Below are 72089 nucleotides of genomic sequence, written 5' to 3'. Positions count from 1 at the left end.
GCAGACATACAAGAAACAGAGGCATGTTCACACTAGCAAAAAAGAAGCAAGACAAAAATATATCTCATACCCTACCATAATTATATATAAATGTAAAGCAAAGTTGCATAATAAATATAGGGTACTTAGTGAACTATTTTTGATCAAAAAAAGTATACAAGCCGTCCCACCAGCGGCAAGGTGACCCTAAATTGGGACGGTACCTATACTGCCTATATTAAAAACCTTACTGTATATCAAAGTTGAAATAATGCATATAAAAGGGTAGACAAATAGGACCGGGTCCCAACTCCAGACCACCTAGGCCCGTGGTAAGCTACATATATACCAATCAGCTCAACAAAGGGCATGCCACACCCTTAAATTGCACAGAATGCAAACAAGTCAAAAAACCAGACAATGTGAACTGAGGTCTAAGATGGCAGACATACAAGAAACAGAGGCATGTTCACACTAGCAAAAAAGAAGCAAGACAAAAATATATCTCATACCCTACCATAATTATATATAAATGTAAAGCAAAGTTGCATAATAAATATAGGGTACTTAGTGAACTATTTTTGATCAAAAAAAGTATACAAGCCGTCCCACCAGCGGCAAGGTGACCCTAAACTGGGACGGTACCTATACTGCCTATATTAAAAACCTTACTGTATATCAAAGTTGAAATAATGCATATAAAAGGGTAGACAAATAGGACCGGGTCCCAACTCCAGACCACCTAGGCCCGTGGTAAGCTACATATATACCAATCAGCTCAACAAAGGGCATGCCACACCCTTAAATTGCACAGAATGCAAACAAGTCAAAAAACCAGACAATGTGAACTGAGGTCTAAGATGGCAGACATACAAGAAACAGAGGCATGTTCACACTAGCAAAAAAGAAGCAAGACAAAAATATATCTCATACCCTACCATAATTATATATAAATGTAAAGCAAAGTTGCATAATAAATATAGGGTACTTAGTGAACTATTTTTGATCAAAAAAAGTATACAAGCCGTCCCACCAGCGGCAAGGTGACCCTAAATTGGGACGGTACCTATACTGCCTATATTAAAAACCTTACTGTATATCAAAGTTGAAATAATGCATATAAAAGGGTAGACAAATAGGACCGGGTCCCAACTCCAGACCACCTAGGCCCGTGGTAAGCTACATATATACCAATCAGCTCAACAAAGGGCATGCCACACCCTTAAATTGCACAGAATGCAAACAAGTCAAAAAACCAGACAATGTGAACTGAGGTCTAAGATGGCAGACATACAAGAAACAGAGGCATGTTCACACTAGCAAAAAAGAAGCAAGACAAAAATATATCTCATACCCTACCATAATTATATATAAATGTAAAGCAAAGTTGCATAATAAATATAGGGTACTTAGTGAACTATTTTTGATCAAAAAAAGTATACAAGCCGTCCCACCAGCGGCAAGGTGACCCTAAATTGGGACGGTACCTATACTGCCTATATTAAAAACCTTACTGTATATCAAAGTTGAAATAATGCATATAAAAGGGTAGACAAATAGGACCGGGTCCCAACTCCAGACCACCTAGGCCCGTGGTAAGCTACATATATACCAATCAGCTCAACAAAGGGCATGCCACACCCTTAAATTGCACAGAATGCAAACAAGTCAAAAAACCAGACAATGTGAACTGAGGTCTAAGATGGCAGACATACAAGAAACAGAGGCATGTTCACACTAGCAAAAAAGAAGCAAGACAAAAATATATCTCATACCCTACCATAATTATATATAAATGTAAAGCAAAGTTGCATAATAAATATAGGGTACTTAGTGAACTATTTTTGATCAAAAAAAGTATACAAGCCGTCCCACCAGCGGCAAGGTGACCCTAAATTGGGACGGTACCTATACTGCCTATATTAAAAACCTTACTGTATATCAAAGTTGAAATAATGCATATAAAAGGGTAGACAAATAGGACCGGGTCCCAACTCCAGACCACCTAGGCCCGTGGTAAGCTACATATATACCAATCAGCTCAACAAAGGGCATGCCACACCCTTAAATTGCACAGAATGCAAACAAGTCAAAAAACCAGACAATGTGAACTGAGGTCTAAGATGGCAGACATACAAGAAACAGAGGCATGTTCACACTAGCAAAAAAGAAGCAAGACAAAAATATATCTCATACCCTACCATAATTATATATAAATGTAAAGCAAAGTTGCATAATAAATATAGGGTACTTAGTGAACTATTTTTGATCAAAAAAAGTATACAAGCCGTCCCACCAGCGGCAAGGTGACCCTAAATTGGGACGGTACCTATACTGCCTATATTAAAAACCTTACTGTATATCAAAGTTGAAATAATGCATATAAAAGGGTAGACAAATAGGACCGGGTCCCAACTCCAGACCACCTAGGCCCGTGGTAAGCTACATATATACCAATCAGCTCAACAAAGGGCATGCCACACCCTTAAATTGCACAGAATGCAAACAAGTCAAAAAACCAGACAATGTGAACTGAGGTCTAAGATGGCAGACATACAAGAAACAGAGGCATGTTCACACTAGCAAAAAAGAAGCAAGACAAAAATATATCTCATACCCTACCATAATTATATATAAATGTAAAGCAAAGTTGCATAATAAATATAGGGTACTTAGTGAACTATTTTTGATCAAAAAAAGTATACAAGCCGTCCCACCAGCGGCAAGGTGACCCTAAATTGGGACGGTACCTATACTGCCTATATTAAAAACCTTACTGTATATCAAAGTTGAAATAATGCATATAAAAGGGTAGACAAATAGGACCGGGTCCCAACTCCAGACCACCTAGGCCCGTGGTAAGCTACATATATACCAATCAGCTCAACAAAGGGCATGCCACACCCTTAAATTGCACAGAATGCAAACAAGTCAAAAAAACAGACAATGTGAACTGAGGTCTAAGATGGCAGACATACAAGAAACAGAGGCATGTTCACACTAGCAAAAAAGAAGCAAGACAAAAATATATCTCATACCCTACCATAATTATATATAAATGTAAAGCAAAGTTGCATAATAAATATAGGGTACTTAGTGAACTATTTTTGATCAAAAAAAGTATACAAGCCGTCCCACCAGCGGCAAGGTGACCCTAAATTGGGACGGTACCTATACTGCCTATATTAAAAACCTTACTGTATATCAAAGTTGAAATAATGCATATAAAAGGGTAGACAAATAGGACCGGGTCCCAACTCCAGACCACCTAGGCCCGTGGTAAGCTACATATATACCAATCAGCTCAACAAAGGGCATGCCACACCCTTAAATTGCACAGAATGCAAACAAGTCAAAAAACCAGACAATGTGAACTGAGGTCTAAGATGGCAGACATACAAGAAACAGAGGCATGTTCACACTAGCAAAAAAGAAGCAAGACAAAAATATATCTCATACCCTACCATAATTATATATAAATGTAAAGCAAAGTTGCATAATAAATATAGGGTACTTAGTGAACTATTTTTGATCAAAAAAAGTATACAAGCCGTCCCACCAGCGGCAAGGTGACCCTAAATTGGGACGGTACCTATACTGCCTATATTAAAAACCTTACTGTATATCAAAGTTGAAATAATGCATATAAAAGGGTAGACAAATAGGACCGGGTCCCAACTCCAGACCACCTAGGCCCGTGGTAAGCTACATATATACCAATCAGCTCAACAAAGGGCATGCCACACCCTTAAATTGCACAGAATGCAAACAAGTCAAAAAACCAGACAATGTGAACTGAGGTCTAAGATGGCAGACATACAAGAAACAGAGGCATGTTCACACTAGCAAAAAAGAAGCAAGACAAAAATATATCTCATACCCTACCATAATTATATATAAATGTAAAGCAAAGTTGCATAATAAATATAGGGTACTTAGTGAACTATTTTTGATCAAAAAAAGTATACAAGCCGTCCCACCAGCGGCAAGGTGACCCTAAATTGGGACGGTACCTATACTGCCTATATTAAAAACCTTACTGTATATCAAAGTTGAAATAATGCATATAAAAGGGTAGACAAATAGGACCGGGTCCCAACTCCAGACCACCTAGGCCCGTGGTAAGCTACATATATACCAATCAGCTCAACAAAGGGCATGCCACACCCTTAAATTGCACAGAATGCAAACAAGTCAAAAAACCAGACAATGTGAACTGAGGTCTAAGATGGCAGACATACAAGAAACAGAGGCATGTTCACACTAGCAAAAAAGAAGCAAGACAAAAATATATCTCATACCCTACCATAATTATATATAAATGTAAAGCAAAGTTGCATAATAAATATAGGGTACTTAGTGAACTATTTTTGATCAAAAAAAGTATACAAGCCGTCCCACCAGCGGCAAGGTGACCCTAAATTGGGACGGTACCTATACTGCCTATATTAAAAACCTTACTGTATATCAAAGTTGAAATAATGCATATAAAAGGGTAGACAAATAGGACCGGGTCCCAACTCCAGACCACCTAGGCCCGTGGTAAGCTACATATATACCAATCAGCTCAACAAAGGGCATGCCACACCCTTAAATTGCACAGAATGCAAACAAGTCAAAAAACCAGACAATGTGAACTGAGGTCTAAGATGGCAGACATACAAGAAACAGAGGCATGTTCACACTAGCAAAAAAGAAGCAAGACAAAAATATATCTCATACCCTACCATAATTATATATAAATGTAAAGCAAAGTTGCATAATAAATATAGGGTACTTAGTGAACTATTTTTGATCAAAAAAAGTATACAAGCCGTCCCACCAGCGGCAAGGTGACCCTAAATTGGGACGGTACCTATACTGCCTATATTAAAAACCTTACTGTATATCAAAGTTGAAATAATGCATATAAAAGGGTAGACAAATAGGACCGGGTCCCAACTCCAGACCACCTAGGCCCGTGGTAAGCTACATATATACCAATCAGCTCAACAAAGGGCATGCCACACCCTTAAATTGCACAGAATGCAAACAAGTCAAAAAACCAGACAATGTGAACTGAGGTCTAAGATGGCAGACATACAAGAAACAGAGGCATGTTCACACTAGCAAAAAAGAAGCAAGACAAAAATATATCTCATACCCTACCATAATTATATATAAATGTAAAGCAAAGTTGCATAATAAATATAGGGTACTTAGTGAACTATTTTTGATCAAAAAAAGTATACAAGCCGTCCCACCAGCGGCAAGGTGACCCTAAATTGGGACGGTACCTATACTGCCTATATTAAAAACCTTACTGTATATCAAAGTTGAAATAATGCATATAAAAGGGTAGACAAATAGGACCGGGTCCCAACTCCAGACCACCTAGGCCCGTGGTAAGCTACATATATACCAATCAGCTCAACAAAGGGCATGCCACACCCTTAAATTGCACAGAATGCAAACAAGTCAAAAAACCAGACAATGTGAACTAAGGTCTAAGATGGCAGACATACAAGAAACAGAGGCATGTTCACACTAGCAAAAAAGAAGCAAGACAAAAATATATCTCATACCCTACCATAATTATATATAAATGTAAAGCAAAGTTGCATAATAAATATAGGGTACTTAGTGAACTATTTTTGATCAAAAAAAGTATACAAGCCGTCCCACCAGCGGCAAGGTGACCCTAAATTGGGACGGTACCTATACTGCCTATATTAAAAACCTTACTGTATATCAAAGTTGAAATAATGCATATAAAAGGGTAGACAAATAGGACCGGGTCCCAACTCCAGACCACCTAGGCCCGTGGTAAGCTACATATATACCAATCAGCTCAACAAAGGGCATGCCACACCCTTAAATTGCACAGAATGCAAACAAGTCAAAAAACCAGACAATGTGAACTGAGGTCTAAGATGGCAGACATACAAGAAACAGAGGCATGTTCACACTAGCAAAAAAGAAGCAAGACAAAAATATATCTCATACCCTACCATAATTATATATAAATGTAAAGCAAAGTTGCATAATAAATATAGGGTACTTAGTGAACTATTTTTGATCAAAAAAAGTATACAAGCCGTCCCACCAGCGGCAAGGTGACCCTAAATTGGGACGGTACCTATACTGCCTATATTAAAAACCTTACTGTATATCAAAGTTGAAATAATGCATATAAAAGGGTAGACAAATAGGACCGGGTCCCAACTCCAGACCACCTAGGCCCATGGTAAGCTACATATATACCAATCAGCTCAACAAAGGGCATGCCACACCCTTAAATTGCACAGAATGCAAACAAGTCAAAAAACCAGACAATGTGAACTGAGGTCTAAGATGGCAGACATACAAGAAACAGAGGCATGTTCACACTAGCAAAAAAGAAGCAAGACAAAAATATATCTCATACCCTACCATAATTATATATAAATGTAAAGCAAAGTTGCATAATAAATATAGGGTACTTAGTGAACTATTTTTGATCAAAAAAAGTATACAAGCCGTCCCACCAGCGGCAAGGTGACCCTAAATTGGGACGGTACCTATACTGCCTATATTAAAAACCTTACTGTATATCAAAGTTGAAATAATGCATATAAAAGGGTAGACAAATAGGACCGGGTCCCAACTCCAGACCACCTAGGCCCGTGGTAAGCTACATATATACCAATCAGCTCAACAAAGGGCATGCCAAGGAGGAACAGGAGGAGCACTGCCAGAGCCCTGCAAAATGACCTCCAGCAGGCCACAAATGTGCATGTGTCTGCACAAACGGTTAGAAACCGACTCCATGAGGGTGGTATGAGGGGTCGACGTCCACAGATGGGGGTTGTGTTCACAGCCCAACACCGTGCTGGATGCTTTGCATTTGCCACAGAACACCAGGATTGGCAAAGTTGCCGCTGGCTCCCTGTGCTCTTCACAAATGAAAGCCGGTTCACACTGAGCACATGTGACAGACGTGACAGAGTCTGGAGACGCAGTGGAGAGCGATCTGCTGCCTGCAACATCCTTCAGCATAACCGGTTTGACAGTGGGTCAGTAATGGTGTGGGGTGGCATTTCTTTGGAGGGCCGCACAGCCCTCCATGTGCTCGCCAGAGGTAGCCTGACTTCCATTAGGTACCGAGATGAGATCCTCAGACCCCTTGTGAGACCATATACTGGTGCGGTTGGCCCTGGGTTCCTCCTAATTTAGGACACTGCCAGACCTCATGTGGCTGGAGTGTGTTAGCAGTTCCTGCAAGATGAAGGCATTGAAGCTATGGACTGGCCCCCCTGTTCCCCAGACCTGAATCCGATTGAGCACATCTGGGACATCATGTCTCGCTCCATCCACCAACTGACTGTCCACAGCCTGTCCAGGAGTTGGCGGATGCTTTAGTCCAGGTCTGGGAGGAGATCCCACAGGAAACCATCTAGGATGTGTTATTTGAGTGTTCCCTTTACTTTTTTGAGCAGTATGTCTAAAATGTCACCACATAGCCTGGCAGTGACCTAACTCAATTGTTAAACACGGTACCTATTATTAATTTTTTTTAAAATTCTTTAAAACATTTTTTTTTCTTTCCCTTTTCTCCTTTTCTCTCTTTTATTTTTCCGTTAGTTACATCCTATCTCTAGGCACGGTGTATAGCTTGTCAATGAATTTCCCTGAGTATTCATGTTGTGTATGAACATTTACAAGAAGACCCTCTCAAATTCTACCTCACGCTCACATCAGTTTTGTCTCAGAGGAAAAACAGTAGCATCAAACCAAGATGAATGTGAATGGAAGGGAATCTATCACCCCCTGGGACTTATCAGACCTCTAATATGGTCATACAGGTGATAGAAATGTGAATCTATACATACCTGAATGCCTCATATTAGAGGTCTGGTTGCTTTGAAATGTCTTTATTCTTTATTTTTTCTCATTCTTGGGGGATGGGAAGAAATCCCTGCCTACTTTGCTAATTACAATGTCCCCACCACCCCCCCCTGCAAGTCACAGTGTCCTGTGACGTGCAGTCTTGTCTTCCAGATCCGGCACATGCGCAAATCTCCTATAACGCAAGGGGCACTTTTTTTTCCCAGGTATATATTTACATTTCTATCACCTGTATGCCCATATTAGAGGTCTGTTAAGTCCTAGGGGGTGACAGATTGCCTTTAAGGCTCTCTGGATGTAAACTGACCAAAACAATAGATCTTATAGGACTCTTTAGTATTAAGAACTGATCTCCTAATGAGAAGTCATAGGAATTTGCTCCAAAGGGGTAATTAAAATTGCTATCAAACCACTCGCCCCTGCTGACTACCCTTTATTTTTTGCCCATAATATACTGATGAGACAACCCACAAGTTCCCGTCTAGTCTAATAGTATGGGTGTAACAGGCTGTAAGCCGGATACTGTGCACTACCCTAGTGTGAACAGCACCCTATACAAGCCTTTTTGTGTGCAATTCAAATACTAAGCAGTCACCCCCTCCATGAAATCATAGAATCATAGAATGGTAGAGTTGAAGGGGACCTCCTGGGTCATCTGGTCCAACCCCCTGCTCAAAGCAGGATTCACTAAATCATCTCAGACAGATGTCTGTCCAGCCTCTGTTTGAAGACGTCCATTGAAGGGGAACTCACTACCTCTCGTGGCAGCCTGTTCCACTCATTGATCACCCTAACTGTCAAATTTTTTTTTCTAATATCTAATCTGTGTCTCCTCCCATTCAGTTTCATCCCATTGCTTCTAGTCTTTCCTTGTGCAAATGAGAATAAAGATGATCCTTCTACAATTTGACAGCCCTTGAGATATTTGTAGACAGCTATTAAGTCTCCTCTCAGTCTTCTTTTTTTCAAGCTAAACATTCCCAAATCCTGTAACCGTTCCTCATAGGACATGGTTTGCAGACCGGTCACCATTCTGGTCGCTCTTCTCTGAACTTGCTCTACTTTGTCGATGTCTTTCTTAAAATGCGGTGCCCAAAACTGGACACAGTATTACAGATGAGGTCTGACCAAAGAGGAGTAAAGTCCGATAATGACTTCACGTGATCTAGACTGTATGCTTCTGTTAATACATCCCAGAATTGTATTTGGCTTTTTTGCTGCTGCATCACTCTGTTGACTCATGTTCAGCCTATGATCTATTAGTATACCTAAGTCTTTTTCACATGTACTGTTGCTTAGCTCTATTCCTCCCATTTTGTATATGCTTTTTTTCATTTTTATTGCCCATAAATGGTAAGTTGTGAGTGGTTGTCTCATCAGTATTTTGCACCTGTGTAGCCGCCATCTTTATGTGGGTTTGCTGCACCCTGGTAGTGCATTTGGTTTTGAAGATCTGGGCAGGTAAACACTGCTGTGTTTTTTCTTGAATTTTTGGGGGAATTTTAATTCTTCTTAGTGAGGCTTTGCTGTTTGTGTCAAGCTTTTGGGGATGGAAATTTCATTCTCCAGCAGGACTTGGCACCTGTCCACACTGACAAAAGTACCAATACCTGGTTTAAAAACAACAGTATCACTGTGCTTGATTGGCCAGCAAACTTGACTGACCTTAACCCCATAGAGAATATATGCGGTATTGTCAAGAGGAAGATGAGACACCAGACCCAAAAATGTAGACGAGCTGAAGGCTGCTATCAAAGCAACCTGGGCTTCCATAACACCTCAGCAGGGCCACAGGCTGATCGCCTCCATGCCACGCTGCATTGATGCAGTAATTGATGCTAAAGGAGCCTAACCAAGTATTGAGTGCATTTACTGAACATACATTTCAGTAGGACAAAATTTCGGATTTTAAATACATTTTTCAAGCTGTTGTTATAAAGTATTCTAATTTACTGAGATAATGACTTTTGTGTTTTCATTGGCTGTAAGCCATAATCATCAACATTAACAGAAATAAACAGTTGAAATAGATCCCTCTGTGTGTAATGACTCTATATATGAGTTTCACTTTTTGTATTGAAGAACTGAAATAAATTAACTTTTTGATGATATTCTAATTTAGTGAGATGCACCTGTATATAAATCTAAATTGCAATTCAATAGAGAGCAAATTTATCATATCTAAAGGAAATTAACCTGCCGACATTCTTGGGTAAAGATCAAGAATATCTGAATAGTCCTTTACAGTTGGAGGAATTACAAATGGCGGTAGCCTCTATGACAAATAATAAGTCGCCAGGGCTGGACGGGCTTGCCACGGAAATATATAAGAAATTTGGGAATATCCTACTTCATCACTTACTGGTTACCTTTCAGGATACAATTAAGGGGGAAGCTCTGCCTCATTCAATGCAAGAGGTGTTAGAAAAAACAGGAGAGTTCTATCTTGCTGGTCACATGACCTTTTTTGCCTATTTAATCCTGCTCCGCCCTTCTGGCCATGCTGGACTTCATTGTAATTTCTACTCTTAAGCTAGCCAGGTGCTTTGTAACCTCTCTGTCAGTTTAGCTAGGTCTTTGGACCTCTATGTTCTATGTTGTTTGTTTGTCTTTTTACTGCTACAATTTCTGCTAGGTGGTGTCCATCTTTCTCCCAGTCCCTAGTTCTTGTAGGGATCCCTCCCTCACATCTATAGGTCTTCGTTCAGACTAGCTGAGGACTTTAGCGGGTCTGATCGCAGGATCAGGTTCCCCGTTACATCGTAGGGATCTAGCTTAGTTCTATTGTAGCGACAGATCTCCTCTCTTTCCTTAGTGCTTGTAGCAGATCATAACAGTAAGTCCAGCCCAAAAATATCTGTAAGGAAAGATCTCCAGTTTCCATCATGGTGTCGGTTCAGGATTTGGCTCAACGCCTGCAGGGACTCTCTCTGGAGGTGGCTGAGCTCCAGCAGCACGTGAGTAGCTGTTCTGGAGCGCATTTTGTGGAGCCAAAAGTACGTTTGCCTGATTTATTTTTTGGTGAACAGCAAGATTTTTTTTCCTTTAAAAATGCTTGTTTGTTGTATTTTCGTTTGAGACCCAGATCCTCTGGTGATGAATCACAGCGCATAGGGTTCATAATGTCACTTTTGCGCAAGGAACCTCAGGGATGGGCCTTTTCTCTCCAACCTAGTCATCCGTGCTTTAGTGGATAGTTTTTTTTTCTGCTTTGGGGTTGTTGTATGATGATCCTGATCGTGTCTCATCAGCTGAGACTGAATTGAGACATTTGAGGCAGGGATCAGGTAATGTGGAAAATTATTGTACCAGGCAATTATTGTATTGTACCAAAAAATTAGAGAAATACTACAAAAATACTGGTACATACTGAGACAAGATCCCCTTCTACGGGATGTACTACCAGAGAGACCAGGCATCACCTTTAGAAGGGGTAAAACACTCAGAAACATTATAGCACCTAGTCGCTTGAAAACATCTGTAGTGAAAAGCTCTGGAAGAAAAAAACAAACGTCTCTCCAATTTAAAACTACTAATCCTATAACAAAAAAGACAACCAATACACTCAATGGCACTTTTAAATGCAACCAGAAAAAGTGCCAATGCTGCCAAACAATAACCCATGGCCATCAATCTATCACCTCCAATAGCACAGGAGAAACCTTTCCCATAAAACATCACCTGACTTGCACTAGCAGCTATGTTATATATGTAATTACATGTAGTTGCGGAATGCAATATGTTGGCCGGACGACACAGATGGTCAGATCACGGTTAAACGCACACCGACATAATGCGAAAATTGGGCTACTAACACATAGCCTATCGAGACATCTCCTACTAAATCATAATAAGAGCTTTGAGATAAGTTTGACTCCTGTCGAAGAAATTCCGCAGAACATATCAAACAGAATCCATCTACTGAATAAGAAAGAGGCTTTCTGGATGTACAGATTGCGCTCTCTACATCCGGACGGCCTCAATGATAGATTGGAGAACATATAGAACATCGAATTAGATCAGGACAGCATTGCTGACCAATAGAAATATTTAGAAAGAATAGAATATATGGTAACCCAGGCTAGATATATTTTTTATTATATATTTTTTATGATATACTCTTGGGTTTGCCCATAAACCCCTGACTAGTGAAGCCAGCATCATGAGGACATCCATAGCATAGAGGTAAATACCAATGAGAGAAACACAATAGACCCTAGAGTGTGGACTACTCGAGTTCAATCCCAGTAGAAAAAACTAACTTATCAAAGAAGTTCCCACAGCAATTAAAGATATAGAACTCACAATATGACTAGATTAAAGTAAGATGTTTTTTTTTTTTTTTCTTTTTTTTTTTTTTTTTCTTTTTTTCCTCATTTTTTTATATATTTTTATTTTTAATTTTTTTTTTTTATTTTTTTTTTTAAATTTTCTTTATTTATTTTTTTATTTTATTATTATATATATATTATTTTTTTTTATTTATTTATATATATATTTTTTTTTATTTATTTATTTATTTTTATTTATTTATTTATTTATTTTCTTTTGTGTTGTGTTTTCTCTCATAAAGAAAAGTTTTTCTAGTAAAAGAAGTATAATATAATAGTCCTAATATGATCATTGAATATATGTTGTATGTGTGGATAATGCTATAGATTTACATTTTTTATACATCCACTCATGCTGTATACACGCAAATCAATGTTTGTAATGTTTTTTATGTGTGTGTGTTTTTCACCATGTATTTTATCATGTACTGCAAATATACTTGTAACAAAAAAAAAAAAAAAAAAAAAGAAACAAGGACAAGCTAAAGCTGCATACTGAAAACCACCAAGCAGCAATTAAGCTAATGAAGAACCACCAGGTCTCAACCATTTAACATAATTAATTTATTCAAGTGAACCTATATAGACTATATAACTCTAACAGACTGTAAAGCAATATCTTACCTGAGGAAGGCTATTCTGTACCAGTATATAGCCGAAACGCGTTGTTCTATGTATCTTTTTTTATGATTATTTTTATCTAAGTAAATTTCTGAAGACTTTTAATACCTCTGCCTGGTGCCTGTCTCCTGGGAGCGCTGAACTGACTGGATGAATCCTTTCACTTTCTCCTGACCCTCACTATTAATGGTATTCACCAAGAGAATTTGGATTTGGTGGTATTAAATAATTTGCCTTCTCCAGTAGTTTTGGGGTTGCCCTGGTTAAAATTGTACAATCCTGTACTGGATTGGTCTACCAATGAAATTAAGTCCTGGAGCCCTAAGTGTTATGACAAGTGTTGTAACGGGCGCATTGCTGCTGTGGATAAAGGGGAATTGCCTGTACCTATTCAGGATTTTTGGAAAGTTTTTTCTGAGGAGGAGTTGCAAATTTTGCCTCCCCATAGAGACTATGATTGTACCATTGAATTTGTCCCTGGAGCGACTCTTTCTAAAAGTCGTTTATTTAATCTTACTATTCCTGAGAGAAAGGCTTTGGAGGAATACATACAGACAAGCTTGGCCGCTGGTCACATTAGGCCTTCCAAGTCTCCTGTGGCTGTTGGATTTTTTTTTGTTAAAAAAAAGGACGGCGGTTTACGTCCCTGTCTGGACTTTCGCGAGATTAATAAAATTACTGTACGCAATCCCTACCCACTGCCATTGATTCCTGATTTGTTTAACCAGTTAGTGGGGGCCAAGTGGTTCTCTAAAATTGATCTCCGGGGGCATACAATTTGTTGCGCATGAAGCATGAAGGAGGGTGATGAATGGAAGACTGCTTTTAACACTCCTGTGGGTCATTTTGAGAACCTGGTTATGCCTTTTGGTCTTACCAATGCACCAGCATTTTTTCAGAATCTTATTAATGACATCCTTAGAGCTTTGATCGTCAAAAATGTGGTTGTGTATTTGGATGACATTTTGATTTATTCGCCTGATCTGGAGTTTCATTGGCGGAGCGTACGTGAGGTATTAGTTATTAATTGACAATTCGCTTTTTGCTAAGCTAGAGAAATGTGAGTTCGCTGTACAGAGAATTAGTTTTTTGGGCTACATTATCTCCAGCGAGGGCTTTGAGATGGACCCGGTGAAAGTTCAAGCTGTGCAGGAATGGCCTAGGCCTATTGGTTTGAAATCGATACAGAGGTTTTTGGGTTTCGCTAATTATTACAGAAAATTCATTAAAAATGTTTCTATTATTGTTAAACCACTGACCGATCTCACCAGGAAAGGTGCGAATACGGTTCAGTGGACTACTGAGGCCATTGAAGCTTTTGTGTTTCTAAAGGAGAGGTTCAGCTCTGCCCCCATCCTTATTCAGCCTGATGTGACTAAGCCGTTTTTGGTTGAGGTTGATGCTTCTTCTGTGGGGGTCGGTGCGGTGTTGTCTCAGGAAAACAAGGATGGAGTGCATCCCTGTGCCTTTTTTTCCAAAAAGTTTTCTGAGACTGAACTTAATTACGATATTGGTAATCGGAAATTGCTGGCTATTAAACTCGCATTTGAACACTGGCGTCATCTCTTGGAAGGTGCTGAATTTCCCATTCAGGTTTTCACTGATCATAAAAATCTGATCTATCTTGATGCTGCCAAGCGCTTGAATGCCCGTCAGGCTAGGTGGGCACTTTTTTTCTTGCGGTTTAATTTTTCCGTTACTTACATCCCGGGTACCAAGAATGTTAAAGCTGATGCTTTGTCTCGCAGCTTTTCTCCCATGGTCGGTGCTGAGGAGGAGGAGAGCATTTTACAGGAGGGTGTTGTGATTGCTGCATTGGACTCCGTTTTGGAAGATGAGATTCTTAAAGCACAGGAGAATGCCCCATCTAACACTCCCCATGGGAGGTTGTTTGTGCCTAGGACCTTTAGGAGAGATTTGTTTGTTGAGTGTCATGAGTCTCGGTTGGCAGGTCATCCAGGAATTTCTGAGACCAAGAGACTTGTGGGTTGCAGTTTTTGGTGGCCTGGATGGCAGAAGGAAGTCATTAAGTGGGTGCGTCAATGTACTGTGTGTGCTAGATCTAAGTCTTTGCATGCTCCTGCTGCGGGGTTGCTTTGCCCTCTGGAGGTTCCTAGTGCCCCTTGGACACATCTGGCTATGGACTTTATTACTGACCTTCCCCCCTCTGAGGGTTTCACGGTCATCTGGGTGGTCGTGGACCGTTTTAGCAAGATGTGTCACTTGGTTCCCTTCATCAAACTGCCCTGTGCTAAGACACTCGCTAAGGCCTTTGTCAAGGAAATTGTCAGACTCCATGGTGTTCCTACTGACATTGTTTCTGATAGGGGACCTCAGTTCGTGGCTCGTTTTTGGCGTACCTTTTGTGACAGGTTGGGAGTTCATTTGTCATTTTCATCTGGATATCATCCTGAGTCTAATGGCTAGACAGAAAGGAAGAATCAGGATGTTGAGCAGTTCTTGCGTTGTTTTGTGGCAGACAATCAAGAGGGGTGGTCTGAGTTTCTGCCACTTGCTGAATTTGCTCTTAACAACCATACATCCTCTTCTGCTGGGTGTTCGCCTTTTATTTGTTGTTCTGGGAGACATCCGTCTTTTGGGTCATTCTCCAAATTGGTATCGGCTGTGCCTGAGGAGGAGAGTTTTTCTGGTGATTCGGAGAGAGTTTGGACGGATGTGAGTGGTAATCTTCAGGAGGCTAACAAAAAATCTAAGAGGTACTTTGATAGGAAACGGCAAGAGGTTTTGTTTGCTATTGGTGACATGGTTTGGTTGTCCTCTAAGAATCTGCGGTTGAGGATTCCTTCTAAAAAATTGGGTCCCAAGTTTGTAGGGCCCTTTAAGGTGCTTCAGGTAGTTAATCAATCTGCTGTTAGGTTGGAGGTTCCCACCTCCTGGAAGATTAATCCGGTGTTTCATGTTTCTCTATTGAAAAAAGCTGATGTATCAGATAGAGACGCCACTGCCAGTGTTTCCCCGGTGGTGGAGGACGGGGAATATGAAATTTCCCGCATCCTAAATTCTAGACGGTATAGAGGGAGTTTGCAGTATCTCGTCGTGTGGAAGGGTTTCGGTCCCGAAGATAACTCATGGGTGAGGGCGGATGATGTTTCTGCTTCCAGACTTGTCAGAGCGTTTCATAAGAGGTTTCCTGATAAGCCTGGGCCTAGGGGATCCGGAGGATCCTCTTAGAAGAGGGGCTACTGTTAGAACTCTCCTGTTAGTTTTTTTCTATCTTGCTGGTCACATGACCTTTTTTGCCTATTTAATCCTGCTCCGCCCTTCTGGCCATGCTGGACTTCATTGTAATTTCTACTCTTAAGCTAGCCAGGTGCTTTGTAACCTCTCTGCCAGTTTAGCTAGGTCTTTGGACCTCTATGTTCTATGTTGTTTGTTTGTCTTTTTACTGCTACAATTTCTGCTAGGAGGTGTCCATCTTTCTCCCAGTCCCTAGTTCTTGTAGGGATCCCTCCCTCACATCTATAGGTCTTCGTTCAGACTAGCTGAGGACTGTAGTGGGTCTGATCTCAGGATCAGGTTCCCCGTTACATCGTAGGGATCTAGCTTAGTTCTATTGTAGGGACAGATCTCCTCTCTTTCCTTAATGCTTGTAGCAGATCATAACAAGAGGCAGTGATTGATGTTATACCTAAGACAGGCAAAGATCCTTTACTTCCCGATTCATAGAGGTCCATATCTTTATCAACTGATCATGCCTGTGAAGTGGTGTGGAATTAATGCCGCTATATAAATGAGTAAAATAAATAAATATCAAGATCATTGTGAAGGTTTTGGCTTCTAGATTGAACACAGTAATATCTACAGCAATCCATACTGACCAGTCAGGCTTCATGCCTGATAGATCCACAACTGTCAATATCCGAAGATTTTTTCTTAACCAGTGGATCGTGATGGGGATAGACCTGTACGCTCGCTTGATGCCACTAAGGCATTCGATTCTGTTGAGTGGGAATATTTATGGGTGGTGTTGGAAAAGTTTGCCATGGGATATGGTTTCATCTCATGGCTTAAATTACTATATAGTAGGCTGGTGGCTAGAATATGAGTAAATAGGCATCTCACCTCGGCCTTTGGACTGAGCACGGGCACACGGCAGGGGTGTTCACTGTCTCCCCTGCTCTTTGCAATGGCCATTGAGCCCCTGGCAGCGATTATCAGGGAGAATCCAGAAGTAATTGGGTTCCGTAGAGGGAATAGAAGAGAGAAGGTTGCCCTCTATGTCGATGACACTTTGCTGTTCTTGGCTAGAGCTTCTGAGTTCCTTCCTATAGCAATAGAAATGATAGAAACATTTGGAAAATACTCGGGTCTGGTGATAAACTGAAGCAAATCGGTTATACTTCCATTGAATAATATAGATGAAAATGCTTCCCGTTAAACTAACTCGGGGTTACAGGTGGTCTCTGAGTTTAAGTACTTAGGCATTAACATAATGGCAAAAATAAATGATTATGAGAATCTTGACCTAATATTTAATAAAGTTTAGAGGTAAACTGGGGGCTTGGTCCAAGCTACCGTTATCGGTTGTGGGCCGTGCTAATCTGGTCAAAATGATCTGGATGCCACAGTTGCTGTATGTTCTACACAACTCCCCATTATGGATAAATCAGAGATTTTTCTTGAAAGCTAACCAGGAGTTTAGAAAATTAATATGGGGCAAACAGACAACGAGAATTAAGCTGGAAATACTGCAAAGGAATAAAACAATGGGCGGCCTTGCAGTCCCAAATCCATGGGTATATTATGTGGTATCTCAACTTCAACATATTCAGGGATGGAATAACCATGGGACGGGGAAGCTCATCGTTTGTTGCTACAACATTATCTCCATTCAGATAAACTTTATGAAGTGCTGGAGGCGCATACATTTTGGACACTTGGAGGTAAAATACCAACTATTCTATTAATTCACAAACTTTGGGGGTCGATGAAAAAAAATTACAGGGTGTAGAAGGTGTTTCGCAATTTACTTCATTATGGAACACTCCATGGCTTCCAAATCGATACCAACTAGTGGGATTCTAATCCTGGAATCCTGGAGTTCTAGGGGTTTAAATAGATTTAATCAAGTGTTAATAGGTGATTTGATTAAGGAATTTTCACAGCTGCAAAATAAATTCTATAAAAATTTACAATTTCGGCACACACATAAGGCAGAAGGCATTGTTCTGGATGTGGGGCTACCTCAAAACACAATAATACAGAAAATAGCTAGTTCACATCGGTCTCAAGGACTGATTTCACTACTTTATAACATTCTTCTGGATATAATATTGACAAACCATCCTATGTGATCAAAGACAAAATGGGAGAGTGTGGTAGGCCCTATAGAAGAAAATCATTGGCTAGATATATTGGAAAATGTCCCACAATTATCCTTGAGCGAATCTCAATTGTCTCATATATACATTGTGACAAGGTCACTGGCAAAGTACTAGCGGGGAGATATGCAGCACTGCGATTAATAGCTGCAGTAATTATACATAGAAAATGGTTCCAGCACATGAGTGGGTTAATCAGCCATCTTAGTGCTAGGGTGTTTAAACACCTGTAGAAAGGGAGGAACTCAGAGGATAAAATCACAGCCTTTTCAGAGCATTTGGTAGAGGGCCTGGAGATGAAAGCTCTGGAGCTGTGGTGTGCATGTTAAGGAAAGCTAAACCTTGGGTTGTTTTGTTTCTTAAGCAGATGGTTACCCGTAGCAACAAGGACTTTGCCATACATTATGGTTATGTTTTCTTTTCCTGTTAGGCCAGGAAGTCCGTGTTTGTTTTTGCTAACATTGCTGTAGTTTACGCAGTGCTCTTAATAAACTCAGCAGAAGCTTTAAAGAGACAGTGTTCCTGTGTACCTCTATGAGCAACCAAGTGAGTCGATTTACCACAACGTGATACATCAGGTACAGTATATAGGACGCTTCAATTCTTATATAACATTTCGTTCAAGTCCTCATTGTACTAGATGCAACACTTACTCAGCAGACATGCTTCATATTTTGTCCTTATTCAATGCAGAACTTTCACCATTGCTATGTATACTGGGATATGTTGAAGATATCACTAGTGATGAGCATGGCAAAATAGCGGTGGCACGTATGTTGTATATGGCAAGGAAATTAATAGCCCAAAAATGGATAGCAGATCAGGAACCTGTGATGTCAGAATTTATAGACAAAGTTAATTGGCTAGTAAACTTGGAAAAAAGAGATGTTATCTGTAAATATAAGTTATGGAGTTTATGGATTGATAGCTCCGGTTTGGCGTCCAAGGAATTGGAGAGATTTCGCTACATCTATGTTCTGGTGCCCAAAATAGTTAATTTTTTTTTAAACAAATGTTTAACATGTTAAAAAAAAAATGAAATGTGTCTTATGCGTATTGCATTTTTTTTGTTTTTACAAGAATTGTTGGTTCCAATTTTCTTTTGAAACTTTTTAAAATCTGCTTTTTTCAGGTGTTTTTCTTGTAATATAGAAAAGCCTAAGGCCAGACATAAACCCCATAAACACTGTACTTGTAGACTTGGGTATCAAATAATTTCTGTCCATGGTGATTTGTGCAAACAAAAAAGCTTTTATAAAAGCCTGAAACTTCTGTGTGTGAATCAGAAATGAGATCTAACGTGATAGAAGATTACAGTCTGGGGAAGACAGGAAACATTCATATAGACGGCCGGTGGTGATGTAGTCAGTGAAGAACTCTGGCCAAATTTATTTCTAGAGCCGTAGTATAAGATGAAGATGTCGTCCTCATCATGAAGTAGTTATTTCTCATTTCATGTTTAATGAATATCTCCTGCAGTATTGCTAATGCCGATTCCAGTGTCGGTAAATGAAACAAGAATTAGCGTTATGGACGATGGGTCTATGAGAAACGTATTCAGTTGCAGATTCCAAGGAAGAAACGACTTGTTGTCTGTGGCCTAAAATACACTGCTCAAAAAAATAAAGGGAACACTCAAATAATACATCCTAGATCAGAATGAATGAAATATTCCCATTGAATACTTTGTTCTGTACAAAGTTGAATGTGCTGACAACAAAATCACACAAAATCATCAATGGAAATCAAATTTATTAACCAATGGAGGCCCGGATTTGGAGTCATCCCCAAAATGAAAGTGGAAAAACACACTACAGGCTGATCCAACTTTGATGTAATGTCCTTAAAACAAGTCAAAATGAGGCTCAGTATTGTGTGTGGTCTCCATGTGCCTGCATGACCTCTCTACAACGCCTGGGCATGCTCCTGATCAGGTTGCGGATGGTCTCCTGTGGGATCTCCTCCCAGACCTGGACTAAAGCATCCGCCAACTCCTGGACAGTCTGTGGTGCAACGTGACGTTGGTGGATGGAGCGAGACATGATGTCCCAGATGTGCTCAATTGGATTCAGGTCTGGGGAAAGAGCGGGCCAGTCCATAGCTTCAATGCCTTCATCTTGCAGGAACTGCTGACACACTCCATCCACATGAGGTCTGGCATTGTCCTGCATTAGGAGGAACCTAGGGCCAACCGCACCAGCATATGGTCTCACAAGGGGTCTGAGGATCTCATCTTGGTACCTAATGGCAGTCAGGCTACCTGTGGCGAGTATACGGAGGGCTGTGCGGCCCTCCAAAGAAATGCCACCCCACACCATTACAGACCCACTGCCAAACCGGTCATGCTGAAGGATGTTGCAGGCAGCAGATCGCTCTCCACCGCGTCTCCAGACTCTGTCACGTCTGTCACATGTGCTCAGTGTGAACCTGCTTTCATCTGTGAAGAGCACAGGGCGCCAGTGGCGACTTTGACAATCCTGGTGTTCTGTGGCAAAAGTAAAGCGTCCTGCACGGTGTTGGGCTGTGAGCACAACCCCCATCTGTGGATGTCGGGCCCTCATACCACCCTCATGGAGTCGGCTTCTAACCGTTTGTGCAGACACATGCACATTTGTGGCCTGCTGGAGGTCATTTTGCAGGGCTCTGGCAGTGCTCCTCCTGTTCCTCCTTGCACAAAGGAGGAGGTAACGGTCTTGCTGCTGGGTTGTTGCCCTCCTATTACTCCCTCCACATCTCCTGGTATCTGCTCCATGCTCTGGACACTGTGCTGACAGACACAGCTACACTTCTTGCCACAGCTCGCACTGATGTGCTATCCTGGATGAACTGCACTACAAATTCTGTGGGTTGTACTGTAGACACCGCCTCAATCTACTGTACCTCTAGGGGTGAGAGCAATAGCAAAATGAAAAAGTGACCAAAACAACAGCCAAAAAGGATGAGAACAGAGAAATGGTCTGTGGTCACCATCTGCAGAACCGCTCCTTTATAGGGGGTATCTGGCTAATTGCCTATCATTTCTACCAGTTGTCTGTTCCATTTGCACAACAGCAGGAGAAATTGATTCACAATCAGTGTTGCTTCATAACTGGACAGGGAGATTTCACAGAAGTGTTATTGACTTGGAGTTACATTGTGTTAAGTGTTCCCTTTACTTTTTTGAGCAGTGTATATAGGTTTTATTAGATGTAAAGAAGGAAACTAAATACTGTAAAATAATAAATCTCCTCATATATTTACCTTATTATCTCCAGTAATTGTATTATTATACAGGATTCTTTATGATGTTACATCGGCTCATCTTTTTCTCATTCAGGTCTCTACAATATCAGATGCTTTCAGAGAAGATCTTCTATAAAAGAGAATTTTCCTGATTTATCCATCAAAGATGGATATGGACAGACACAAGATGGTGGAGAGGATATTACACCTCACCCTAGAGATCCTCTTCCGTCTTACTGGAGAGGTGAGAGATTCTGATGACGTCACATTACATCATTCTTATCTATGGGAATAACAGATGGACAGAACTGGAGAGGTGAGGACTCTGGAAATGTCTGGAGTGAGATTTATTAATGTGTCTCTCCATAACCAGGATTACACAGTAGTGAAGAAGACCTCTAGTGAGCGCTGTCAGGACCCTGTGTCTGAGGGATGGGGAAGACCCCTGAGCCCAATCACAGGGCCTCCACCTCAACCCCGGATGCATGAGGACATCAATGACCAGAAGATCCTAGAACTCGCCTACAAGATGATTGAGCTGCTGACTGGAGAGGTGACACTGCTGGGAATGCTGGGACATTATACAGTAACGCTATGAAGGGATCGGGGGATGACGATGTCATTGTATGTGTCAGGTTCCTATAAGACGTCAGGATGTCGCCGTCTATTTTTCCATGGAGGAGTGGGAGTATTTAGAAGGACACAAAGATCTGTACAAGGACGTCATGATGGAGGTTCCCCAGACCCTCACATCACCAGGTAATAGACTGGACTAAATACACGCGGGCTATAATTATCTGTATGTAAAGAATGAATTCAGTCCCTGTATGTGTTTCCTCCAGATCTATCCAGTAAGAGGACAACACCAGAGAGATGTCCTCTTCTTCCACAGGACTGTAAACAAGAAGACCCCAATGTTCCTCAGGATCATCAGGTAGATGGAGAGAAGGTGTCATGAGATCTCCCCTATGATGTGTAGATGGCTGTGAAGGTCTTGTGCTCAGTCTTGTTTTACCCACCACTATTTTATGTTTTATACTTGTGTAATGAGAAAGGTGGAGATGGCAGTATTAGAGCTGATCATAGATGTGACTTCTCATCTGTCTGTGACTTTTACAGTATTTGTTTCAGGGTGAAGATCTGACCCATATTAATACTACAGAGACATATGTGAGGGCTGATGAGCGGTGTAAAGAGGAGATTCCTACATATGACTACCCAGGTGAGTAGTAACCACTAAATGCAGAGAAGTCACAGATTCTTCTCAGTCCCCGTCTGTGGTTGCTTTATCAGTGGTGTAGTCCGGCAGTATCACAATAGTGTGATCACCATTTTGCCTCTAGACCACAACATTTTCCTCCACTCAAAACTGTTCAAATGACTTTGGGTATTGAAAGCCCTTTTGTATAGAATTTACAATCAGTAAGATCCACCTACCCCCTGGGATTAGGAGACGTTACCTGCCCAGATCTGTAAACTACAAAGTAAAATGACAGCGTACGTAGAATGTGCTGACAAGTTAGAAAATCACTTGAAGAAAAATATTATGATGGGCCTGTAAGAGAAAGCGGAGGGTAATGATGCTGTTGGCTTCCTAGAACCCTGATATCTTATTGGATGAATCTACCATCTATCCCTTCTGTGCTGCTGAATGTCCTCATATGGTCCCTACAAGACCAGGTCCAGTCTTTCTGGCCAAACTTCACTTTTATGATCGACAACATTAAATGTGCAGTGAGGGCCAAGTGTGAATTTCTGTACAATAACAACAGAGTTTCCCTTTATCCTGACTTTACAGTTTCTTTTCAAACCAACTAACTTCAAATAAGATTGCGATAAACTATACTAAAAAAATTACACCTGTGCCATGATATATCTCTAAGCTGTGCGTGGCTGATGGCTGTAATATACATTTATTCACGCCTGCAGGAGATGTGTTGGCATGGCTTGAGCCCTGGTTTCGTGGATTCAGTCCACGTCATAAATTCCATTATGTTTTCAATCCTAAAGAATTCAGATTACTGCACAATCTCTCCTGAAATGGGGGCGCTAATACTTTCTCTACTCTTCTGGTCAGTACTCATAGTAGCTCCAATGGTCCACCATAAATGAGTGCGGCTCCGGTTTAGTGTTGGAGCTCTCTCTTATATATACGTTGTTGGGGATCTAACATTTATTTAGTCTATATCTTTTTTTTACAGGTTCATTCTCTATGATACTTTGATTGTGGTGGGATCTGTCTCACTTATTTGAGTCTGTAACTCCCTGATAGTCTTTAAAAAAAGGTCTCCATTATCTCTGCCAAATGCCCGAGGTTCAAATTTAAGATACCTCATCTCTGCACTATTATAAAAAGTTCTCTTTGAATGTCTAATATTTCTTCTTGAAACTCATCTGATAGAAAATATTGTCCCTTACGATAGTTTAGATTCCCAAGAGCCATCGAGCCCCATACTCTAATTACCCCAGAGAGGTTTCATCACTAGTTACTAATTTTTATAGATCCACACAAAGTGACTCCATTTTGGAAATTATAAACCTCAAATAATTAATCTTTAGAAATAGTGACTATTTTGACTCTACAGCCACTTTCCAGAAATTAGCATGAAGTGGATGTTGGAGAGTGAAATTACAAATATGCCATTTTATTACCCAACACATAGTGCCCAGATTGTGCTCCAGGAGACACACACCGTAAATTAAGTGGGTTCTTCTCACTATAGTAATGCCAAATACATGGATGCTGAATGTGGTTTGGGCGCACTGCAAGGCTCAGAAGTGAGGGGAGATCTGACTTTGGGAGAGCGGATATTGCTGGATTGGTTTATGGAAGCCATGTTGATTCTCAAGAACCTATGAGCCACTAATAATGTGGAAACCTCTGTTTTCCCACTGACAGATGATGGACCTGAGTGGGGACTTGTTTTTTTTGTGAGATGAGTAGAAGTTTTTATTGGTATCATTTTTACCTACATAACATTGGTGGCTTTTTATTCCATATTTGGGAGGCAGAATGAACAAACAATTGAACACCACGCTCTACTGGTTCATGCTATGAGGTTTTCTATTGGACTGTGAACTGTCATTGTCTTGGTGAATAATTAATAATATTTTTTTTTACATATCTTGCCATTTTAATGGACAGTTTAAGTAGAAATGTTCAAAAATATAAAATTCAAGGATATTTTATTAAAAAATATTAATTTGTTTTATTCTTTAGCAGATGACTGTGCCAGGAGATCAGAAGGACAGCTGACATCTTCAATTTTTAGATCAGATGATCTTGAGATCCCACAGGATACAATTGAAGTGAATGCCATTACTCCAGATATACCATCATCCCTTCACAGCAAAGATCTGTCATCCGATCCTTTCATACAGGTCCGGTCTTCTGATACATTACCGACTACTAAGGAAAATCAAAGTCAAATAAGCATTAAAAAACGAAGTGCTCCACAAGCAAAGAAGCCATTTTCAAGTTCAGAATATGGAAATAGTTTTCCCCTCAAAAAGTCTTTTCTTAAACATCAAAGAATTCACACGGCAGAGAATAGATTTTCTTGTTCCAAGTGTGGGAAATGTTTTAACCAGAAATCCGATCTTGTTAGGCACCAGAGAACTCACACAGGGGAGAAGCCTTATTCATGTTCAGAATATGGAAAATGTTTTAACCATAAATCAGATATTGTTATCCACCAAATATCCCTCTCAGGGGAGAAGCCATTTTCATGTTTAGAATGTGGAAAATGTTTTAACCATAAATCAAATTTTGTTAAGCACCAGAGAACCCACACAGGGGAGAAGCCTTTTTCATGTTCAGAATGTGGGAAATGCTTTGTACAGAAATCAACTCTTAATAAGCATCAGAGAACTCACACAGGAGAGAAGCCTTTTTCATGTTCAGAATGTGAGAAATGTTTTGTACAGAAATCAACTCTTAATAAACATCAGAGAAGTCACACAGGTGAGAAGCCTTTTCATGTTCAAAATGTGCGAAATGTTTTAATCAGAAAACGCATTTTGGTAGCCACTGGAGAACCCACACAGGTGAGAATGCTGCAACAACACCCAACTGGTCTCTGTACAGACTAGAAAGGCCCTAGCTGCACAACTAAAATCACCTCGTACCTACATAACCAACACCTATATCCACCAACGCTTGGGTCAGAGACATTGTCTCCTACAGCTACAAAATAGAATTTTCCATGCTCCCTTGTTTTCGAGACCCACCCCCGTAAGACTCTTTCCCTCATTGCCGGCTTTTTCAAGGCTATTGATTCGCTATCCAAAGCAGGCATCATGATCTCAGTTCCAGGACACCGAAACATCAGACACTGGAGGCAGGCCGAGGGGCTGGAGCAAAGCCAAAGACCCTACCCACAATCCTGCCCTTATGCACCAACAGCTTATTACACAGTTTTACAATACATCAGACATGCGTTAAATGAAACAAGTAAAGGCATAAAGTTTTCAATGCTAATAAAATGCACTTTTGTAAAATTAGAATTGTTTCTATATATGTTAAAATGTTCTTTTGACAATATTTCTACAAGTAAAAGTTTGAGATTTCTGTGGTAATGGTTATTTGTTTCTTTTAAACCTGTTCTGAGTGTCAATAAAATATTTCTCTGGTTAAGTTTCCACATTGTATTTTAGCCTTTCATTTTACTCATAGGGCAGGAAAAGCCCATGATGCATCTGTGTAAACCATATAAAAGGTACTGGCTTAGACAGGTAAAGCAGTTTTGAAACTATGTAGTTCACTTGTACAAGCTGCATAGATGAAAACCTGCTTAAAGGGAACCTGTCACCTGATTTTCCCCATATAAAGTACGACCACCACCTGTATGGCCTTTATATACACTATTCTAGAATGCTGCATATAAGTCCCCAAGCCGATCTCCGTAACTGGAATTGGATGTTTCGACCCCAGCAGTTAACCTCCAGCCGGTCACCCCCGCACATTTCGTCCCCAGCACTTGGCCCCCAGGATGTTTTTGCCCCCGCACATCTCACCCCCACACATATCTCCCCCAGTTCGCCTCCGTCCGGGGGCAAAATGTGCGGAGGCGAATCTTGATAGGGGTGAAATGTACCTGGGGACAAACAGATGGGGACGAACTGCTGGGGGCAAATTGCTGGGGGCGAAACTTCCTATAACCAAAATTAACATATTTTTAACCATCCAAACATTGCTATTTAAATAGTCATGATGGCTGAACAGCAAGCAGTCAGTCTCACTTCATCATATATGATTAACTGTGAAACGCTGCAGTGTTCCAATTACAATATACTTTTAGAAGCCATAGACTTCATCATTAGACTGGCTGTCTGGAGAATCCTCCGGTGGGTCCAGGCCTCTCCTTCAGGGGCATCTATAACGCCTGACCTCGCAGATGGTATGGTGTCACTGAGATTTTAATGTTATTTACTGTTGAATATCATATTCAGCTAATACATCAGACCGGAAGCGGCAGACGCGATGACCTTACTAGATTGTGCCTGCCGTGCCTCAGGCCACACATGAGGAAATTACTAGATTGTGCCTCTGACCACACGTGGGGACGTTGCTAGGTTGTGCCTCTGACCACACGTGAGGATGTTGCTAGGTTGTGCCTCAGACCACATGTGAGGACGTTGCTAGATTGTGCCTCAGACCACGCGTGGGGGACATTGCTAGATTGTGCCTCAGACCACACGTGGGGACGTTGCTAGGTTGTGCCTCAGACCACATGTGGGGACGTTGCTAGGTTGTGCCTCTGACCACACGTGAGGACGTTGCTAGGTTGTGCCTCTGACCACACGTGAGGACGTTGCTAGGTTGTGCCTCAGACCATATGTGAGGACGTTGCTAGGTTGTGCCTCAGACCACACGTGAGGACGTTGCTAGATTGTGCCTCAGACCACACGTGGGGACGTTGCTAGGTTGTGCCTCAGACCACACGTGGGCACATTGCTGGATTGTGCCCGCCATGCCTCAGACCACGTGCAGCAGATAGCGGAGCAGAAAGGCAGTTATTTATTTATATTATTTTAATTTGAATTCTCACCAGGAACATGTTCGTGTTGTATTACAAAGATTGAATTAAAAAATTACTTCTTTGCTAAAATTGAGAATTTTTTTTTTCTGTTCAGGAAATTTAATTCCTGTGGATCATTTTATCGGCTAATTGGGTCCAACCTAGTGACCTGAAAGCGTTGCAATAATTTGTAGGATTTGCCAACTATTATAGGAAATTCATTAGGGGTTTTTCTCAGATTGCTGAACCTCTTACTGACCTCACACGTAAGGGGGCAGATATCCAGGTTTGGCCATCGGATGCTATGAGGGCTTTTGAAAAATTGAAAAAGTCTTTTATGTCTGCTCCTGTTCTAATGCAACCCCATCTCCAAGAACCAGTCATTGTGGAGGTGGATGCTTCGGAGGTCGGTGTAGGGGCCGTTTTATCTCAAAGTTTCAAAAAACTGACCAATTTGTGGCCATGTGCTTTTTTCTAGAGAAAATTTTCGTCTGCTGAAAGAAATTCTGCTGTTGGGAATTGTGAGTTACTCACTGTTAAATTAGCCTTTAAGGAATGGAAACATTTTCTGGAGGGTTCATCACGTCACTGCGGTCACTGACCATAGGAATTTAGCATATATTGATCAGCTGACTGGCTAGCTCCTAGAAAGGCCAGATGGTCTTTATTTTTCTCTAGATTCAATTTCTCTATCACTTTCAGGCTGTGAAGGCTGTCGAACTATCAGGCAGTTTAAGTTAAATTTCTCCTCCAGAACCTTTATCCTCCATTTTATCTAAGGGCATTGTGCTTCCTGTGATATCCTCAGAGTTGGAAGCTGAGATACGTAAAGTCCAGTCGTTGGCTCCTTCTGCCACTCCTGGGTCCAAATTATTTGTAGTTGTGTACCTAAGATCGTGACTGTTGCAGGAGTTTCATGATTCCATCTTGAGTGGTTATCTTGGGGTCACAGCTCTGCGGAAAGCTATTACTAGGCTTTTTGGTGGCCGTCTATGAATAATGATATTAAAGATTTCGTATACAGGAGAACAGTGCTGACCTGAAGTGAGTACTGGAGCCTCCTGTATTATGTCTCTAGCCTCACTACTCTCTCCTATCCTCCACTCCAACAAAAGGTGTTTTTTCCTTTTTTGCCCCACACAGTTGCACTTTCCCTGCCCGCTCTACACTTTCTGCCCTCTAGTTGATGATATCACAGTACCTTCCCCCACTGCTCTCTGTGATGGTGACAGCGGTTCCCCATCTTCTTCATTTTTGCCGTTATTTATGTGTGTAAAGTACATACACAAATCACATACAGTATATACACTATATAAATAAATACAGTGCATATGCCATCTGTATTGATGTGAATGTGTACTATATACGTGTAACATTTTTAGATAAGTCAGACATTAAACAGCATATATGCTTTAGCTAAAAGTGCCACAAAAATAATAAAACATGTACCTTTTAAAAAAAATAACTGAAATTTTTATATGCAGAATGAATAAATTAATATATCTATAATGTTGTTTATACCAAATGTATAATAGTAAAAAAATAATTACCACCTCCCCACGCCCAAAGAAATTACTAAAAGTAAATCATTAAAAGGGTTGTCCCATTTCAAAAATTACTCCATAAGCTCAGGGGTATAAAAACCAAACAAACCCAAACTGAGGTTTTACTCTTTCTATCTTTGTTGATTGGCTGCAGCTGTGAAGTTGGGTCTGCAGCGCTGTAGTCAATCACTGAACTCAGCGTGTGATGTAGACATCACAAGCCACTGAGTTCGGTGACAGATCACAGTACTGCAGACATGAAGTCACCGCTGCAGCCAATCAACAACAGGTACGGGAAGTGGCAAGTGGAAGCTCACTATTATCACGCACTATATATATATTACAGTTGAAGCATGTTTTTCTCAATATCTGACATGAAATCAGAATAAACCTTTCCCGTTTTAGATCAATTAGAATTACCATCATTTTTAATATTTGCCAAATGCCAGAATAATGAGGAAGCGAGAATGTTTGAAGGAATTTTTATTAGTTACTGCAAAGTCAAAAGTTTACATACACTAAGATTACTATGCCTTTAAACAATTCTGGACTGCCCATATGATGATGTCTTGGGTTTGGAAGCTTCTTTTTTGGCAACATCTGAGTTCAGGTCACTGTTCTTTGGTGCATACGGTTACCATCCTAAGTTTGGCACTTTTAGTGGGGGAGGGGCTTCGGGAGTTCCTGAGGAGGAACGTTTTGCTTCATCGCTCTCCTCAGTATGGTGGGAGGTTCTGAGTAATTGCACCAGTCTCCCATGATTTTCCAAACATATAGCTGACAGGAGACAGGTCCGGACCTAAGTGTGAATGACTTTGTGTGGTTGTCTACCAGGAATATCAAGTTGAAGGTTCCTTCCCGGAAGCTGGGACCTAGATTTATTGGTCCCTATAAAATAACCGCCGTCATTAATTCAGCAGCATTTCGTCTTGAGCTACCTGAGGCCCTTAAGATCCACAATGTGTTTCACAGGTCTCTGCTCAAGAAATATGTAGAACCTCTTGAGTCCTCACCCCTACCGCCGCCCCCAATCATGCTTGATGGTAATCTGGAGTTCCAGATTTAGAGGATTGTAGATTCTCATCTCAAGCGTTGTTCCCTACAGTACTTGGTGCATTGGAAGGGTTATGGTCCAGAGGAAAGAATGTGGGTTTCAGCATCAGAGGTGAATGATCCTAGGTTGGTTTGTGCATTCCACACCTCTTATCCTAAGAAACCTGGTCCTGCATGTGCAGAGGCCACTCGTAGAAGGCAGGGTACTGTCACGGGTGTGTCAAGTGTAATTGTCACTCTGCATCTGGCTGTAGAAGGTCACTGCGCTTGGCATTGCAGACACCTTAATCCTTCTTCCTTTAGGACCCAGCGGTGACTTCTTTTCTGCTGCTGATTGACACAGCCTGGTCTGGTTTTTTAAAAACATTCATTTTGCTTCAGGGAGTGACCAGTCATATTTCTATGTACCATTGTGCAGGTATTAGGGCTCTAGTAGTCGACTAGCTTCTTCTCTTGTGCCCTTGGAGGATAGTTGGCATTTTCTTTCTGGTGTCTGCTCAAGCTAAGTTTATCCCCTTTGTTTGTCTACCTTGTTGTCTTTAGTTTATAGTGGGGCCTGAACAGTGCTTACCCCTTCCCTCCCTATCTGGGGCTAAGCTCTAGGGATAAACAGGGCTTAGGTTTCCTGCTCAGTGATCATTATGGAACCTATATAGGGATGGTAGGATAGACAGGGTGATACTAGATCTGCCTAGGGGTCTTCACTCCCCCTCTCCATAGTGTTTGGGCTTCCTCCCCCTCTTCTCTTCGTGTTGAACTTGGTGTTTCCTACACTTGGCGTTTCCTACACTTGGCGTGACCGCAATTCTCCGCTGCGGATTTTGACCAAATGTCATTGCATGCGGTGGATCGCGGCTCCATTCCGTACACCTCGTACACGCGTGGCTCTGCTCCGTACACCTTATACACGCGCGGCTCCACTCCGCACATCTCGTACATTCGTGGCTCTGCTCCTTATGCCTCGTACACGCGTGGCTCAGCTCCGTACACCTCGGACGCTCCGCTCCATACACCTCGTACGCTCCGCTCCGTACACTTCATACACACTGTTCCGCTCCGTACACTTGGTATACACCGCTTTGCTCCGTACACCTCGAACACACGGCTCTGCTCTGTACACACTGCTTCACTCCGTACACCTCGTATACACGCGGCTTCGCTCTGTACACCTTGTACACACGCGGCTCCACTCCATACAACTTGTACACACGCGGCTCCGCTCCGTACACCCGGCTCTGCTCTGTACACACGGCTGCACTCCGTACACATCGAACACACGGCTCTGCCCTGTATACACGGCTGAACGCCGTACACCTCATACACACAAGGCTCCGCTCCATACACCTCGTACACACAAGGCTCCGCTCCGTACACCTCGTACACGCGCGGCTCCGCTCCGTACACCTCATACAAGCGTGGCTCCGCTCCGTACACCTCGTACACGCGCAGCTCCGCTCCGTACACCTCGTACACGTGCGGCTCCGCTCCGTATACCTCGTACACGCGCGGCTCCGCTCCGTACACCTCGTACACGCGCGGCTCCGCTCCGTATACCTCGTATACGCGCGGCTCCGCTCCATACACCTCGTACACGCGCGGCTCCGCTCCATACACCTCGTACACGCGCTGCTCCACTCCGTACACCTCGTACACGCGCGGCTCCGCTCCGTACACCTCGTACACGCGCGGCTCCGCTCCGTAAACCTCGTACACGCGTGGCTCTGCTCCGTACACCTCGTACACGCGTGGCTCTGCTCCATACACCTCGTACACGGGCGGCTCCGCTCCGTACACCTCGTACACGCGTGGCTCTGCTCCATACACCTCGTACACGGGCGGCTCCGCTCCGTACACCTCGTACACACGCGGCTCTGCTCCGTACACCTCGTACACACGCGGCTCTGCTCCGTACACCTCGTACACACACGGCTCTGCTCTGTACACACGGCTTCGCTACGTACACCTCGTATACACACGGCTCCGCTCTGTACACCTCGTACCCACGCGGCTCCACTCCATACAACTTGTACACATGGCTCTGCTCCGTACACCTCGTACACGCGCGGCTCTGCTCCGTACACCTCGTACACGCGCGGCTCTGCTCCGTACACCTCGTACACACACGGCTCTGCTCCGTACACCTTGTACACACGCGGCTCCGCTCCGTACACCTCGTACACACATGGCTCCGCTCCGTACACCTCGTACACGTGCGGCTCCGCTCCGTACACCTCGTACACACGCGGCTCCGCTCCGTACACACGCGGCTCCGCTCCGTACACCTCGTACACACGCGGCTCTGCTCCGTACACCTGGTACACACGCGGCTCCGCTCTGTACACACGCGGCTCTGCTACATCCACACTGTAAACCCCTCCTGACCCCACACATAAACTTCAGCTCATCCAGCACCATGACAACCAGCACAGCAGAGTCCTGCATCCACTGAGGCCCCTGATCATGTGACCCCTGACTCCTCCCCTCCTGTGGAGACCCCCATTACTGGGCGCAGGGGGCATTAACCCCTTCAGCACTGAGACTCTTTTGGGGTCTTCCTGTAATAGATACATACGACCCTACTATGGAGACAGGAAGGGAGGAAACGTATTGTTCTCATAGTACAGGGCCCCTTTACTGGCCCCACAGTGTAATGCCCCCATTATGCCCCTTATGAAGGATGTATGATGCCCCCACACAGTGTAATGCCCCCATTATGCCCCTTATGCAGTATATATGATGCCCCCACAGTGTAATGCCCCCATTATGCCCCTTATGCAATATGTATGATGCCCCCACACAGTGTAATGCCCCCATTATGCCCCTTATGCAGTATGTATGATGCCCCACAGTGTAATGCCCCCATTATGCCCCTTATGCAGTATGTATGATGCCCCACACAGTGTAATGCCCCCATTATTCCCCTTATGCAGGATGTATGATGCCCCCACACAGTGTAATGCCCCCATTATGCCCCTTATGCAGGATGTATGATGCCCCCACACAGTGTAATGCCCCCATTATGCCCCTTATGCAGTATGTATGATGCCCCACACAGTGTAATGCCCCCATTATGCCCCTTATACAGCATTTATGATGCCCCACACAGTGTAATGCCCCCATTATGCCCCTTATGCAGTATGTATGATGCCCCCACACAGTGTAATGCCCCCATTATGCCCCTTATACAGGCTGCAACTCAATGGGGAGGGTGCAGCTGTGCTTGGGGGAGAAAATGGCTAGAAGGTTGGAGGAGTGTTTAAACTAGGGATTGGGGGGGAGGGGGACCTGGGCACAAATAAAGAATTTGGGGGTGGGGTTAGAACAGTCAAGAAGGAATAGAGGTACAGAGAGATACATAAAATGCATGTACACTAATGCTAGAAGCCTCACCAACAAAATGAAGGAATTAGAATTAATTTTGTTGGAAAATAATTATGACATGGTGGGGATATCTGAGACATGGCTGGACGAGAGCCATGACTGGGCAGTTAATTTACAGGGCTATAGTCTGTTCAGAAATGACCGTACAAACAAGCGAGGGGGGGGGGGGTGTTTATATGTAAAATCATCCTTAAAACCCATCTTGCGGGAGGATATATGTGAATCTAATGAAAATGTAGAGTCCCTGTGGGTGGAGATAAGGGGAGGGGGAAAAATAATAAATTATTGATAGGGGTTTGTTATAAGCCTCCAAAAATAATGGAAGTAGCGGAGAATATCCTCGTAAAGCAAATAGATGAAGCAGCGACTCAAGGAGAAGTCATTATTATGGGGGACTTCATCTACCCTGAAATACATTGGGGGACAGAAACCTGTAGTTCCAGCAAAGGTAATAGGTTTTTGACAACTATGAGAGACAATTACCTTTCACAACTGGTTCAGGACCCAACAAGAAGGGGGGCACTGCTAGACCTAATATTAACCAACAGGCCAGGCCACATATCAAATGTACGAGTTGGGGGCCACTTGGGTAATAGTGATCACAAAATAATAAGTTTTCATTTATCCTTTAATAAGATATGTAGTAGAGAGGTTACAAGGACACTGAACTTCAGGAAGGCTAATTTACAACGGTTGAGAGATGATCTTAGTGCAATAAACTGGCACGATATCCTGAGACATAAAGCTACACAAAGCAAATGGGAGACATTTATTAGCATCCTGAATAGGACCTGAGCACAATATATACCCTATGGGAATAAACATGCTAGAAATAGGAGGAAACCACTATGGCTAAATAGAGCTGTAAGGGGCACAATAAGTAACAAAAAGAAAGCATTTAGAGAACTAAAGCAAGTAGGTAGTGATGAGGCATTAAATAAATACAGAAAATTAAATAAATTCTGTAAAAACCAAATCAAGGCAGCAAAGATTGAGACAGAGAGAATCATTGCCAGAGAAAGTAAAAATAACACCTAAATATTCTTTAGCTACATAAATAGTAAAAAACTAAAAAATGATAGTGTTGGCCCCCTTAAAAATAGTCTGGGTGAAATGGTGGATGAGGATGAGGAAAATGCCCATATGTTAAATGATTTTTTTTCAACCATATTTACACAAGAAAATCGCATGACAGAAAACATGATCAGTGATGACAAAAATTCTCCATTAAATGTCACTTGCTTAACCCAGCAGGAAGTACGGCGGCGTCTAAAAATCACTAAAGTTGACAAATCCCCAGGCCCGGATGGGATACACCCGCGAGTACTGCAGGAATTAAGTAATGTCATAGATAGACCATTATTTTTAATCTTTAAAGATTCCATAATAACAGGGTCTGTACCATAGGACTGGCGTATAGCAAATGTGGTGCCAATATTCAAAAAGGGGACAAAAACTGAACTTGGAAATTATAGGCCAGTAAGCTTAACCTCTACGGTGGGTAAAATCCTGGAGGGTTTCCTAAGAGATGCTATACTAGAGTATCTGAAGAAGAATAACTTCATGACCCAATATCAACATGGGTTTACGAGGGACCGTTCTTGTCAAACTAATCTGATCAGCTTTTATGAGGAGGCAAGTTCTGGACTGGACCAAGGAAATGTAGTGGATGTTGTGTATATGGACTTTTCAAAAGCTTTTGATACGGTTCCACACCAAAGGTTGATACATAAAATGAGAACAATGGGGATAGGGGAAAATATATGTGTGTGGGTTAAGAATTGGCTCAGTGATAAGAAACAAAGGGTGGTTATTAATGGAAAACACTCAGACTGAGTCTCAGTTAACAGTGGGGTACCACAGGGGTCAGTATTGGGCCCACTTCTTTTTAACATATTAATGACCTGGTAGGGGGCATACAGAGTAATATTTCAATATTTGCAGATGACACTAAACTCTGCAGGGTAATCAATACAGAGGAGGACAATTTTATATTACAAGGAGGATCTATGTAAACTAGAAGCTTGGGCTGATAAATGGCAAATGAGCTTTAATGGGGATAAATGTAAGGTAATGCACTTGGGCAGAGGAAATAAAATGTATAATTATATGCTTAATTGTAAAACACTGGGCAAAACTGTAACTGAAAAAGACCTGAGTGTATTGGTGGACGACAAGCTCACGTTTAGTGGCCAGTGTCAGGCAGCTGCTGCAAAGGCAAATAAGATAATGGGATGCATTAAAAGAAGCATAGATGCTCATGAGGAGAACATAATTTTACCTCTATACAAGTCACTAGTGCGACCACACTTAGAATACTGTGTACAGTTCTGGTCTCTGGTGTATAAGAAAGACATAGCTGAACTAGAGAGGGTGCAGAGAAGAGCGACAAAGCTTATTAGAGGACTGGGGGGTCTGCAATACCAAGACAGGTTATTACACTTGGGGTTATTTACTGTGGAAAAAAGAAGGCTTAGGGGTGATCTTATTACTATGCACAAGTATATGAGGGGTCAGTACAAAGACCTTTCTACTGATCTTTTTACTCTGAGGCCTCAGACGGGGACAAGGGGGCATCTTCTACGTCTGGAGGAAAGAAGGTTTAATCATAATCACAGACGCGGATTCTTTACTGTAAGAGCAGTGAGACTATGGAACTCTCTGCCGCATGATGGTGTAATGAGTGATTCACTATTAAAATTTAAGAAGCGCCTGGATGCCTTTCTTGATAAGTATAATATTACAGGTTATAAATACTAGATTCCTTGATAGGGCGTTGATCCAGGGAACTAGTCTGATTGCCGTATGGAGTCGGGAAGGAATTTTTTTCCCCAATGTGGAGCTTAGTGTTTGCCACGTGTTTTTTTTTTTGCCTTCCTCTAGATCAACATGTTAGGCTATGGGTTGAACTTGATGGACTTAGTCTTCCTTCAACCTTAAAAACTGTTACTATGTGGTCCGGCCATAGTGTGACGGTATTTGTCCCTTGTATGTGATACTATTGGTCATTTTTAAAAAATGTATGTGACATATTCCCTTAAAGAAAAATAAATAAAAATATTCCTAAAAAGAGTACTGGATATTTCAAGAAATGTTTAATAGGCTAGAGTAGAGCAGGGTCCAGTCAGAAGAGTCTACCTTGTCATGGTGTTGGCTTACAAAATCTTTTGGCCAAAACAAAAGCTGCTGGCTATGTATGTGATATGGTGTTCTATGAGAACTGTTAGGGTATGTGCACATAGTCAGGAGCCACTGCGGGTTTGACACTGCGTGCTTATGCAGCATTAAACCTACAGCGGCCAGGTGTTACAGCATAGTGCATGGATTTCTAGAAATTGCGGGTCCACATGTGGACTTTCTCCACAGACTTTACCTTTATGAATACAGTCTGCATGTACAAAAAAAAATAATTGTGCCACTCATTTGCATAAAATGTGGTGCAGAAGTGGAGTTTTTCCAACAGTGGGTGGTGTGACTGATGAAGGTTCGAGGAGTGAAGGCAGAGCTGGGGTGGAGTCTCAGGGGGCCTGAAAATTTTGCCAGTATGGGACCTGAAATTCCAGGTGGCAGCCCTGCCCACATATACATACACTCATATACTAATCTTTTATGATATTGGGGTCTTCTGGAGAGGGCTGCAGTACCCACTGTGGAGGAGAGGACACAGCAAACAGGACTGATTTCAGCTTCCTGCTCCTGCTTGCTGTCCGATGCTGTGAACTCTCCTCCACCACCTTCTACTCTTTGAGGAAATGCTGCTGGGAAAGGAACCGCAGGAGGCAGAAGACCCCCTGTAAGCGCTCTCAACAGTCTGATGGGGAAGCGTTCATTGGCCAGCGGCCTCTCTCCTGCATGACATGCCCCCTTTTGCAATGCTCGCACTCTGCCCAGGGTATCAAAAATCATTACGGGTGGGAGTGGACGGGGTTAAGCAGCATCAGCCCTCAGTCAAGGGGCACCATAGCAGCTGCGGGGTCTACTGCCTGAGCACTGCGCCCCTTCCTGCATGGGCCCCCCTCCACCTGTGGACCCGGGTGCGGCTGCATCGGCGGTGTGTCCACCCCTGGCTGAACCCCTCGCTGCGGCTCTGAGCAAATGTAATATTATTTACACACAAACGAGTGGTAAAGTAATCAGTGAGACACCTGTGGGATAAGAACGTAAGAACGCCCATTACACCCTCAGATGACTTCCCTGGTGGGTACAGTGTCCGAAATGGGGTCACTTTAGGGGTTCTTCACACGTCGGGGGCTTTGCTATTGGCCCTCACAAGTGAGGACTGACAAACACACACGGTTCTGCTCAGTACACCTCGTACACGCACGGCTCCGCTCCGCACACCTCGTACACGCGCGGCTCCGCTCCGTACACATCGTACACGCGCGGCTCCGCTCCGTACACCTCGTACACGAGGGGCTCCGCTCCGTACACCTCGTACACGCGCGGCTCCGCTCCGTACACCACATACACGCAGGGCTCCTCAACCGTACACCTCGTACACGCACGGCTCCACTCCGTACACGCGCGGCTCCGCTCCGTACACCTCGTACACGCGCGGCTCCGCTCCGTACACCTCGTACACGCGCGGCTCCGCTCCGTACACCTCGTACACGCGTGGCTCCGCTCCGTACACCTCGTACACATGCGGCTCCGCTCCGTACACCTCGTACACACGCGGCTCCGCTCGTACACCTCGTACACACGCGGCTCCGCTCCGTACACCTCGTACACACACGGCTACGCTCCGTACACCTCGTACACACGCGGCTCCGCTCCGTACACCTCGTACACACGGCTCTGCTCCGTACACCTCGTACACACGCGGCTCTGCTCCGTACGCCTCGTACACACGCGGCTACGCTCCGTACACCTCGTACACACGCGGCTCTGCTCCGTACACCTCGTACACACGCGGCTCTGCTCCGTACACCTCGTACACACGCGGCTCTGCTCCGTACACCTCGTACACACGCGGCTCTGCTCCGTACACCTCGTACACACGCGGCTCTGCTCCGTACGCCTCGTACACGCGCTGCTCCGCTCCACTCCGTACACCTCGTACACACGCGGCTCCGCTCCATGCACCTCGTACACACGCGGCTCTGCTCCGTACACCTCGTACACACGCGGCTCTGCTCCGTACACCTCGCACACGCGCGGCTCCGCTCCGTACACCTCGTACACACGCGGCTCTGCTACATCCACACTGTAAACCCCTCCTGACCCCACACATAAACTTCAGCTCATCCAGCACCATGACAACCAGCACAGCAGAGTCCTGCATCCACTGAGGCCCCTGATCATGTGACCCCTGACTCCTCCCCTCCTGTGACCTCATCACAGCTCCTGTGCGCACAGAGCAGCCATATATGTGGTGGCGGCTCTGCAGGTGGAGGTATGTGGAGACCCCCATTACTGGGTGCAGGGGGCATTAACCCCTTCAGCACGGAGGCTCTTTTGGGGTCTTGTGTTGCCCCTTTATAAGCTCTGCTCCGTACACCTCGTACACACGCGGCTCTGCTCCGTACGCCTCGTACACGCGTTGCTCCGCTCCGTACGCCTCGTACACACGCGACTCCGCTCCGTACACCTCGTACACACACGGCTACGCTCCGTACACCTCGTACACACGCGGCTCCGCTCCGTACACCTCGTACACACGCGGCTCTGCTCCGTACACCTCGTACACGCGGCTCTGCTCCGTACACCTCATACACACACGGCTCCGCTCTGTACACCTCGCACACGCGCTGCTCCGCTCCGTACGCCTCGTACACGCGCTGCTCCGCTCCGTACGCCTCGTACACGCGCTGCTCCGCTCCGTACGCCTCGTACACGCGCGGCTCCGCTCCGTACGCCTCGTACACGCGCGGCTCCGCTCCGTGCGCCTCGTACACACGGCTCCGCTCCGTGCACCTCGTACACGCGCGGCTCCGCTCCGTGCACCTCGTACACGCGCGGCTCCGCTCCGTACACCTCGTACACGCGCGGCTCCGCTCCGTACACCACATACACGCAGGGCTCCTCAACCGTACACCTCGTACACGCACGGCTCCGTACACCTCGTACACGCGCGGCTCCGCTCCGTACACCTCGTACACGCGCGGCTCCGCTCCGTACACCTCGTACACGCGCGGCTCCGCTCCGTACACCTCGTACACATGCGGCTCCGCTCCGTACACCTCGTACACACGCGGCTCCGCTCGTACACCTCGTACACACGCGGCTCCGCTCCGTACGCCTCGTACACACACGGCTACGCTCCGTACACCTCGTACACACGCGGCTCCGCTCCGTACACCTCGTACACACGGCTCTGCTCCGTACACCTCGTACACACGCGGCTCTGCTCCGTACGCCTCGTACACACGCGGCTACGCTCCATACACCTCGTACACACGCGGCTCTGCTCCGTATACCTCGTACACACGCGGCTCTGCTCCGTACGCCTCGTACACGCGCTGCTCCGCTCCACTCCGTACACCTCGTACACACGCGGCTCCGCTCCATGCACCTCGTACACACGCGGCTCTGCTCCGTACACCTCGTACACACGCGGCTCTGCTCCGTACACCTCGCACACGCGCGGCTCCGCTCCGTACACCTCGTACACACGCGGCTCTGCTACATCCACACTGTAAACCCCTCCTGACCCCACACATAAACTTCAGCTCATCCAGCACCATGACAACCAGCACAGCAGAGTCCTGCATCCACTGAGGCCCCTGATCATGTGACCCCTGACTCCTCCCCTCCTGTGACCTCATCACAGCTCCTGTGCGCACAGAGCAGCCATATATGTGGTGGCGGCTCTGCAGGTGGAGGTATGTGGAGACCCCCATTACTGGGTGCAGGGGGCATTAACCCCTTCAGCACGGAGGCTCTTTTGGGGTCTTGTGTTGCCCCTTTATAAGCTCTGCTCCGTACGCCTCGTACACACGCGGCTCCGCTCCGTACGCCTCGTACACGCGCGACTCCGCTCCGTACGCCTCGTACACGCGCGGCTCCGCTCCGTACGCCTCGTACACGCGCGGCTCCGCTCCGTACGCCTCGTACACGCGCGGCTCCGCTCCGTACGCCTCGTACACGCGCGGCTCCGCTCCGTACGCCTCGTACACGCGCGGCTCCGCTCCGTACGCCTCGCACACGCGCGGCTCCGCTCCGTACGCCTCGCACACGCGCGGCTCCGCTCCGTGCGCCTCGCACACGCGCGGCTCCGCTCCGTGCGCCTCGCACACGCGCGGCTCCGCTCCGTGCGCCTCGCACACGCGCGGCTCCGCTCCGTGCGCCTCGTACACGCGCGGCTCCGCTCCGTGCGCCTCGTACACGCGCGGCTCCGCTCCGTGCGCCTCGTACACGCGCGGCTCCGCTCCGTACGCCTCGTACACGCGCGGCTCCGCTCCGTACGCCTCGTACACGCGCGGATCCGCTCCGTACGCCTCGTACACGCGCGGCTCCGCTCCGTACGCCTCGTACACGCGCGGCTCCGCTCCGTACGCCTCGTACACGCGCGGCTCCGCTCCGTACGCCTCGTACACGCGCGGCTCCGCTCCGTACGCCTCGTACACGCGCGGCTCCGCTCCGTACGCCTCGTACACGCGCGGCTCCGCTCCGTACGCCTCGTACACGCGCGGCTCCGCTCCGTACGCCTCGTACACGCGCGGCTCCGCTCCGTACGCCTCGTACACGCCCGGCTCCGCTCCGTACGCCTCGTACACGCGCGGCTCCGCTCCGTACGCCTCGTACACGCGCGGCTCCGCTCCGTACGCCTCGTACACGCGCGGCTCCGCTCCGTACGCCTCGTACACGCGCGGCTCCGCTCCGTACGCCTCGTACACGCGCGGCTCCGCTCCGTACACCTCGTACACGCGCGGCTCCGCTCCGTACACCTCGTACACGCGCGGCTCCGCTCCGTACACCTCGTACACGCGCGGCTCCGCTCCGTACACCTCGTACACGCGCGGCTCCGCTCCGTACACCTCGTACACGCGCGGCTCCGCTCCGTACACCTCGTAACACGCGCGGCTCCGCTCCGTACACCTCGTACACGCGCGGCTCCGCTCCGTACACCTCGTACACGCGCGGCTCCGCTCCGTACACCTCGTACACGCGCGGCTCCGCTCCGTACACCTCGTACACGCGCGGCTCCGCTCCGTACACCTCGTACACGCGCGGCTCCGCTCCGTACACCTCGTACACGCGCGGCTCCGCTCCGTACACCTCGTACACACGAGGTTCCGCTCCGTACACCTCGTACACACGCGGCTCCGCTCCGTACACCTCGTACACACGCGGCTCTGCTACATCCACACTGTAAACCCCTCCTGACCCCACACATAAACTTCAGCTCATCCAGCACCATGACAACCAGCACAGCAGAGTCCTGCATCCACTGAGGCCCCTGATCATGTGACCCCTGACTCCTCCCCTCCTGTGACCTCATCACAGCTCCTGTGCGCACAGAGCAGCCATATATGTGGTGGCGGCTCTGCAGGTGGAGGTATGTGGAGACCCCATTACTGGGCGCAGGGGGCATTAACCCCTTCAGCACGTAGGCTCTTTTGGGGTCTTGTGTTGCCCCTTTATAAGAATCATAAGGTTTTTGTTCTGTTTCCTGTAATAGATACATACGACCCAACTATGGAGACAGGAAGGAGGAAACGTATTGTTCTCATAGTACAGGACCCCTTTACTGCCCCACAGTGTAATGCCCCCATTATGCCCCTTATGCAGGATGTATGATGCCCCCACACAGTGTAATGCCCCCATTATGCCCCTTATGCAGGATGCATGATGCCCCCACACAGTGTAATGCCCCCATTATGCCCCTTATGCAGGATGTATGATGCCCCCACACAGTGTAATGCCCCCATTATGCCCCTTATGGAGGATGTATGATGCCCCCACACAGTGTAATGCCCCCATTATGCCCCTTATGCAGGATGTATGATGCCCCCATTATGCCCCTTATACAGGATGTATGATGCCCCCACACAGTGTAATGCCCCCATTATGCCCCTTATACAGGATGTATGATGCCCCCACACAGTGTAATGCCCCCATTATGCCCCTTATACAGGATGTATGATGCCCCCACACAGTGTAATGCCCCCATTATGCCCCTTATGCAGTATGTATGATGCCCCACAGTGTAATGCCCCCATTATGCCCCTTATGCAGGATGTATGATGCCCCCACACAGTGTAATGCCCCCATTATGCCCCTTATGGAGGATGTATGATGCCCCCACACAGTGTAATGCCCCCATTATGCCCCTTATGCAGTATGTATGATGCCACACACACACTGTAATGTCCCCATTATGCCCCTTATGCAGTATGTATGATGCCCCCACACAGTGTAATGCCCCCCTTATGCAGGATGTATGATGCCCCCCACACAGTGTAATGCCCCCATTATACCCCTTATGCAGGATGTATGATGCCCCCCACACAGTGTAATGCCCCCATTATGCCCCTTATGCAGGATGTATGATGCCCCACAGTGTAATGCCCCCATTATGCCCCTTATGCAGGATGTATGATGCCCCCACACAGTGTAATGCCCCCATTATGCCCCTTATGCAAGATGTATGATGCCCCCACACAGTGTAATGCCTCCATTATGGCCCTTATGCAGTATGTATGATGCCCCCACAGTGTAATGCCCCCATTATGCCCCTTATGCAGTATGTATGATGCCACACACACTGTAATGTCCCCATTATGCCCCTTATGCAGTATGTATGATGCCCCCACACAGTGTAATGCCCCCCTTATGCAGGATGTATGATGCCCCCCACACAGTGTAATGCCCCCATTATACCCCTTATGCAGGATGTATGATGCCCCCCACACAGTGTAATGCCCCCATTATGCCCCTTATGCAGGATGTATGATGCCCTACAGTGTAATGCCCCCATTATGCCCCTCATGCAGGATGTATGATGCCCCCACACAGTGTAATGCCCCCATTATGCCCCTTATGCAGGATGTATGATGCCCCCACACAGTGTAATGCCCCCATTATGCCCCTTATGCAGGATGTATGATGCCCCACACAGTGTAATGCCCCCATTATGCTCCTTATGCAGGATGTAAGATGCCCCCACACAGTGTAATGCCTCCATTATGGCCCTTATGCAGTATGTATGATGTCCCCACAGTGTAATGCCCCCATTATGCCCCTTATGCAGTATGTACGATGCCCCCACAGTGTAATGCCCCCATTATGCCCCTTATGCAGGATGTATGATGCCCCCACACAGTGTAATGCCCCCATTATGCCCCTTATGCAGGATGTATGATGCCCCACACAGTGTAATGCCCCCATTATGTCCCTTATGTAGTATGTATGATTCCCCCACACAGTGTAATGCCCCCATTATGCCCCTTATATGTAGTATGTACGATGCCCCCATTATGCCCCTTATGCAGGATGTATGATGCCCCCACACAGTGTAATGCCCCCATTATGCCCCTTATGCAGGATGTATGATGCCCCACACAGTGTAATGCCCCCATTATGCCCCTTATGTAGTATGTATGATGCCCCCACACAGTGTAATGCCCCCATTATGCCCCTTATGCAGTATGTATGATGCCCCCACACAGTATAATATTTCCACAGTACCGCCTGAGGTCCTGCAGTTGGAATAAGTCCTGAGATTTTACAGTTGAAATAATCCCTCTGGAGTTGGTTTTCCCTCTGCCTGCTCCCCTACATGTATACCCTCCGAGCATGTATACATGCATGTAGGGGAGCAGGTCTTACTAGATATCGTAAAAAACAAGGGGTAGGGTGGAGAAGTGCTGTGCTTGTGCGAATCTGTATATTGAATGGAGTACACGTACAGATGACAATTGTCTGCTCACCTTGATGGGTTGTGCAGACTGCACAACCCGGGTTTAGTAGCCACTGATGCTGATGTCGTTACCACCGCGCCCACTGTGTCTCCTCTGAAACCGCGGACTGAGCTCCCAATCAATTGGTTCCGGATGTAGATCACGCGGGTGGTGACATAACAGGTCCTATTGCTGGAAGTGCATCCAGTTCCCTGCAGCTCCAAGCCACAACTCCCAACGGGAAAGGTGAGACAATGTGCAAAGTGTTGCGGTCAATATGGGCGCCGGATACTGAATGGAGCACTTGGGACAGGTGACTAAAAGAAACAAACCTTTTTATTTGGATATTCTTATGCCCACAACGCGTTTCTGCAGCGATCCGCTGCCTTCATCAGGTGGAATTTCACCTGATGAAGGCAGCAGATCGCTGCAGAAACGCGTTGTGGGCATAAGAATATCCAAATAAAAAGGTTTGTCTTACTAGATATCGAGGCTTTGTACAGTAATATACTGCATGAGGATGATATCAGAGGAGCATGAGATTTACCAATTATCCTTATGGTAGCATGAGACGGACTCTACAACCCACAGAAGTTGATCAGAAGTTGATGCAGCTCATCCAGGATGGCACATCAATGCAAGCTGTGGCAAGAAGGTTGGCTGTGTACAGAGGCTGGAGGCGCTACCAGGAGACAGGCCAGTATACCAGGTGACGTGGAGGGGGCCGTATGAGGACAACAACCCAGCAGCAGGACCGCTACCTCTGCCTTTGTTCAAGGAAGAGCACTGCCAGAGCCCTGCAAAATGACCTCCAGCAGGCTACAAATGTGCATGTGTCTGCACAAACGGTTAGAAACCGACTCCATGAGGGTGGTATGAGGGCCCGACGTCCACAGGTGGGGGTTGTGCTCACAGGCAAAACACCGTGCAGGACGCTTGGCATTTGCCACAGAAAACCAGGATTGGCTAAGTCGCCACTGGCGCCCTGTGCTCTTCACAGATGAAAGCAGGTTCACACTGAGCACATGTGACAGACAAGTCTGGAGATGCCTTTGAGATATATATATATATATCACATACACACACACACACACACATACACACACACACACATACACACACACATACACATACACACACACACACACACACTGCTCAAGAAAAATAAAGGGATTCAGGTCTGGGGAACGGGCGGGCCGGGCCAGTCCATAGCTTCAATGCCCTCATCTTGCAGGAACTGCTGACACACTCCAGCCACATGAGGTCTGGCATTGTCCTGCATTAGGAGGAACCCAGGGCCAACCGCACCAGCATATGGTCTCCCAAGGGGTCTGAGTATCTCATCTCGGTACCTAATGGCAGTCAGGCTATCTCTGGCGAGCACATGGAGGGCTGTGCGGCCCTCCAAAGAAATGCCACCCCACACCATTACTGACCCACTGCCAAATCGCTCTCCACGGCGTCTCCAGACTCTGTCATGTCTGTCATATGTGCTCAGTGTGAACCTGCTTTCATCTGTGAAGAGCACAGGGCGCCAGTGGCGACTTTGACAATCCTGGTGTTCTGTGGCAAAAGTAAAGCGTCCTGCACGGTGTTTGGCTGTGAGCACAACCCCCATCTGTGGATGTCGGGCCCTCATACCACCCTCATGGAGTCGGTTTCTAATCGTTTGTGCAGACACATGCACATTTGTGGCCTGCTGGAGGTCATTTTGCAGGGCTCTGGCAGTGCTCCTCCTGTTCCTCCTTGCACAAAGGAGGAGGTAACAGTCCTGCTGCTGGGTTGTTGCCCTCCTATGGCTCCCTCCACATCTCCTGGTATCTGCTCCATGCTCTGGACACTGTGCTGACAGACTCAGCTACACTTCTTGCCACAGTTCGCACTGATGTGCTATGCTGGATGAACTGCACTACCTGAGCAACTTCTGTGGGTTGTCCTGTAGACACCGCCTCATGCTACTGTACCTCTAGGGGTGAGAGCAATGGAAAAATGAAAAAGTGACCAAAACAACAGCCAAAAGGATGAGAACAGAGAGATGGTCTGTGGTCACCACCTGCAGAACCACTCCTTTATAGGGGGTATCTGGCTAATTGCCTATCATTTCTACCAGTTGTCTGTTCCATTTGCACAACAGCAGTAGAAATTGATTCACAATCAGTGTTGCTTCATAACTGGACAGGTAGATTTCACAGAAGTGTTATTGACTTGGAGTTACATTGTGTTGTTTAAGTGTTCCCTTTATTTTTTGAGCAGTGTGTGTGTATATATATATATAATATATTTCCATATTTTTATTGATCATATTAAAATTGTACATATACAGTACAGACCAAAAGTTTGGACACACCTTCTCATTTAAAGATTTTTCTGTATTTTCATGACTTTGAAAATTGTACATTCACACTGAAGGCATCAAAACTATGAATTAACACATGTGGAATTATATACTTAACAAAAAAGTGTGAAACAACTGAAAATATGTCTTATAGTCTAGGTTATTTAAAGTAGCCACCTTTTGCTTTGATGACTGCTTTGCACACTCTTGGCATTCTCTTGATGAGCTTCAAGAGGTAGTCACCGGAAATGGATTTCACTTCACAGGTGTGCCCTGTTAGGTTTAATAAGTGGGATTTCTTGCCTTATAAATGGGGTTGGGACCATCAGATGTGTTGTGCAGAAGTCAGGTGGATACACAGCTGATAGTCCTACTGAATAGACTGTTAGCTGCTTTTTTCTTGCCATAATACAAATTCTAAGTAAAGAAAAACGAGTGGCCATCATTACTTTAAGAAATGAAGGTCAGTCAGTCTGAAAAATTGGGCAAACTTTGAAAGTGTCCCCAAGTGCAGTTGCAAAAACCATCAAGCTCTACAAAGAAACTGGCTCAAATGAGGACCACCCCAGGAAAGGAAGACCAAGAGTCACCTCTGCTTCTGAGGATAAGTTTATCCTAGTCACCAGCCTCAGAAATCGCAGGTGAACTGCAGCTCAGATTAGAGACCAGGTCAATGCCACACAGAGTTCTAGCAGCAGACACATCTCTAGAACAACTGTTAAGAGGAGACTTTGTGCAGCAGGCCTTCATGGAATAATAGCTGCTAGGAAACTACTGCTAAGGACAGGCAACAAGCAGAAGAGACTTCTTTGGGCTAAAGAACACAAGGAATGGACATTAGACCAGTGGAAATCTGTGCTTTGGTCTGATGAGTCCAAATTTGAGATCTTTTGTTTCCAGCCACCGTGTCTTTGTGCGATGCAGAAAAGGTGAACGGATGGACTCTACATGCCTGGTTCCCACCGTGAAGCATGGAGGAGGAGGTGTGATGGTGTGGGGGTGCTTTGCTTGTGACACTGTTGGGGATTTATTAAAAATTGAAGGCATACTGAACCAGCATGGCTGCCACAGCATCTTGCAGCGGCATGCTATTCCATCCGGTTTGCGTTTAGTTGAACCATTTATTTTTCAACAGGACAATGATCCCAAACACACCTCCAGGCTGTGTAAGGGCCATTTGACCAAGAAGGAGAGTGATGGGGTGCTACGCCAGATGACCTGGCCTCCGCAGTCACCAGACCTGAACCAAATCGAGATGGTTTGGGGTGAGCTGGACCGCAGAGTGAAGGCAAAAGGGCCAACAAGTGTTAAGCATCTCTGGGAACTCCTTCAAGATTGTTGGAAGACCTTTTCCGGTGACTACCTCTTGAAGCTCATCAAGAGAATGCCAAGAGTGTGCAAAGCAGTCATCAAATCAAAAGGTGGCTACTTTGAAGAACCTAGAATATAAGACATATTTTCAGTTGTTTCACACTGTTTTGTTAAGTATATAATTCCACATGTGTTAATTCATAGTTTTGATGCCTTCAGTGTGAATGTACAATTTTCATAGTCATGAAAATACAGAAAAATCTTTAAATGAGAAGGTGGGTCCAAACTTTTGGTCTGTACTGTATATCGTGCAAGACAAATTTGTTTTGCATCAGGCTGGAGATGACTACGGAATTGCACCCAATTCCTCAAATTATATACTATTATCTAAATGATCAAAGGTTCATTATTATGCCATCAAGTTTAGTTGATTTGATAATCAGAATTATACTATGTCAAATAATAAAGGAGATTATTTATGAAAAATTCTAAAGTGACTAGTGCATCAAATAGATAACAATTGATCATATATACTGTGTATAAAAATAATAAATAAACAAACGATACAACAAAGATACCACCTATAAAGTACTCTTGTGCCATATTTCGATATGAAATTCATATGACAAGATTGATAGATTATTAATTACCAGAGATGAGCGACTATTTTGATGTTCCAGTTCGGCAAATAAACCTGTAACATCAGAAAAATGTTCGGGCTCCCTATCACGGACACGAACATGGCCCGAATATCTTTGGTTTCCCGCGCTGTCATCTGCGTGACATCGTGGGAATCAGGGCCTGTGATTGGCGGTAATATAGCTACCACCGGACACAGCACTGCAGGGACTATACTGACAGCTGTCACCGTGATCCCCGCAGGTTTGACAGTGACCTGCGATAATATAGCTACCGCCGGTCACAGCGCTGCAGGGACCATACTGACTGCTGTCTGCGTAATCCCCGCAACTGTGACAGTCACCCGGGGTAGAAAAGCTTACCGAGGGTGACAGGCGCCGGCTGATGGGGCTACTACCCTCATCATCCGGCGCCTCGTGGCATTGTAGACGAGCGCCGCTGATAGGAGAATTAACATCTCATCAGCGCGCTTGTGTGGTGAAAGTAAAAGTAAAATTAAAAAAAGTTAAAATATTTAAATAAAAATTATAAGCACATATACTCGCCTATCACTTACCTGCACCTTGACCCTGATGTTCTCGTCCCCTGTAAAAAATAAAAAACACCATATACTCTCCTTTCAGCTAATCCTCGAAGCCCATCATCACCTGCAATAAAGGTAAAATAATAAACCAACCTCAATCTCACCTGTCTGCCACAGTCCATATAGCGAGGGTCCCATGACGATCTCAGTGATAGACCAGCCACATCCCGAGATATTTATACTCTCCAATCTGCGTTCTTTTTTAAAGCTACATGCAAATGTGCTCACCATCTTTTTATACAGATAATCACCAATAACATTTCATAAAAATATCACATGACCCGGAACAATTTACATACAGAATTATTAAAAAAAAATGTCACATGATCCGAGGCAATTTACATATATGATTATTTATACAAAAAACATACAACGTATATTAAAAAACTCTTTCAATACAATGTTTTTAGAACAGACTAAATTATCCTTTAATATTGGAACATTATTTCTCTTCGCATGTTTAGTCCATTTGGATGGCATGTATTTAGGTGGAACATCAAATATGTCTCCCGATCTAGTAGGCGTTTTTCAAATCACCTCCTCTGGGATTGGGAAAGATTTTTTCTCAGTACCATACATAAAGCTGAGAGATATCTTTGCTATGGATCTGAATAAAGTGTCTGGAAGCATAAGAAACATTTCTATTAGATTCATTGACATTGAATATATCAGCTACAGTTAGGTCCATATATATTTGGACAGAGACAACATTTTTCTAATTTTGGTTTTAGACATTACCACAATTAATTTTAAACAAAACAATTCAGATGCAGTTGAAGTTCAGACTTTCAGCTTTCATTTGAGGGTATCCACATTAAAATTGGATGAAGGGTTTAGGAGTTTCAGCTTCTTAACATGTGCCACCCTGTTTTTAAAGGGACCAAAAGTAATTGGACAATTGACTCCAAGGCTATTTCATGGACAGGTGTGGGCAATCCATTCGTTATGTCATTCTCAATTAAGCAGATAAAAGGCCTGGAGTTGATTTGAGGTGTGGTGCTTGCATTTAGAAGGTTTTGCTGTGAAGTAAACATGCGGTCAAAGGAGCTCTCCATGCAGGTGAAACAAGCCGTCCTTAAGCTGAAAAAACCTATTCGAGAAATTGCTACAATATTAGGAGTGGCAAAATCTACAGTTTGGTACATCCTAAGAAAGAAAGCACTGGTGAACTCATCAATGCAAAAAGACCTGTGCACCCAAGGAAGACAACAGTGGTGGATGATCGCAGAATAATCTCCATGGTGAAGAGAAACCCCTTCACAACAGCCAACCAAGTGAACAACACTCTCCAGGAGGTATGCGTATCTATAACCAAATCTACCATAAAGAGAAGACTGCATGAAAGTAACTACAGAGGGTTCACTGCATGGTGCAAGCCACTCATAAGCATCAAGAATAAAAAGGCTAGACTGGACTTTGCTAAAAAACATCTAAAAAAGCCAGCACAGTTCTGGAAGAACATTCTTTCGACAGATGAAACCAAGATCAACCTCTACCAGAATGATGGAAAGAGAAAATTTTGGTGAAGGCGTGGTACAGCTCATGATCCAAAGCATACCACATCATCTGTAAAACACAGCGGAGGCAGTGTGATGGCTTGGGCATGCATGGCTGCCAGTGGCACTGGGTCACTAGTGTTTATTGATGATGTGACACAGGACAGAAGCAGCCGAATGAATTCTGATTTATTCAGAGCCATACTGTGTGCTCAGATCCAGCTGAATGCAGCCAAACTGATTGGTCGTCGTTTCATACTACAGATGGACAATGACCCAAAACATAAAGCCAAAACAACCCAGGAGTTTATTAAAGCAAAGAAGTGGAATATTCTTGAATGGCCAAGTCAGTCACCTGATCTCAACCCAATTGAGCATGCATTTCACTTGTTAAAGACTAAACTTCAGACAGAAAGGCCCACAAACAAGCAGCAACTGAAAACCACCGTAGTGAAGGCCTGGCTGAGCATCAAAAAGGAGGAAACACAGTGTCTGGTGATGTCCATGAGTTCAAGACTTCAGGCAGTCATTGCCAACAAAGGGTTTTCAACCAAGTACTAGAAATGAACATTTTATTTACAATTATTTAATTTGTCCAATTACTTTTGGTCCCTTTAAAAACAGGGTGGCACATGTTGAGGAGCTGAAAGTCCTAAACCCTTCATCCAATTTTAATGTGGATACCCTCAAATGAAAGCTGAAAGTCTGAACTTCAACTGCATCTGAATTGTTTTGTTTAAAATTCATTGTGGTAATGTCTAGAACCAAAATTAGAAAAATGTTGTCTCTGTCCAAATATATATGGACCTAACTGAATATGTTCTGCTCTGCGTTTTTTCAGTTTTCTTACAGTACACCCCACGTACAATTTACTGCACGCTTTGCATCCAATTCTATATACAACACGATTACTGTTGCAATATTTATGCAGCTGTGAACGTTAAACTGATGCGTATTCTCCTTATTAGAGAATTTTTTTGAGACCTTAACTAAATTGCTCATGCCACAGCCATTTTGACCACATTTAAAAAATCTTTTCCAATTTAGCCATGCATGTCTTTGTCTCACAGTATTAGATCTCTTTGGGGATAAAATATCTCCCCAAGATGATTGTCTCTTTGCCACAATTGAACTTCAGAATCTCAGATATGACACTCTCATCATGCAATATGGGCAAATATTTATTTATTAATTTTTTAATCTGATTAAATTGTAGACTAAATGTTAAAGCTAATGCTGGTTTCATTATCTTTTTTTCATCAGTTTTACTCTCAGAAACCTCAATTAGTTTTTCTCTGTCTCTTGTAGCTACGATCCTTGAAGCTGTGTCCAGAGTCCAGGGTGGGTAACCTCTCCTAATTAGTACTGCAGTTACGCTTTATCCTGGTATACTCTCCCACTGGGATTGCTTTTATGGTGTGACTGCGGTCGACTGCTTGCAGTATCGTATTTCCTGAGCGGGGTTTAGAAAATGTTGAAGTAGCTATACTTCCATTTCCCCCCTCCAGTCTGAGGTCGAAGAATGGAATTACAGTGGGGTGAGTATTGTATGTGAATGACAAATTAAAATCATTAAGATACTGTACAAATTCCGGTATGGCAGATATATTGCCCCTCCATATGAAGATAAAATCATCGATGTATCTGCCATACCAGAACAGACAATTCACATAAGGATTCGCAGAAGTATACAAACATTTATGCTCCCAGAAGGACATTATTAAGTTTGCGAGCGACGGGGAATATTTAGCTCCCATGGAGACCCCCTTGCACTGAAGGAAAAAAACAGCTTGTACATAAAAAAATTATTAGTTATTAAAAATTGCACCAATAAGACAATATATTCACATAGATCAGAAGAATAAGCACTGAATTTAAATAGATGATTCTTTAGTGTTTGGATAACAATATTATAGGGAATGCAAGTATACAATGACACTACATCGCAGCTAAGCCACGTGTAGTTAGGCTGCCATTCCATTGTAGATACCTGATTTATGACATCCCTGGAGTCCTTTAAAAATCCTGCAGTTCTTTGAACTAATGGCTGCAACAAATGATCCTTCCAATCCCCTATTAATTCAGTAACTGAGTTTATACCCGATACTATGAGACTCATCGGGGGAGGAATTATATTTTTTTGTATTTTTGGCAGACCATATAAACCTGGCAACATTGGTTGCTCCACAATTAAATAATCCCTTTCTTTTTCAGTTATAACCTCTAGGGCAAAACCCTCTTGAATAATAGAATGGGTATCTATAACTAGCTTTTGTAATGCACACGCCCGGACTGACTGGCATGTGCGTGTATATGTAGTGATTCCACTGGATCGTACCGGAGAGTGCCAGGAGGGGCGTAACTAAGTATCTGCCAGATCCAACCAAGGTCGCACGACGACATACGACGCCAGTGCACCAAGGAGGGACCGAGCAGAGGGACCAGGTGCTACTCCAGGTCAGACCCCGGACACGGCGGTTGGCCCACACCGGGGAATACAGGAACTGGAATGTTAGGCTGGCACACAGACTGGGGGTATAGGCGGACACGGCTGGTAAGCACGACTGGTATGCAGGCAGGGAGGTACTGGCAGGTACAACAGGTTGGTGCACAGAGTGGATAGGACCCAGTACAGACTGGGACTTCCAGAACAGAACCGCAGATGTGGTAGACAAACACAGCAGGGTGAGACCGCCCGGAGCAGCGGACAAGAGCAGAGCAAGACAAGACCGCCAGGAGTGGAGAGTAAAGGGTCAGAGCAGAGCGAGACTGCCGGAGCGGCGAGCAAAGGGTCAGAGCAGAGCGAGACTGCCGGAGCGGCGAGCAAAGGGTCAGAGCAGAGCGAGACTGCCGGAGCGGCGAGCAAAGGGTCAGAGCAGAGCGAGACTGCCGGAGCGGCGAGCAAAGGGTCAGAGCAGAGCGAGACTGCCGGAGCGGCGAGCAAAGGGTCAGAGCAGAGCGAGACTGCCGGAGCGGCGAGCAAAGGGTCAGAGCAGAGCGAGACTGCCGGAGCGGCGAGCAAAGGGTCAGAGCAGAGCGAGACTGCCGGAGCGGCGAGCAAAGGGTCAGAGCAGAGCGAGACTGCCGGAGCGGCGAGCAAAGGGTCAGAGCAGAGCGAGACTGCCGGAGCGGCGAGCAAAGGGTCAGAGCAGAGCGAGACTGCCGGAGCGGCGAGCAAAGGGTCAGAGCAGAGCGAGACTGCCGGAGCGGCGAGCAAAGGGTCAGAGCAGAGCGAGACTGCCGGAGCGGCGAGCAAAGGGTCAGAGCAGAGCGAGACTGCCGGAGCGGCGAGCAAAGGGTCAGAGCAGAGCGAGACTGCCGGAGCGGCGAGCAAAGGGTCAGAGCAGAGCGAGACTGCCGGAGCGGCGAGCAAAGGGTCAGAGCAGAGCGAGACTGCCGGAGCGGCGAGCAAAGGGTCAGAGCAGAGCGAGACTGCCGGAGCGGCGAGCAAAGGGTCAGAGCAGAGCGAGACTGCCGGAGCGGCGAGCAAAGGGTCAGAGCAGAGCGAGACTGCCGGAGCGGCGAGCAAAGGGTCAGAGCAGAGCGAGACTGCCGGAGCGGCGAGCAAAGGGTCAGAGCAGAGCGAGACTGCCGGAGCGGCGAGCAAAGGGTCAGAGCAGAGCGAGACTGCCGGAGCGGCGAGCAAAGGGTCAGAGCAGAGCGAGACTGCCGGAGCGGCGAGCAAAGGGTCAGAGCAGAGCGAGACTGCCGGAGCGGCGAGCAAAGGGTCAGAGCAGAGCGAGACTGCCGGAGCGGCGAGCAAAGGGTCAGAGCAGAGCGAGACTGCCGGAGCGGCGAGCAAAGGGTCAGAGCAGAGCGAGACTGCCGGAGCGGCGAGCAAAGGGTCAGAGCAGAGCGAGACTGCCGGAGCGGCGAGCAAAGGGTCAGAGCAGAGCGAGACTGCCGGAGCGGCGAGCAAAGGGTCAGAGCAGAGCGAGACTGCCGGAGCGGCGAGCAAAGGGTCAGAGCAGAGCGAGACTGCCGGAGCGGCGAGCAAAGGGTCAGAGCAGAGCGAGACTGCCGGAGCGGCGAGCAAAGGGTCAGAGCAGAGCGAGACTGCCGGAGCGGCGAGCAAAGGGTCAGAGCAGAGCGAGACTGCCGGAGCGGCGAGCAAAGGGTCAGAGCAGAGCGAGACTGCCGGAGCGGCGAGCAAAGGGTCAGAGCAGAGCGAGACTGCCGGAGCGGCGAGCAAAGGGTCAGAGCAGAGCGAGACTGCCGGAGCGGCGAGCAAAGGGTCAGAGCAGAGCGAGACTGCCGGAGCGGCGAGCAAAGGGTCAGAGCAGAGCGAGACTGCCGGAGCGGCGAGCAAAGGGTCAGAGCAGAGCGAGACTGCCGGAGCGGCCAGCAAAGGGTTAGCTCCTTTACGGCCCTGCTGTATCGTGAGAAATTCCCACGGTACAGCAGTGCCGTAAAGGAGGTCTCCGGAGCTGCGCTGCCTGAATGCACTCCGGTGACCTCAGTCAGTGGCTCCCGCTGCCGGGAGCGGACGTGTTCCCGGCAGTGTGAGCTTACAGCAGCCATGCACAGCTGTCACCATCTCCAGATGTGACAGCTGTGCATGGGAGATCAGCGCAGGAACGTGGACAGGTAACTATTTTTTTTTAGTAAACTAAGAATTAAATAAAATTGTGTGTTTTATTTCAAATAAATTATTTTTTTCTGGGTGTAGTGTGTTTTTTTCTTTTTAACACTTTGTAGGTTAGTAATGGGGGTGTCTTATAGACGCCCATCATTACTAACCAGGGCTTCATGGCAGCTGGCGCTGACATGAACCCCACCACTATTACCCCCTGCCACCGCACCAGGGCAGCGTGGAAGAGCGAGGCTAAGTGCCAGAGTTGGCGCATCCTATGGATGCGCCATTTCTGGGGCGGCTGACGGCTGGTGTTTCTAGCCTGGGAGGGGGCCAATATTCATGGCACCCTTCCTGGGCTATTAATATCAGCCCCCAGCTGTCCGCCTAGCCTTTGCTAGCTATTAAATAGGGGGTACCCCACGTCATTTTTTTGGGGGGGTCCCCCATTTTAATAGCTATTAAAGGCTAGGTATTCAGCTGGGGGCTGATATTAGTAGCCTGGGAAGCTCCGTGGGTATTACCCACTTCCCAGGCTTCAAACATCTGCCCCAGCCGTCTGCTTAACCTCCGCTAGAGCCTAAAATTATGGGGGATCCCACGCCAATTTTTTTTTAAATAAATCCTTTATTTTAACACTAAATGACATTTGAGGAGTTAATAAAGATGCAGTCCCTAAATTATTATTTATTTTTTAATAAATTTTTCCCAAAAATTTTGACGTGGGCTTTGCCATATTTTTGTATGCCAGCCAGGTACAGCATCCAGCTTCTATGAACGCGCCATTTTCCGGGGTGGCTGCGGACTGCAATTTGCACCAGGGGGGTGGGGGGCAGAAAGCTTGGGCCTCCCTGAGCTGCAGATTCCAGCCCCCAGCTGCCTAGTTGTACCTGGCTGGACACACAAATAGGGAGAAGCCCCACGTATTTTTTTTTTTAATTATTTCATGAAATTCATGAAATAATAAAGAAAAAAAGTGCTTCCCTATATTGTTGTGTCCGGCCAGGTACAAATAGGCAGCTGGTGGTTGGGCGCAGCCCGTTCCTGCCTGCTGTACCTGGCTGGACACAAATATAGTGCGAAGCCCCACGTCAATTTTTTTTTAATTATTTCAGGAAATTCATGAAATAATTAAAAAAAAATTGATGTGGGGCTTCGCCCTATATTTGTGTCCAGCCAGGTACAGCAGGCAGGAACGGGCTGCCCCCAACCACCAGCTGCCTATTTGTACCTGGTTGGACACAACAATATAGGGAAGCCCTTTTTTTCTTAATTATTTCATGAATTTCATGAAATAATTAAAAAAAAAATACGTGGGGCTTCGCCCTATTTTTGTGTCCAGCCAGGTATAACTAGGCAGATGGGGGCTGGAATCCGTAGCGCAGGGAGGCCCAAGCTTTCTGGGCCCCACCCGCTGCAAATTGCAGTCCGCAGCTACCCCGGAAAATGGCGCGTTCATAGAAGCGCCATCTTCTGGCGCTGTACCCAACTCATCCAGGGCCCTGATGCGGTGGCTCACTGGGTAATAAAGGGGTTAGGGCCAGCTTGGCATTATCAGCTGGCCCTAAGCCCGAAATTCATGGGGTCACGCCAATATTAGACATGACCACCATGAATTTCTAGTAAAGTATTTAAAAAAAACACAACACCCAGAAAAAAGTCCTTTAATTGAAATAAACACACAATTCTTTATTGTTCTAAATTAAACTCTACTTACCATCACGCCCATTCCAGCTGAAGCCAACGATCTCCTGCAATAAAAGTAAAATAATAAACCAACCTCATCCTTACCTTTCCATGGTTCCCACGACAGCTTCAGCTCTGCTACATCGAGATGACAGGCTGGACCGCAGCAGAACGCTGCCATCCAGCCTGTCATCCCGCAGACACTGAGAAGCGCAGGCATGCTTGCGCTCCTCAGTGTCTCTCTGTGACGGCATAAAGATGAGCCGAGGTCATGTCCAATGAACTCGGCTCACCTCATGCACGTCACTGACAGCGTGGGAAAATTCTCCTGCACTCAGCGCTTCAGCGTGAGAATTTTCCCACGCTGTCAGTGACGTGAATGAGGTGAGGTCATGTCCAATGAACTCAGCTCACCTCATGCACGTCACTGACAGCGTGGGAAAATTCTCACGCTGAAGAGCTGAGTGCAGGAGAAATCTCCCACGCTGTCAGTGACGTGCATGAGGTGAGCTGAGTTCATTGGACATGAACTCGGCTCATCTGGATGCCGTCACAGAGAGACACTGAGGAGCGCAAGCATGCCTGCGCTTCTCAGTGTCTGCGGGATGACAGGCTGGATGGCAGCGTTCTGCTGCGGTCCAGCCTGTCATCTCGATGTAGCAGAGCTGAAGCTGTCCTGGGAACCATGGAAAGGTAAGGATGAGGTTGCTTTATTATTTTTCTTTTATTGCAGGAGATCGTTGGCTTCAGCTGGAATGGGCGTGATGGTAAGTAGAGTTTAATTTAGAACAATAAAGAATTGTGTGTTTATTTCAATTAAAGGACTTTATTCTGGGTGTTTGTGTTTTTTTTTTAACTTTGATTATGGGATTAGTAATGGGGGTGTCTTATAGACGCCTCTCCATTACTAACCTGGGCTTGATGTCAGCTGGCATTATAAGCTGAGATCAACCCCAGCTCTATTACCCCACTGCCACCGCTACAGGGCAGTGGGAAGAGCGAGGCTAAGTGCCAGAATTGGTGCATCCTATGGATGCGCCATTTCTGGGGCGGCTGACGGCTGGTGTTTCTAGCCTGGGAGGGGGCCAATATTCATGGCACCCTTCCTGGGCTATTAATGTCAGCCCCCAGCTGTCTGCCTAGCCTTTGCTAGCTATTAAATTAGGGGGGACCCCACGTCATTTTTTTGAGGGGGTCCCCCATTTTAATTGCTAGTAAAGGCTAGGTATTCAGCTGGGGGCTCATATTAGTAGCCTGGGAAGCTCCGTGGGTATTACCCCCTTCCCAGGCTTCAAACATCTGCCCCAGCCGTCTGCTTAACCTCCGCTAGAGACTAAAATTAAGGGGAACCCCACACCAATTTTTTTTTTAAATAAATCCTTTATTTTAACACTAAATGACAAGTACAGTAACCAATACTGTCACTGTACTTCATATATATGTGACTACCATGTTTCTATCTATCTAATCTATGTGTGAAGCTCTATTCTGTCTGTTATAAATTGTCGGGTACCGCTGCTGAATTGCCGGCCGGCTTTTTTAAAGAGACAGTGCATGAAAACACAATTATTTTTTTAAATAAATCCTTTACACTAAATGACAAGTACAGTAAGCAACACTGTCACTGTACTTCATATATATGTGACTGACATGTTTCTATCTATCTAATCTATGTGTGATGCTCTATTCTTTCTGTTGTAAATTGTCGGGTACCGGTGTATGCCGCTGATGAATTGCCGGCTTTTCATGTAATACATTCTACATTATTCTTAGTTGTTTTACTTCATGTAGAATTAACCTACAAGGAAAGAAAGGGTTTATTTTCATTCCGATATTTGTGTCCCATTGACTTGCATTGGTTTCCGGTATCGGAATCGGTGATATCCGATACTTTTTGGGTATCGGTCCGATCCAATCCGATACGATATTTCCTGATATCGGAAGGTATCGCTCAACACTAGTCATGAGTATTCAGACCCTTTGCTCAGTATTGAGTAGAAGCACCCTTTTGAGCTAGTACAGCCATGAGTCTTCTTGGGAATAATGCAACAATTTTTCACACCTGGATTTGGGGATCCTCTGCCATTCTTCCTTGCAGATCCTCTCCAGTTCTGTCAGGTTGGATGGTGAATGTTGGTGGACAGCCATTTTCAGTTCTCTCCAGAGATGCTCAATTGGGTTTAGGTCAGGGCTCTGGCTGGGCCAGTCAAGAATGGTCACAGTGTTGTCCTGAAGCCACTCCTTTTGTTATTTTAGCTGTGTGATTAGGGTCATTGTCTTGTTGGAAGGTGAACTTTCCACCAAGTCTGAGGTCCAGAGCACTGTGGAAGAGGTTTTCATCCAGGATATCTCTGTACTTGGCCGCATTCATGTTTCCTTCAATTGCAACCAGTCGTCCTGTCCCTGCAGCTCAAAAACACCCCATAGCATGATGCTGCCACCACCATGTTTCACTGTTGGTATTGTATTGGGCAGGTGATGAGCAGTGCCTGTTTTTCTCCACACATACCGCTTAGAATTATTACCAAAAAATTCTATCTTCGTCTCATCAGACCAGAGAATCTTATTTCTCATAGTCTGGGAGTCCTTCATGTGTTTTTGAGCAAACTCTATGCAGGCTTTCATATGTCTTGCCCCGAGGAGAGGCTTCCATCGGGCAACTCTGCCATAACGGCCCGACTGGTGGAGGGCTGCAGTGATAGTTAACTTTGTGGACTTTTCTTCCATCTCCCTATTGCATCTCTGGAGCTCAGCCACAGTGATCTTGGGCTTCTTCTTTACCTCTCTCACCAAGGCTCTTCTCCCACAGTTTGGCTGGACGGCCAGGTCTAGGAAGACTTCTGGTGGTCCCAAACTTCTTCCATTTAAGGATTATGGAGGCCACTGTGCTCTTGGGAACCTTGAGTAAAACAGAAATTCTTTTGTAACCTTGGCCAGATCTGTGCCTTGCCACAATACTGTCTCTGAGCTGCTTGGGCAGTTCCTTTGCGCTCATGATTCTCATTTGGTCTGACATGCACTGTGAGCTGTGAGGTCTTATATTGACAGGTGTGTGCCTTTCCAAATCAAGTCCTATCAGTTTAATTAAACACAGCTGGACTCCAATGAAGGAGTAGAACCATCTCAAGGAGGATCACAAGGAAATTGACAGCATGTGACTTAAATATGAGTGTCTGAGCAAAGGGTCTGAATACTTATGACCATGTGATATTTCAGTTTTTCTTTTTTAATAAATTTACAAAAATGTCTACATTTCTGTTTTTTTTCAGTCAAGATGGGGTGCAGAGTGTACTTTAATGAGAAAAAAAATAACTTTTTAGAATTTACCAAATGGCTGCAATGAAACAAAGAGTGAAAAAAATAAAGGGGTCTGAATACTTACCTTGACTTCTCCAAAGCGTTTGATACCGTGCCACACAAAAGGTTGGTATATAAAATGAGAATGCTTGGTCTGGGGGATAATGTGTGCAAGTGGGTAAATAGCTGGCTGAGTGATAGAAAGCAGAGGGTGGTTATCAATGGAGTAAGCTCAGGGTGTGTCAGGGTTACTAGCGGGGTGCCTCGAGGGTCTGTCTTGGGCCCTATATTATTTAATATATTTATTAATGATCTGGTGGAAGGGTTGCATAGTAAAATAGCAATATTTGCAGATGATACTAAACTTTGTAAAGTAGTTAATACAGATGAGGATAGGGCACAGCTACAGGAGGATTTAGATAAATTGGGGAGTTGGGCCAAAAAATGGCAAATGGGGTTCAATGCCGATAAATGTAAGGTCATGCACATGGGAAAGAAAAACAGCAGTCACCCATACATATTAAATGGGAAACCGTTGGGGAAATCTGACATGGAGAAGGACCTGGGCGTCTTGGTTAACAGCAAATTAAATTGGAGTGCCCAGTGTCAGGCAGCAGCTGCGAAGGCAAATAGAGTCATGGCATGCATCAGAAGAAGAATAGGGGCATATGATGAGAACATTGTTCTTCCTCTGTATAAAGCGCTGGTAAGGCCGCTCTTAGAATATTGTGCACAGTTCTGGGCTCCGGTGCTCAGGAAAGACATATTGGAGCTAGAGAGGGTACAAAGGAGGGTGACTAAGGTAATAAAGGGAATGGAGGGACTAGAATACCCAGAGAGGTTGTCAAAATTAGGCCTATTTACGTTGGAAAAGAGAAGGCTTAGGGGAGACCTCATAAACATGTATAAATACATCAGAGGGCAGTACAGAGATATCTCCCATGACCTGTTTATACCAAGGATTGTGACAAAGACGAGGGGGCACACTATGCGTCTGGAGGAAAGGAGGTCCCTGCACCAGCATAGAAGGGGATTCTTTACGGTCAGAGCCGTGAGACTCTGGAACTCTCTGGGAGAGGAAGTGGTGATGTCCAACTCACTTAATGAGTTCAAGAGAGGCCTGGACGCCTTTCTTGAGAACAATAAAATTACATCTTATGCTTAGTTAATTAATCCAGGGATTTAATCTGACTGCCAGATTGGAGTCGGGAAGTGAATTTTTCCTCAATTATGTAAATTGGCCTATACCGCATGGTTTTTTTTTTGCCTTCCCCTGGATCAACGCTGTGGAATAGCTGCAGTGCACAAGAAATAGGCTGAACTGGATGGACGCTTGTCTTTTTTCAGCCTTATAAACTATGTTACTATGTTCCATACCCACTGTGTGTGTGTGTGTATGTATGTATGTATGTATATATGTATGTATGTGTATGTATATATATATATATATATATATATATATATATATATATATATATATATATATATATATATATATGGGAAAAAAGTATTTAGTCAGCCACCAATTGTGCAAGTTCTCCCACTTAAAAATATGAGAGAGACCTGTATTTGACATCATAGGTAGACCTCAACTATGAGCGACAAAACGAGAAAACAAATCCTGAAAATCACATTGTCTGATTTGGAAATAAATTTTTTTTCAAATTTTGGTGGAAAATAAGTATTCAGTCAATTACAAACAAGCAAGATTTCTGGCTCTCACAGACCTGTAACTTCTTCTTTAAGACGCTCCTCTGTCCTCCACTCATACCTGTAGTACTGGCACCTGTTTGAACTTGTTATCAGTATAAAAGACACCTGTCCACAACCTCAAACAGTCACAGAAGACCAAAGACCTGTCGAAGGACTCCAGAAACAAAATTGTAGCCTCGCACCAGGCTGGGAAGACTGAATCTGCAATAGGCAAGCAGCTTGGTGTGAAGAAATCAACTGTGGGAGCAATAATTAGAAAATAGAAGACCTACAAGACCACTGATAATCTCCCTCAATCTGGGGCTCCACACGAGATCTCACCCCATAGGGCAAAATGATCTCAAGAACGGTGAACAAAAATCCCAGAACCACACGGGGGGACCTAGTGAATGACCTGTAGAGAGCTGGGACCAACGTTACACTGGCTACCTTCAGTAACACACTACACCGCCAGGGACTCAGATCCTGCAGTGCCAGACATGTCCCCCTGCTTTAGCCATTACATGTCCAGACCCTTCTGAAGTTTGCTAGAGAGCATTTGGATGATCCAGAAGAGTATTGGGAGAATATCACATGGTCAGATGAAACCAAAGTAGAACTGTTTGGTAGAAGCACAATTCGTCGTGTTTGGAGGGGAAAGAATGCTGAGTTGCATCCAAAGAACACCATACCTACTGTGAAGCATGGGGGTGGCAACATCATGCTTTGGGGCTGTTTATCTGCCAAGGGACCAGGACGACTGATCCGTGTAGATGAAAGAATGAATGGGGCCATGTATCGTGAAATTTCGAATGCAAACCTCCTTCCATCAACAAGGTCATTGGAGATGAAACGTGGCTGGGTCTTTCAGCATGACAATGATCCCAAGCACACCGCCAGGGCAACGAAGGAGTGGCTTTGTAAGAAACATTTCATGGTCCTGGACTGGCCTAGCCAGTCTTCAGATCTAAACCCTATAGAAAACCTTTGGAGGGAGTTGAAAGTCCATGTTGCCCAGCGACAGCCCCAAAACATCACTGCTCTAGAGGAGATGTGCATGGAGGAATGGGCCAACATACCAGCAACAGTGTGTGCCAACCTTGTGAAGACTTACAGAAAACGTTTGACCTCTGTCATTGCCAAGAAAGGATATATAACAAAGTATTGACATGAACTTTTGTAATTGACCAAATACTTATTTTCCACCAAAATATGAAAAAAAATTCTTTCCAAATCAGACAATGTGATTTTCAGGATTTGTTGTCTCATTTTGTCTCTCATAGTTGAGGTCGACCTATGAAGTCAATTACAGGCCTCTCTCATCTTTTTAAGTGGGAGAACTTGCACAATTGGTGGCTGACTAAATACTTTTTCCCCACTGTATAATATAGTGTGTATGTGCTAATTATACGTTCTATAGGGCTTCTGAGGGACACAATTGTCGTTCCTTAGGGTGCCAACCTCCTCGGCTAGGCAGCATCAGCTTAGTTTAGGTACGGGATTGGGTAAGGTAGTGACTGTATCAATCATTCATTGTTTACATCTGTTTATATACAGTACATCCACAATAAGCCATTGAGCTTGTAATTTTGCTTGTGTTAACCACTTCATGACTGGACCATTTTTGCATTTTCGTTTTCTGCTCCCTTTCTTCCCACAGCCATAACTTTTTTATTTTTTGGTTAAAAAAAACAAAGCCACAATAAGAAGAATTAAAATTCCCCCAAAATTGAAGAAAAAAAAGAAAAAAAATGTAATTCTTCTTATTGTGGCTTTGCTTTTTATGTTTAGAGTAGGGACTCATAAGCATGAGGACCCTTGACGCGGGTTACGAGCTTGAGTATTTTGCCCAAAATATCGGCCAATACGTCATATATTATATATGCATTTTTGCACTTTTTTATTCCACTTTTTTATTATTAATGCAGAAGAAACATTCATAAAGTGTTGTGCCTGCTATCTGATGTATATACTGTACGTCTCATCAAGTTCTTGTTAAGTGTGGAAAAGTTTGCCTTTTCCCTCATTAATCTCCATACCATCTGGTCCGTGCCTGCCAAGTACAGCAGCGGCATGCGGTCTGCAGAGTCGGGAGATATGACTCCACCAGATATACAGTATATATTTATAGATACAGTACCGACCAAAGGTTTGGACACACCTTCTCATTTAAAGATTTTTTTGTATTTTCATGACTTTGAAAATTGTACATTCACACTGAAGGCATCAAAACTATGAATTAACACATGTGGAATTATATACTTAACAAAAAAGTGTGAAACAACTGAAAATATGTCTTATATTCTAGGTTCTTCAAAGTAGCCACCTTTTGCTTTGATGACTGCTTTGCACACTCTTGACATTCTCTTGATGTACAGTTGAAACCAGAAGTTTACATACACTATATAAAGACACATATGCATGTTTCTCTCAATATCTGACATGAAATCAGAATAAACCTTTCCAGTTTTAGGTCAAATAGGATTACCATAATTTTCCATAATTTTTAATATTTGCCAGATGAGAAAGAATGTTTTAAGGCATTTTTATTACTTACTGCAAAGTTAAAACATTACATACATTTCATTAGTATTTGGTACCATTGCCCTTAAACTTGTCTTGTGCTTTTTGCATGTTTTTACTATTTCTGCTTTTATCTGGTGTCTTTCTTGTAACATAGGAAAGACTAAGGCCAGAAATAAACACCATAAAACACTGTACATGAAGACTTTGGTATCAAATAACTTCTGTCCGAGGTGTTTGTGTGAACAAAAAAGCTTTTATAAAAGCCTCAAACTTCTGTGTGTGAATCAGACATGAGATCTAATATGATACAAGATTACAGTCCGGGGAAGACGGGAAACATTCATATAGACGGCCGGTGGTGATGTAGTCGGTGACGGATTCTGGCCCAATATGTTTCTAGAGCCGTAGTAGAAAATGAAGATGCCGTCCTCCTCATGAAGTAGTTATTTCTCATGTCACGTGCAATGAATATCTCCTGCAGTATTGCTAATACTGATTCCAGTGTCCGTAAATGAGACGAGAATTAGCATTATGGAAGATGAGTCTATGAGAAACGTGTTCAGCTGCAGACTCCGAGGAAGAAACTGCTTGTTGTCTGTGGCCTAAAATACACTGCTCAAAAAAACAAAGGGAACACTTAAACAACAGAATATAACTCCAAGTACATCAAACTTCTGTGAAATCAAACTGTCCACTTAGGAAGCAACACTGATTGACAATCAATTTCACATGCTGCTGTGCAAATGGAATAGACAATAGATGGAAATTATTGGCAATTATCAAGACACCCTCAATAAAGGAGTGGTTCTGCAGGTGGGAACCACAGACCACATCTCAGCACCAATGCTTTCTGGCTGATGTTTTGGTAACTTTTGAATGTTGGTTGTGCTTTCACACTCGTGGTAGCATGAGACGGACTGTACAACCCACAGAAGTTGCTCAGGTAGTGCTGCTCATCCAGGATGGCACATCAATGCGAGCTGTGGCAAGAAGGTTTGCTGTGTCTGTCAGCGTAGTGTCCAGAGGCTGGAGGCGCTACCAGGAGACAGGCCAGTACACCAGGAAATGTGAAGGGGGCAGTAGGAGGGCAACAACCCAGCAGCAGGACCGCTACCTCCGCCTTTGTGCAAGGAGGAACAGGAGAAGCACTGCCAGAGCCCTGCAAAATGACCTCCAGCAGGCCACAAATGTGCATGTGTCTGCACAATCCATAAGAAACCGACTCCATGAGGGTGGTATGAGGGCCCGACGTCCCAACACCGTGCAGAACGCTTGGCATTTGCCACAGAACACCAGGATTGGCAAAGTCGCCACTGGTGCCCTGTGCGCTTCACAGATGCAAGCAGGTTCACACTGAGCACATGTGAGAGACATAACAGAGTCTGGAGACGCCGTGGAGAGCGATCTGCTGCCTGCAACATCCTTCAGCATGACCTGTTTGGCAGTGGGTCAGTAATGGTGTGGTGTGGCATTTCTTTGGAGGCCCACACAGCTCTCCATGTGCTCGCCAGATGTAGCCAGACTGCCATTAGGTACCAAGGTGAGATCCTCAGACCCCTTGCGAGACCATATGCTGGTGCGGTTGGCCCTGGGTTCCTCCTAATGCAGGACAATGCCAGACCTCATGTGGCTGGAGTGTGTCAGGAGTTCCTGGAAGATGAAGGCATTGAAGCTATGGACTGGCCCGCCCATTGCCTAGACCTGAATCCTATTGAGCACATCTGTGACATCCTGTCTCGCTCCATCCACCAAGGTCACGTTGCACCACAGACTGTCCAGAAGTTGGCAGATGCTTTAGTCCAGGTCTGAGAGGAGATCCCACAGGAGATCATCCGCAACCTCATCAGGAGCATGCCCAGGCATTGTAGGGAGATCATACAGGCACGTGGCCACACACAATACTGAACCTCATTTTGACTTGTTTTAAGGACATTACATCAAAGTTGGATTAGCCTGTAGTGTGTTTTTCCACTTTCATTTTGGTGGTGACTCCAAATCCAGGCCTCCATTGGTTAATAAATTTGATTTCCATTGACGATTTTTGTGTGATTTTGTTGTCAGCACATTCAACTTTGTACAGAACAAAGTATTCAATGAGAATATTTCATTCATTCAGATCTAGGATGTGTTATTTGAGTGTTCCCTTTATTTTTTTGAGCAGTGTATATAGGTTTTATTTCTAGATGTAAAGAAGAAAGCTAAATACTGTAAAATTATAAATCTCCTCATGTTTTCCCTGATTATCTCCAGTAATTGTATTATTACACAGGATTTTTATGATGTTACATCGGCTCATCGTCTTCTCGTTCAGGTCTCTACAATATCGGATCCTCTCAGTAAAGATCGTCTATACAAGTGAATTTTCCTGATTTATCCATCAAGGATGAATATGGACAGAGACAAGATGGCGGAGAGGATATTACACCTCACCCTAGAGATCCTCTTCCGTCACTGGAGAGGTGAGAAATTCTGATGACGTCTCATTACATCATTCTTATCTATGGGAATAACAGATGGACAGAACTGGAGAGGTGAGGACTCTGGAAATGTCTGGAGGGAGATTTATTAATGTGTCTCTCCATAACCAGGATTACACAGTAGTGAAGAAGACCTCTAGAGGGCGCTGTCAGGACCCTGTGTCTGAGGGATGGGGAAGACCCCTGAGCCCAATCACGGGGCCTCCATCTCACCCCTTCATACATGAGGACATCAATGACCAGAAGATCCTAGAACTCGCCTACAAGATGATTGAGCTGCTGACTGGAGAGGTGACACTGCTGGGACATTATACAGTAACACTATGAGGGGTTTGGGGGGATGACGGTATCATTGTATATGTCAAGTTCCTATAAGGTGTCAGTATGTTGCAGTCTATTTCTCCATGGAGGAGTGGGATTATTTAGAAGGACACAAAGATCTGTACAAGGACGTCATGATGAATGTTCCCCAGCCCCTCACATCACCAGGTAATAGACAGGACTAAATACACACGGCCTATAATTATCTGTATGTAAAGAATGAATTCAGTCCCTGTATGTGTTTCCTCCAGATCTATCCAGTAAGAGGACAACACCAGAGAGATGTCCCCGTCCTCTTCTTCCACAGGACTGTAAACAAGAAGATCCCAATGTTCCTCAGGATCATCAGGTAGATGGAGAGAAGGTGTCATGAGATCTCCCCTATGATGTGTAGACGGCTGTGAAGGTCTTGTGTTCAGTCTTGTTTTATCCACCAGTATTATATGTTTTATACTTGTGTAATAAGAACGGTGGAGATGGCAGGATTAGAGCTGATCATATATGTGACTTCTCCATCTGTCTGTGACTTTTACAATATTTGTTTCAGGGTGAAGATCTGACCCATATTAATACTACAGAGACATATATGAGGGGTGATGAGCGGCGTAAAGAGGAGATTCCTACATATGACTACCCAGGTGAGTAGTGACCACTAAATGCAGAGAAGTCACACATTCTTCTCAGTCACCGGCTGTGGCTGCTTTATCAGTGGTGGAGTCCGGCCGTATCACAATCGTGTGATCACCATTTTGCCTCTAGACCACAACATTCTCCTCCACCCAAAACTGTTCAAATGATTTTGGCCATTGAAAACCCTTTTCTATAGAACTTATAACTTGGAGGATCCACCTACCCCCTGTGATTAGAAGATGCTGACCATTACCTCCTCAGATCTGTAAACTACAAAACCAGATGACAGCGTACTTAGAATGTACAGACAGTTTAGAAAATCACTTGAAGAAAATATTATGATGGGACTGTAAGAGAAAGCGGAGGGTAATGATTAGTGTTGAGCCACCCCCGTAGTGTTCGAGTTCGGTTCGGTTCGTCGAACACCCGTGTGTTCGCCGAACTGTTCGTCGAACTGTTCGTCGAACACCTTCGAACACCGTTAAAACCAATGGCAGGCAAACAAAAACACATAGAAACACATAGAAAACACCTTCAAAGGTGTCCAAAAGCTGACAAACTGCTCAGAAGACACAACTAACACATGGAAAAGTGACAAGTACATATAGTCATGCGAAAAGAAAAGAGGTGGAGGAGTAAAAGGAGGGGGAGACACAGATATAGGCATGTCATGCCCTTCTAAAATCCAAAAAGTGAGAAGCCGAGACGGCCAGTCCGCTCCTGCCCGTGCCACCTCCGTGTCGCCGGGTTTGTGCCAGAGCCGCGGTGAACCCTGACGGCCAGCCCCCCTCTCCCAATACTGGTGCCTGTCCGCTGGTGGGTCGAGAGAGCCCCCCTGTGGTGGAGGCAGCTCTAAGCTTTTTAATTTAAATTGTCCCTCTAATTTGAATGAATACACTTTAAATCCATTTACAAGGATCTATTGGAGGGCAAGTCTCATGCCAGCAGCCGCGTAATTCCAGCTCCAGTAGCGTCCACTAAAGCTGCTGCAGTTAAAAAGCTTTTATAAGGATCGAGCTCGGCTGTCCACCGCAAGGCATCCTAGTGCCAGTCCCAGCCCCTATGCCTTGGGGTGCCTCCTGATGCTCTTCACTAAGTATCCCGTGGTCCCGAAGCATTTCCTTTGAAAAAATTAAGTGTCCAAACTACAGGTGGTGTAGCTTGCTTAACAGCCGGGATAATCCGCTGACTAGCAGACACTGCTACTAGGCACAAAGTATTTCCTGGGCTAGATGCAGTTAAAAATTTGTAAGTAGATACTCTCGTTGGATGCTGAGAAAGCATTCCATAGAGTCTCCTGGCACGCCATATATGATTCTCTTAAAAAGCTTGGGGTAGGGGTCTAGGGGACCCTTTTATAGCCAAAATCACGGCCCTGTATCACAATACGTCACCTAGGCTGAAGATAAATGGAACTGTAGCACCGAGGGCTCGGTTGCTACAGACGTATTGCACCTCACCCAGAGGTGTGATATCTCACTCTCAGATAAGGATGGAGTGTGGATCAGGACCCGACACCTGCATGCATTACACCACATTGCCGTGGGGCAGGGCGACCAATATGCCCCTGAGATGGGCACGACAGTCCCTGTCCATGGCTGGAGTGGGAGGAGGGAACACTGAGGAAGGGGAACCCTGCAGTGCAGGAGCAGGGAGGAAGCAGTTCCTGGGTGCATTGAGAAGGGAGTATAAAAGGTGGGCACCATCTTAGTTCAGTGCAGAGAAGTCTGAGCAGAAGTGGCAGGGAGCAGGGGCTCTGCATGAGCTCTGCTCCGGAGGCGGGCCTAGTAACAGAGGCCCAGGCCTGCAAGAGGGAGAAGGAAGGAAGAGGAGCGGAGAAGGCTCCAGGAACGAGGAATGAAGGGATCCCAGGGGTGCGGACGGGCGAGTCGCCACCGCACGCCCGAATCCACCTGCGTGGAGGGGTCAGGCCAAAGGGGGAGACCGGTCCCCGAACTAGTGGAGGCAGGAAACGACCCTCAGCTAGAAACCGGAGGCTCTGACATTTTATGTGGCGCAGCCCCTTGCTCCACCCGCTAGGAAGGCACCACATAGGGTCAGGGAAACTGGCGCCAAGTTTACCAAGAGGAGGCCCGAGGCAGCCGGACAGAAGTGTTGGTAAGAAAGGCCAGACAAAGGACACACAAAGGGGGTCCTGTGAAGCGCTCCAAAGTTATCTGGGAGTTGTCTGAGCCCCTCACCTGGTGAGCACAGTACGACGTGGGCAGCCGTTACCTGCAGACGTGGTCTAGATAATAAGAACTGTGAGTAAAGGCCCTGAACTGCATCACTGACTCCGTGTCGTTACTGCTGCTGCCCTGCACCATCACCCCCATCCTCCGCATACACTGCCCTGAGGCTATACTCCTCCCGTGGGGAGTTATGCTACGCTCTGCTGCACCCACAACACCAGCCTTAGCGGTCTGCCCTGTAGCGGCGGTTCACTCTGACCGCAATCCACGGGTGGCGTAGTCGGACATTTAAACATCAAAACCACATAAATAGTTCCGCCACTGGTTTGACCGCCCTGAGCCACGGAACCGGATCGCCGCCACGAAGACTACAACCACCAGCATCCACCAAAAAGGGTCCGGCTCCGGGTGTCCCAAGGCCCAGGGGGTGTGTCAGAACATTTTCATCACCTTTCACAATCACCAATGGGACAAGGCAGGGATGTCCTCTGTCCCCTCTCTTATACATCCTAGTGACGGAGCACCTGCTCTCATCAATTCGCCATAACCCCAATATTAGGTGGATTGAGGTGGGAGGCACCGAGTACAAGTGCTCTCTATTTGCTGATGATGTCCTAGTATATATCACTCAATCACATATATCCATCCATGCTGTTATGGCTGAAATAGATCACTTTGTTACATGGTAAAATTTTAAAATCAATGCAGCGAAGTCTGAGGCCCTCGATGTCTCCCTCCCTAAATCCATATAGGATTCCATCCAGTCCAACTTTCCCTTTGCCTGGCCCTCACAGGGTATCAAATACTTAGGAATTCCTATTCATAGAGACCTCTCCCATCTATGTTATCTTAATTTTGGGCCCTTTATTGAACAATTCCATACAGACCACGGTTGGCAAGTTGGAACTGTGAGATTCACTACGTGCACCACTGGTATTTTGTGGAAAAGCACATGTAAGATTCTGCAACAGTCTCTGCTGATACTCCTGCATGCGTGCATCCCTTTCTATGGCAGGAATAATTTCTGCAAATTTACTTTTGTACCGGGGATCTAACAGTGTGGCAACCCAGTAGTCAGGATTATTTCTAATTCTCACAATTCGAGGGTCATGTTGCAGGTAGTGCAGCAAGAAGGCACTCATGTGTGTTGCGCATCCAGGAGCACCAAGTCCCTGTTGTGTTGGTGGCGAGGTAACAATCATGCTTCCTTCCTCTGTCCTCTCCCCCCAACCTCGCACAACAGAAATGTGATCAAGGTCTCCCTCATCTGATGAGTCTTCCATCAGTTCGTCCTCCACTTCTTCCTGGGCTCCTGCACCTTCCTCACTAGTTTGGCTGCTACCATGCGCCCTGGTAAAATCATCTCCCCCACCCTCACATGCCTGCCGCCCTGGTGCTGCCGACCATCTGGACCTTGCAGATGTTAGCCCTTCCGCATACAACTCCTCCTCCTCTACTTCCTCCACCTCCTCTTGTGCCACCACCTGACTCCGAATTCTGTTTAACATGTGCTCCAGCATGTAAATCACCGGAATAGTCATGCTGATAATGGCATCGTCAGCACTAAACATCTTCGTCGCCATTTCAAAACTGTGCAGAAGGGTGCATAGGTCCCTGATCTGAGACCACTCCTCCAGCGTGATTTGCCCCACCTCTGAATCTCGTTGGCCCAGGCTATACGTCAGAACGTATTGCACCAGGGCTTGTCGGTGCTGCCACAGTCGCTGCAACATGTGCAGAGTTGAATTCCACCGGGTAGGCACATCGCATTTTAGCCGGTGAAGTGGCAGGCCCAACGACTTCTGTAGAGATGTAAGTCGCTGAGCTGCGGGATGCGAACGGCGGAAGTGAGCACACAGCGACCGTGCCCTCTGCAGAAGGCCATCTAGTCTGGGATAGTGGGCTAAAAATTGCTGGACAACCAGGTTCAACACGTGAGCCATACAAGGCACGTGTGTGACATTGCCCCGGCGAAGGGCCGCACCCAGGTTTGCAGCATTGTCGCACACGGCCTTCCCTGGTTTCAGGTCCAGTGGAGACAACCATTCATGAAATTGGTTCTCCAGAGCTGACCACAACTCCTCAGCTGTGTGACTCACATTTCCCAGACATTTCAATGTAAAAACCG

At 45.3% G+C, this 72089-nt stretch overlaps 1 protein-coding gene across 1 annotated transcript; it reads left to right on the top strand.

The window, feature by feature from the left end:
- Window positions 1-21692: 21692 nt before the first annotated feature.
- On the top strand, window positions 21693-24839 carry LOC141220298 (uncharacterized; the record flags this gene model as incomplete). The annotated part of the gene is made up of 5 exons (XM_073666253.1): window positions 21693-21914; window positions 21997-22120; window positions 22204-22295; window positions 22493-22583; window positions 24585-24839. Coding segments are annotated over exons 1-5 (784 nt in total), but the record flags the coding sequence as incomplete, so codon positions are not given.
- Between the last annotated feature and the right edge of the window lie 47250 nt (window positions 24840-72089).

Source organism: Phyllobates terribilis, unplaced genomic scaffold (assembly GCF_046119375.1).
Source record: "Phyllobates terribilis strain yellow unplaced genomic scaffold, ASM4611937v1 Scaffold_280__1_contigs__length_2496652, whole genome shotgun sequence".
Lineage (NCBI taxonomy): Eukaryota > Metazoa > Chordata > Amphibia > Anura > Dendrobatidae > Phyllobates > Phyllobates terribilis.
The sequence above is the reverse complement of the archived record's forward strand: the minus strand, read 5'-3'. Positions and strand labels throughout refer to the sequence as shown.